Source organism: Glycine soja, chromosome 9, assembly GCF_004193775.1.
Source record: "Glycine soja cultivar W05 chromosome 9, ASM419377v2, whole genome shotgun sequence".
Classification (NCBI taxonomy): Eukaryota; Viridiplantae; Streptophyta; class Magnoliopsida; order Fabales; family Fabaceae; genus Glycine; species Glycine soja.
Window position 1 is genome coordinate 4647560 of NC_041010.1, and position 72089 is coordinate 4719648.

At 31.5% G+C, this 72089-nt stretch overlaps 5 protein-coding genes across 21 annotated transcripts in view; all 5 read right to left on the minus strand.

Moving 5' to 3' along the window:
• Positions 1-1463: 1463 nt before the first annotated feature.
• Positions 1464-10606, minus strand: LOC114368011. 11 transcript variants are annotated; one of them, XM_028325335.1, is made up of 8 exons: positions 10427-10606; positions 10284-10338; positions 6688-6877; positions 5673-5710; positions 4197-4673; positions 3393-3566; positions 2839-3260; positions 1464-2232 (listed from the first exon to the last, which is right to left on the minus strand). In XM_028325335.1, the coding sequence occupies exons 5-8, from the start codon at positions 4663-4665 to the stop codon at positions 1591-1593; spliced, it is 1707 nt and encodes a 568-aa protein (XP_028181136.1). In that variant the 5' UTR covers positions 4666-4673; positions 5673-5710; positions 6688-6877; positions 10284-10338; positions 10427-10606; the 3' UTR covers positions 1464-1590. The 11 variants fall into 11 exon arrangements, with proteins under 11 accessions (XP_028181136.1, XP_028181135.1, XP_028181130.1 ...); XM_028325334.1 differs by lacking the exon at positions 5673-5710 and adding an exon at positions 7606-7649 and having other exon boundaries at positions 10427-10605; XM_028325329.1 differs by lacking the exon at positions 5673-5710 and adding an exon at positions 7606-7649 and having other exon boundaries at positions 6688-6893; positions 10427-10605.
• A 7752-nt stretch (positions 10607-18358) lies between these two features.
• On the minus strand, positions 18359-41283 carry LOC114425412. 2 transcript variants are annotated; one of them, XM_028392333.1, is made up of 8 exons: positions 41012-41283; positions 39709-39771; positions 33129-33498; positions 32349-32446; positions 31109-31591; positions 24757-24864; positions 24204-24619; positions 18359-19151 (listed from the first exon to the last, which is right to left on the minus strand). In XM_028392333.1, exons 1-8 carry the CDS (start codon positions 41034-41036, stop codon positions 18528-18530), a joined length of 2187 nt encoding a protein of 728 aa, XP_028248134.1. In that variant the 5' UTR covers positions 41037-41283; the 3' UTR covers positions 18359-18527. The 2 variants fall into 2 exon arrangements, with proteins under 2 accessions (XP_028248134.1, XP_028248133.1); XM_028392332.1 differs by having other exon boundaries at positions 33129-33513.
• Positions 41284-51277: 9994 nt separating this feature from the next.
• On the minus strand, positions 51278-52067 carry LOC114425649. The gene has a single exon (XM_028392593.1). The coding sequence runs from the start codon at positions 52054-52056 to the stop codon at positions 51451-51453; it is 606 nt and encodes a 201-aa protein (XP_028248394.1). The 5' UTR covers positions 52057-52067; the 3' UTR covers positions 51278-51450.
• Positions 52068-54435: 2368 nt separating this feature from the next.
• Positions 54436-56676, minus strand: LOC114367760. Its single transcript, XM_028324953.1, has 3 exons — positions 56134-56676; positions 55886-56002; positions 54436-55051 (listed from the first exon to the last, which is right to left on the minus strand). Exons 1-3 carry the CDS (start codon positions 56481-56483, stop codon positions 54436-54438), a joined length of 1083 nt encoding a protein of 360 aa, XP_028180754.1. The 5' UTR covers positions 56484-56676.
• An 8784-nt stretch (positions 56677-65460) lies between these two features.
• The window catches only part of LOC114366837, an 8236-nt gene continuing 1607 nt past the window's right edge, over positions 65461-72089 (minus strand). For 3 of the 6 annotated variants that reach the window (XM_028323845.1, XM_028323844.1, XM_028323841.1), the window contains 6 exons: positions 70727-71096; positions 70483-70595; positions 69042-69521; positions 68438-68593; positions 67883-68298; positions 65980-66778 (listed from right to left, as the gene is read on the minus strand). In XM_028323845.1, the coding sequence (XP_028179646.1) occupies positions 66119-66778; positions 67883-68298; positions 68438-68593; positions 69042-69521; positions 70483-70595; positions 70727-71076 (2175 nt within the window). In that variant the 5' untranslated portion in view covers positions 71077-71096 and the 3' untranslated portion in view covers positions 65980-66118. Of the gene's footprint in view, positions 66779-67882; positions 68299-68437; positions 68594-69041; positions 69522-70482; positions 70596-70726; positions 71097-72089 lie in introns of all 6 variants that reach the window. The other 3 variants (XM_028323847.1, XM_028323846.1, XM_028323842.1) reach the window with 2 other exon arrangements.

Here is a 72089-nt window from a genome sequence, read left to right on the forward strand (position 1 = left end):
CATCTCATTCATCATGTTGTTCACTTAGTTTGAATTCTTTGAGGAATCAAGAATGAAACTAGGAGGGTTAGACTCTTTCATATGAGGATATACCGTTAGAGTAAATTTATAGGTGTAAGTGACTTTTAGAATAATAATAAATAAAGAAAAACTATTACAATTTTATCAAGAGAGGTTCTAGTAAGGTGCTCCCCGACATAATCAACCCTATATTTACCTTCGCTCATTAAGCTCGGTGTTTATTTCTATTACTCAATTTTAACATAGAATTATATTATTGTTTACCTTGCAACTCAAATGATTTACTAAACTTCGTATAAATCCAATTACTAATTGCATATAAATTGAATATGCATTATTTGAGTACAAGAAAATCCCTGTGAAAACGATACACAATCTTATTGTCTTAAATTACTACTTAGACGAATTGGTACACTTGTCAATCAGTAAACAACAATAAATTAGGACTATTAAGGGAAATTATAAATTAATACATTTGTATGTTTACATATGTTTCTTGTAATTAAAAAAAATAGCATTTGTTTCTTACATATAAAAAATGCAATAAAATATAATTTTTAATATTTATAAAATAAATGTTAATTATAAAATTATAAAAAAGGATAAAAAATTATTTCATTTTTTTATTATTTTAACTCATTAGCACACCATATAAATATAATATATAATAATTTTAAAATACATTTTTATACTTTAAGGATTAAAAATGGAGAATATTTTCATATAAAAAGAAATTTAATCATTATTCATATTAAAATTGTATACATTAAATTTAAATATAAATATATAATAGTTTTTTAGCATAAATAATGAATAATTATAAAAAATAATCACTACAATAGATTTTCCTCTGTGTGGTTAGGTGTGTGATAAATGAGTATAAATATGAATTAGTGCAATACAAATTATATGTAATAGTTTAAAAAAATTATAATTTCAAATAAAATAAAATATTGATATAAATTGAAATATAAAGATCATTCATATAAAATTTATATGAATTAAATTTAAATATAAATATTTAAGAGAGTTTTTTGGTATAAAAAAAACTCAATGATTATATATAAAAGAAATCATTTAATGAATTTGTCCTAATATAAATACCCCTAAATATATGGATTAACACAACATAAGTAAAATATATCATCTATTGAAAAATATAATTTGTATAACTTTAAATTAAAAAAATGAATAATATTTATATATAACGAAATATTAAAGGGTATTCCTATAAAAGTTGCATAAATTAAATTTAAATATACTTTTTTGTTATTTTTATTTTTCTCTCATGCTATCTTTTAAAGTTTAACATTTAATATCATATAATACAATTAAACGTATAATTATACAATAAAGTTTCTTTTGAGTTTAGTGGGTATTTTGCCGTCACACACATTGGGATAAAAGTTTGTTGTTGTTGTTTAACATGTATTTTGTATCAATAAAATAATCATTGTGCAAATATATTATTCACATTTCAAATTTATTTAAAATACCCTTACAATACAAATTGTTGCCAACTACTATATTACAAACTTCAACGAAACATTATATGATCCTTCATTTATCTTAAACATTGTATCCTTTTCTCTCTACCACGTAGAGCATCTTTTTACCTGGCTTAAAGAGAGCTTTGCAGTAGTAGGTCGAGTAGATAATAACTGACCACAGCGAAAATTGCAGACCTATAAAGAGAAGTATAGGTAGACATGCAAGTACTGAGATGAAACTAGGAACCCACTTCATGCCATAGTAATAAGTTATGAAGAAGGAACAACCAAATGCAACCATCATGCTTGTTATGGAGATGAACAAACTTATCAGTCCAAATATAAGCTTCAATGGCAGTGACTTGTGGAAGTCATACTCAGCATAACGCGAGATGAGAATCGATAAGAATATGAGTATTGCAGTTGCAGATGAGATCAGTGAAGTTGCATCTGATACAGCAAATATCAGAAACGATGTTTTGTCCAAATAGTTTGGTTCTTTTGATTCGTCATTCATGCCACCTGGTGTGCTAATTGCGGCAGAGAACACTCCCGTGGCAATAACGGTTGAAATAAGCATGCATGACTCAGCTGTGCGTTTCATCCATGATTCTGCATTTTTCCGCAAATCTGCATGCTCCTTTGTGAATAATTCTCGAGCAGTTAAGCCTTCGGAATTTTTCATCCATCTGAATGATGGTGGCATTATCTTGTTCACCTCCTGTAATATAAAATGTTTATATATATATATATATTATAACAGCATAATTTGTTGAATGCAGTATGAACCTTATAATTTAAAATTTAGGTAGATACCTATTGGGTTGTCTATATCTAGAAAAAAATAAAGAACCATGAAGTGTCAATGAAGTTACTTAGATGTCCAAAAATCAAAAGTCTTTACATTTATAAATGCTAAATAAGAAATCAATCAGTAGACACAAATAAGAGGATCTGTTGGAGAAATTATTACATGATCATCAGTTCGGATCATGTGGTCCTGACCAATTTCCAACAGACATGTAAACAATTTTTTTTTTTTTAATTTATGAAAAAGAATTAACGTGTTACATTAAAGATTGGTTAAGACTATATGATCTCAGATCATGTAATACTTTCTCAAACTTTTCGGGACCTGAAGTTATCATATTTATGAGCTCATAATATTTTTTTGATTATCATAGAAGCAGGGGAATTCATGATGCCCATTTCCTATATTTTGTATGACAACTAAAGAATTTTTATGAGACGGGAATGTGTTGGTGCTGTGAAGCCATACAAACACAATGTGTGAAAATGCAAAGCTATAAAATTAAAAGGGTAGTACCTCAAACCATGATATCTCAAGGCTCATTTGGAAAGCTGCTCCTGAGACTAACTCAAGTTGACTAGGTGGAGCTAATTTTGCAGCCAAATGCAATAAAGTGTTCTCGTCTTCTTCTCCGGCAAATGTCACTATAATATCTTTTATAGACCCTATTTCGTGTATGAGGTTGTAGATGCTAGCATGTCGATTCAAAACAGCTGTGTGAATTATACTTCTGTTTCTGCTATCCACTTCCCATATCAAGCTGGGATAAGCACTAATAAGCTCAGACAAAAACCCAAAATTACCAACTTCTGCAGCATCAAATAATAGATGAGAAGGTTCACTTATGATGTCAAGTATCTTGCTCTTGGAGTCTATGTTTTCCAAAAGGGTATTCCAGAGAAAATTAACCAATTGAAGAAACACGTGTTGTTTCATGCCTGCAACACAAAATTTACTTGCAATGAAGCACATAAAAGAAGGGGAATCTATCATAATATATAATAACAATAAATAAAAATTCAAGTTCTATGTCTTAGCATTCCAAATAAATTGTGAACAAAAGAATTTACCAGGGTTTATCTTGACGGGAATTTGATGTTGGTGGCAATGACAACAAGAATCCAAAGGCTTTTGATTTTGAGCCAAGAGATGCAAAGCTATGCCGCCCTTTTTCTCCTCACCGTTATTCCCATCTCGTGCAAAAGCTAGTTCTTTCCTATCTCTTACCATTTTTAAGGCCAAGTCTGTAAATTAATATTTTATCCACCTTGTTAAGATAATAAAGATAGAACATAACTTAGATAAAATGTTTTTATGTACTTGAGAATGTCTTAACAACTTTTAAACCCACTTTCTGAACACGTTTATTATCACACAATTTTATAGGTTGTACTTTAACATTTTACTAATTTGAAATAATTTTTTAAAAATTATCAAATTGAAATATATTTTGAATTAATTCTTAGTCAATGATAAATCATAATATAAATGATGCTACGAAAGCCACAACTTCTACCTCTAAAATCGTAGCATCCTTTGGGACTTATCTTTGACCAAAATTAATTCAAAATATGTACTCAATTAGTAATTTTAATTTGAAAGAAGTTACTTCCAATCGATAAAAAAAAGTCATCTTACTTATCATTTAATAAGTGTTAGTGAAAATATGTTACTTGCCGACACTCCTCTTATATTCTTTTATTATTATCTTTCAATCAGAATTAAATTAAGTTTCAGTTCAGTAACTTACTGACTTTTAATGCAAACAATCTGTTACCTATATTACCAAGTAAGACTACAATTCTTGTTAGAAAACAATAACAATAACACTTAAACAACTACATCTATGTTAAAAGTAATTTAGTGATACTCACGATAGTTGCAAGTTTTGATGCAAGTGAAGAACAATAATTCCCAATCCTCATCATCAAACATCTCTTTGGTCATAGGGTATAGCTTGCATGCCATTGGGCATCTTCCTTGCAAAGCAGCAAAGTGAAGAGGGGTCATTCCATCTCCACCCTTGACTGTTGGCAGAAGTATATTTCTTTTCAGCATTAACTCAGCAATGCGCCAATTGCCAGCCGCAGCAACAAAGCAAAAGGCAGTGTTGCCCTTTTTATCCTGCAATTGAATTGCATCATTGTCTAATATGTTGAGCAACTCCTCCACAAAGTGATAATGGTTTGTGCCTGCAGCAACATGCAGCACTGTGGGCCACCCAGGTGCTATGGCAGCAGTCTTCAGTGCAGGGTTTGCATCTAAGATGTGCTTTGCTGCTTGCCAATTGCCATCTAATGCATGCTTGTAAAGTGGCACACATTGGGAGAAGAAAACCTCCATTGCATCCTCTGAAAGAAACCAACTAAATCTTACTTTAAAATGTTAGAATAAGCATGATGATGCTATATAAACATTTTCCTTGTTAGAACTTTGTCAACCTGAGTTGGATTAAAAAGTGAGTAATGATAAACCTCCATCCTATTTCATGAGAAATTATTAGATGATTTGAAATTATTATAGTATTATTGCACCCCCATGTAATTGCATTCATCCAAGCATATATTCATCATGATTAAATAAATAAATAAAACTTAAAATTTTGATATCACATACTAAAAATTTTAGGTCAATTTTCATATGATATATATATATATATATATATATATATTAATTAAAATGATAGAATAATTAAGATTTTATTCACTATTAATTATAAGTGTACAAGAAATATATATAGAGTACAAAGGAATAACAAACTTAAAATTATCTACTAAATTATCTATAACTTATATTATAACAACAACATGCAACTAATTATTGTATAATATCAATAGTCTAACATGTTCTTGCAGGATGGTGATCGCGAAGACAACATCAAGATTGTTCATAAAAAATTTGTGACAAAAAATGTAAGATATTTAATGAGAAGGTTTCCATGTCGATAAAAGTCAACATATGCAAACTTAACCATTAAGTAGAGGTGACAACACAAAGTTTAACCTTTTAAAAGAAGCAAACATATTTAATTAACATAAGACAAAACAAACACACCATCACAAGACAAAAGCAAAAAAGTTTAATCCCCATAAGACAGAAGCAAGAAAAGGATTTAATCACCTAAAAAGGAAAGTGCAAGAAAAAAGATTAATCACCTAAAAAAGACAAGCAAAATGTCTTAATCACTTAAAAAGATAGAAGTAAAATGATTTAACCACCTAAAAAGACAGAAACAAAATGACTTAATCACCTTAAAAGACAAGAGCAAAAGGATTTAAATACCTAAAAAGATAGAAACAAAAAAATGACTTAACCACCTAAAAGGTAGAAGAAAAAAAATGCTTAACCACCTGAATAGCAGAAGCAACACAAAAAATGACTTAATCACCTGAAAAGCAGAAGAAAAATGACTTGACTATCTAAAAAAGACTTAATCAACATGAATAATTTAAGATAAGAAACATGATGGGATCCTCATTATATAATCATCAAGAAGTTCTGAAACAATGATAGGTGACAGTGAGGAAATAAAAAAATAAAGTAGAGAAAAAAAAAAGATCAATTTGGTTGTTAAGCTCCTAACTCTATCATATCATATTGAAAGGATAGAATAATTAAGATTTTATTCACTACTAATTATGTGTCTACAATATATATATATATATATATATATATATATATATATATATATATATATATATATATATATATATAAAACAAAGGAATCACAAATTCAAAATTATCTATAATTTAAATTATAATAACTTACAATTAATTACTCTATCATATCAATAGTCTAGCAATATATGTAATTGAGTTTTATTAACTCCTCTAGTAGATTGAAAAACTTGATCCATTGTCATTGAAAGATTAATTGACTTAAATCATAAAATAATTTCTCTCATTTTAGGGGGTATTGAGATGGAAAAAAAAAAAAGAAATATATAGGTAGTAAAATGAAAAGATAAGGAGAGAAAATAATAAATGACACAAATGATGTGATGAAAACAAAAAAATAAATGAGGTTAAAATGAGATAGAAGAAAAGGTATTGTATGTTTATATTTTTTTTCTTAAAAAACCAGGGTTAATAGGCATGCATTGTAAGTAAAAATTTTCATACGGCTAAGTAAACATGATATTTGTAAATGGACAATCTAAAAAACATTTGCATTAAAAATGCATGTATTAATTATTGTTAAAACTATAATATGTAATAATTTTTTTTGTTGATGCAAGTATCTACTATATTTGATAATAATTGATCTCTACTAATAAACTTTTACAAATAACCATTAATGGGTGTTCTTTTACTAAAAAATATTTAAATAACTGAAACGAGATAAGCAAAAGACTGAATGAGTACTCGTATCCTGTAGAAAATCAAGTGAAGGCCTTTTGTAAGTAGCTGTGTCGACCCTTTTAAGCTGTGGTTTGGCATTTATTGGTACCCCATTTTGTAGTGATGTGAGTTGTAGTTCTGTATTTGTTGTTGTTGAGTCCTCAATGTCAATGACTACTGCGTCCTGTGGTTCTGGAGTTGCTGAGTCTATATTCTGTGCAATCATTTCCCTATTAAACCCAAGAGGTTTGCAACTGCTGTAAAAATTAGTATGCATGCATGGTAAAACCGAGTTCAGTCTTAATTTAATTAATCTATATTTTCACCAAAAATAAATTATTTTGTGATATATCAATTAAGCAATTACGTTTAGCATACTGCAGACACTTGCACATATACATAATGCATATACATTAAGACAGAAAAACAAATTTGAAGTTTTTTCCAATACACATGTTTAATAATTTTATTAAAAAAAAAAATCATAAAACACTATTCATTGGAAAAGACTATTGACCGTTACTAAGGCAGTACATGTTTTTTTTTTTTTTATAATGATCACATCAAAATTTGAATCAATATTACTCTATCCAACTTTCCACCCCTAGGTCAATCCTAATGGTTTTTGGTAGGGCATGTTTATTAACTGTTAAAATGCAAAACCATATTGAGCAATAGAGACTTTTATTAGCGCTTTTACAATACAACCATTAATAAAATATTATGAATTTGAAAAATTATTAAAAACATTGCATTGTTGTAGAATAAAATAATTTATATATTAAATTTAGAAAAATTAACTATTTTAAATAAATTGAATTATAGTCAATTGATATGGTAGGTTATAACATTTTAATATTTTCATGAATTTAAAAAAAATGCAGAAGAGATGAGGAGTATAAATAAAACGGAAAGTGCAAAAAGTAAAGGCATAACACCTACCAAGTTGCCCAATTTGCATAAGCAACCGTAGCCCAACAAGAGTCCTAAACACGCAACAAGTGGGTAAGCTCTTGATCCAGGCCCAATGGCCACACCCTATACGTTCATTGCCCTCTATTATACATACATTTGGTGTTCAAACATAATTATGAAGATCAACATTTGGTGTCCAAAATAAATTTAATATATTAAATTTATCAATAAAATGCACAATCATAAATTAATACTCCCTCCTATCCCATTACAATTGTTGTGTAAAAAGAAAAAAAAATTCTAAACAATTGTCATTATAGGAGAGTATATTCAATTAGGATTTCAAAAGATTTTTTTTAAAAAAAAAAAATCTTGAGACATTTAATCAAAATTTTTAAATAATAGAAATAAGTCTTATAGTATACCATCAAGATTATTAGGATTTTGTAAGAAATTTAATAAAGTTCGTTAATATTCAATTAAAAAATTTTACAACTTAAAAAAAGTTTTATAATATTTAAAAGTATATAAATTTCAATTGATTCTTTTTTATGATGGATTTTAATGGATTTTAGTGAACTTTTTATGATAAAATATACATTAAATACTCTCACCAAAACCCTTGACATTTCATGAGACTTTCTTTCTTTCTTTCTTTTCTTACAAATTGAGATGTTTTTTTTTTCATCACACATAATAATCCCTTGTCTCTTTGTTGAAAGTGATAGACATTCATAATTTTTTTATTCTTTTGACCAATGGTTAACATGCACTCGAACGTGTGATATGAGAAAATTTTCTAATTCTTTGAATTTGGAGGCATCTTGACTATGTGCTTATATATATATAAATGAACGTGAATATATATGAACATGATAAATATATAATTTTTATAAATTTGAAAAGTTAACTCATGTATAAATTGATAAATATATAATGAGGTTTGAAATAATTGCTTGACATGTGTTTGTGTTTGGTGGGATTGTTACTATGAGAATGACTACAAATATTCATGTTATTGGTCAACATTGTGATATATAATTTGTATACAATTAACATGATTGATGATTGAAACAGAATAAACCTATTGTGTTTATAAATATACTAGGAGAAATTGATTTGTTATGTAACAGGTTTAGGGTTCTTTATATAAAAGATTTTATATAAAGTGTTATATGGACAAAATTCATGAATTTTTATCAATAATTTTAAATATTTTTTTAAAAATTCACAGTTCTTTGATATCTTAAAAATTCATAATATCCTTTCAAATCTTATGAATTCATATTTTGTAAATCCATTAAAATATGAACTACAAAATCTTAATCATAAAAGTCTTTTAAAAAAAATCTTAAAAATTACATTCTTACAAAATCTTTTAAAATCCACAATATATTTTTTATGCCAAAGTAGTGTCTTAAAATCCCAACTCAATACATCCTCCTTAGTTGTTTTTTTAATGTAACATCAATTATGTGTTTTCACTTATTCCTTGTGATCCTATTTATAAGATTCAAATTTAAAATAATATTTGTTCCTGTTTATAAGATTGAATCTATAACGTTTCTTATATTAATTATTTTAAGACTAGAAATATCCCTTATCAAAAGAAGAAAAAAAAATATATTGAGGAAACATTGAAAGAGAAAGAAATATTAATGATAATGATAATTTTTAAAAAAATATAAATTTAAGATAAATTTAGTACTACCAGCTAAATTAATAACTTTTATTAATTACAAAACATTTATACATTTTATTGTCCGCCCTTAATCATTATGATACAAATGAAAATAAAACGTGAGTTAAAGAAAGAACAAAACGAAAGAAGAACTAGTCAATAATAAAAAAACAAAATTTAACAAGACCTGAAAAATTGGGGCCAGCAGGTTCAAATTATAAAAGTAGAGTGGGAGCAAAAGAATACTTGAAAGCGTTAATTAAGATCTTGGATAAATTATGGATAATTAAAGACCAGAAAAAGTTTTTGAATTTTTTGGATAAATTTCACGTGTTCGTCTAATCTAACGTTTTCTGTGCTTTACTAACTTGTGGCCGGTGTTTGACTTAAAAAAGCATATTTTAATCTAGAATATTTCTAATGACAAAAATTGTCAAAAAATGATTTTTAAAAATATCTTAAAACTCATCGTCCGTTTCCAAGTAAACGATTGAACAACGCCTCCATCTTGGAGACTGGTGTTGTTTTCATGTATATCAATATAGGAACAATTTCTATAAATAAGTTTATCAACTAATATTAAGCACTGAAAAAGACTAACTAATATTAAGTAATAAAATAATTTCCCAAGTTTAAACAGGAACAATTTCTTAACATGCACGTACGGCGTGCCGGATTGCGGAATCCGGACAATGATTGATGAGATTTAATTTACAATTCAAAATTTCCGAAAGGGTTGTTCTCTGAACAAAGTAAACCAATAGATTAATTTACTGCAGTGAATAATAAACAATTTAAGATTATAATAACCTGAATAAAATGGGAAAGGATACAGTACTTTATTGAATAAAAACCGAAATGCAAGAGAATGAACTTGGTGTGGACTTATGTATGCCCACCCTTTTGAGATTAATTTATGGTTTTTATCATTAATTTTCTTTTGTCCTCATATTTTGGATATTAATTGTGCAGCTATATATATCTACTTTCTATAAATTTCGGCTAAAAAGGTTAAACTGCATACCTGAAAACACAACTAAACGGAGGTTTTTAATTTCCTCTTGCTAGCTTACACTTGCCTGAACAAAGATGATGGATGATCTACATCAATAAGTAGTTTGAGCAAAACAGGAAAAAACATTTTTGGAGTTGTGTGAATGTACGTACCTCGATTTTCTTTGAGCTCGTTGGTTTGATATTGAGTTTTAGAGAAGACAAAAGAGAGTTCATATGATCGAAGAAAGTAGAAACAAAACACAGGTTAAGTTTCAATGCCGCAGACCGCAGTTAAGCAGAGCCATGAGAAACAACGCAATAAGAAGTAGAATATATAATCAGAGATTTCTTTTAAGGCGTCGAGCTATAGCTTATGGCCAACTAAATATATCTATTACTTTTTTTATAGAAAAATATATTTTTAAAAAACCCCTTTACAAAAAAATACTAAATACTGATAAATTTTATTCTTTTTATAAAAAGATATCTTGAAATTTAGTTGCTCTCCCAAAAATATTTAAATTTTACTGTTATTCTAAAAATAATATCTTATACTTTAATTTTATGTTGATCCTTAAAACTTACTCATTTCATAAACTATATTCTATGTTAAATTGCTTCAACAATACATTATTGGCAATTACATTTATTTATTTGTATCACTGTAGTAAATTCTTATTTAAGTGATTAAAATGATATTTTAAGAATTCAATAAGATATTTACTCTACATTAAAATAAATACTAGTCGCATAAAGTATTGATATTAATATTTATTTTACTTAAACATATTAATTTTGTATATTAGTTTTTTCAACCATTTTAGATTTTTTAAATATTAAAAAAATAATAAAACCATATACTTATGTCAGTACCAGACAAAATAAACTTATATAAAGATTGGCCATTTATCCCACTTTCCTCCACATTTAATCAAGTAGTAGTCATACTAAGACATAAACAGTCATAGATAATGACGTTTTCTGTCTCTAGAAGCAATTTTTTTTTATCTCTAAGTGAATCAAAGACGAACAATGATCCGACACAATCATTTTCTCTGAATTACTTATTTAAATTTGCCCATTTTAAAATATGTTTCATAAACTATTTTCTTAAAATAATATATATATATATATATATATATATATATATATATATATAATATTACAGTAATAACTAGTTGTTTTAATAATTTTATTTTAACTATTTATTAAATTAAATTTATATATATATATATATATATAATATTTCATAAATGTTATATTTATTAACGAAAAATGTTATTTAGTATGAAAAAAGAGTTCATGAAAGAGTAACAAAAGAATGGATGACTTCTAGGGTGAAGTCTGAAACTCCATCCCTCAATTTGTACCACAAAATTGACCGACAATAACAGGTTGATAACTGGAAGAAAAAACTTAGATAAATTAAATATAATTCATTTAAAAAATTGTTATTTTTTTTTTCCAGAACCCCTTCACTGCAACCCTTCCTTGCACCGCCATTGATTTCCGATCTCCGTCAATCTGAAGCAACACCATCACCGTGGAGACCAGCTGATTGCTGCCAATTTCTTTCTCCCCTCCTTTTTCTTTTTGATTTTTCTATATGGTTTACAGTACTATATAGTAAGAGCCTTTGTCAAAATATAAAAGGGAGCAACTCATTGTTGGATGAAAACACAAGATGATGAAGCAAATTCTGAATTTGGGATGAAATCGACTATTTCATGTTTGGATTTTTTTCTAGAAGAGTTGTGGTAGGAAGGAAGAGTTGAAGAAATAAATTAAAAACTATTTTATCAGAAAAAAATCAAAAACCTATTAATAGAACATGTGGAAAAGAGAAGCACCACACGTTCTAAACAATGAGAAAGATTCTCAAAATTTGATCTTAAAAATCTCTTGTCTGGGCCAGTTGACTGACCGAGATTTGTTAGAAAAGAAACCAAGTCTTTATCTTATGTATTTGGTAAGAAAATTCTTGGAAGGATCATTTGTGGATGAGCTTGCAATGGAATAATGGATTAAGGAATATGTTGAGCTTAGAATAATGATGAAACTTTTTCTTTGTTTTAGTCATGCAGTGATAGGGGCCTTTCAATTGACATTAATTTGTGTTAGTTTAATGAACCTGATGAGAGGGTTTTTCAATTTAGGTCACTTTTGTTTGGTGGCGGCTTTCTCGTTTCTAGTGTATTATTGTTTTTGTTTTTCCTTCTAAGTGTACGTGTTCCTTGTTTTTCCATGTGCCTAGGATGTAGCTAGTCAATTAGGTCCCTTTTTTTTTATAAAGTTTTCTGCTTATAAAAAAATGGTGCATAAGTGAGGGGGTTTGACTGAAGGTAATTTTATTTGGAATTTATTAAAGGAAGGTATTTTTTAATTTAATTCTCAATGAGAGTAAGTAATTGTAAAGATTTTTTTACGATTTTAATATTTTTTTAAAATAATAAAGTCGTAAAACATCTAACGATTTTAGAATTTTTTAATTATTTATATAAATTCGTAAATTTTTCACGTATTCAAAGTTTTTATTATTTTTTTATTTTTAAATGAATTTTAAATGACTTTAAAGTCATTTTAATTTATAATTTTATATATCATGATTAATTGTTTAACTCTTTTAAAATTAAAAATAATTATAACTAATATTTTTAATAATTTAGGACTTTAAAGTTGTCCAAATAATAATCATAATTAAAAATATTAATTCTTTTATAATCCAACGACTTTTATTTTATAATCTTAACCATTAATTATTATTTTTAATTAATATTTTCTTAACCAATAATAATTAGATAAAATAAATAAGGAATTATTTTTAAATAATTAATTTATACCGATTAGATTCCTTTTTATTTCTAAATTTAGAAAATAATAATAATTTACAAAATAAAATATATAAAATATTAAATAAAATAACAGAAAAATGAACTTATACCACATTTATTGTGCACGATGACATGACAGAAAAATAGAGTAGTAGAAACATCCTAACATAAAATATAAAATTATGAAAGAAAGGAAACAACATTCTATGGTTGTGCAAATAGATTTTTTTATATTGATTGAAAGTATACTAAAAATAAGTATGTTAAAAGAAAAAAGAAATGGAAAAAAAAATGAACTTTTATAAGAGAGTTATTGTGCACAATGACATGACAGAAAAATAAAATAATAGAAATTAAAATATAAAATATATAATTATAATTAAAATGATTTTAAAGTCGTTTAAAATTAATTTAAATCAAAAATGAAAATTAATCATGACTTTGAAAGTTGGGAAAATTTATGACTTTATATAAATAATTAAAAAAACTAAAATCGTTGGATTTTTTACAACTTTATTTTTAAAAGAATTAAAATTGCTGAATATGTTACGATTTCATTCCCAAAAATTGTAAAAATTCCTAAGTCTTAGTTGCATTTGGAGATTAATTCAAACAATACCTGCATTTGATAAATTCCAAATGAAATTACTCCCTCCTTTTGGTCAAACCCTCACATAAGTTAAAGTACATTATATAAGAAGTCTTCAATTCATAAATATTTTATTTGACTACTTAATTGGTAAAATATTCAATAGGTTTAAATATAAAAATAAATCAATTAATTGCACTTATATGTTTAAATAAAACTTAAATTCATGATATCATTAATTAAAATTAATTAATTTAACTATTTCCATTTGTCTTAAAAATCAGTTAATTATTTATTATATAAAAGGCGGGAGGTAATACGCAATAATATATATTTTTTTATGATAGAGTAAAGATCACTTAAATTTTATTTATAACAAGAGTTTAAAGATTGCTATAAAATTTCCCTTTAATTAAGTAATTAACATGGTATAAAGTATTTACTAATTTTATGATGATAACTTTTTTAGGAAGAACTCTCGATAAAAAAAAAATTAATTATATTTTTTCATCTATAGACTCAAACTAAAGACTTTATTTATTTAAGAGATTCAAACTTAATTAATTTCACTCGAACTAATGCTTATTTGGTTGTTATAAATTTTTCTATTAAAACTTGATATAAAATATCCATTTTAAGATAATCAGCATTTATAATTTTTTATTAATTATGTTATGATTTGATAAAAAAAATTAATTATGTGATGATTATTGATAATCTTACGGAAACTTTATCTTGACAATTTTTTACCAATTCATAGATGAATTATTTTCACTTTATAATTATATTTTCATCTTGAATTTCATTATATTCTTGGAAATAATATTGTTATTAAATTGAAAAATGTAATTCAATATATTTTATATTTTAATTATTTTGAATTGAATTTTACCAGTATACTTAAAGAAAGGAAGAAAGGAGAAAGAATATTTACACATATTAAAGACAGATCAAATGCTAACACGGCTTTTGAATATCTGCAATGATGCCTCTTATATTGCAAGCTTAGGAGTAACTGTTTCGTCAATGGAGAATATTGTTCTTAGTCAATTTAAAGTATGGGGTCAACAACCAATAGTTGCAAACGAAATCTTATCTTTTCACGTCCCTATATATATATATGGCGTCCTGCAATTAATATTTAATTATGTACACAATTTTTAATTGTAGAAAGCAAATAAAAAAATGTATAGAAAAGAAAGGAAAAGAACGGATCGGAATACCGAATTTGAAGCCACTAACATATAAAGGTAGAGTCACTATTCTAATTCACCTTCAAGTGGGTAGTTCTTTCAAAATATAATTTACAAATTAGAGTGCGTACCATGTTGACATGCATTTGCATGTAAACCAAACTTTTTGGGTGGAAGATTCTTAAATAAATATGGTCTGTTATAAATATTTAGTAGACACGAAGAAACTATTTAGCACCTAATGAGAAAAAATATATAATAAGTGGTATAACATGATAATATATATATATATATATATATATATTAATAAACTATTTAAAATGAAGAGATATATCTACGCAGCATTACTCAAAGTCTCAAAATAATTTAAGGGCTAACTAAAGCCATGCCTCTTTCCACGAAATTACCCAAAAGGTAGCACAAAGATTGACAAGACTCAAATTAAAAGGAATGGAAGTGACAAGGCAGGTTGTAGACCCAAAAAGGGTAACAAATATATTTTATTTTGGGTAAAAAGTCATTTTTGTCTCTTAATGTGTAATTTGTTAATAAATATATTTCTGAAAGATAAAAATATAAAATTTAATCTCAGAAAGTGTAAAAAATGCGATAATTATATCTGACCGTTAATTTTCGACTGTCATCGTTAATAAAATAGTCTATGTAACTCGGAGGGATAAATTTGTCACCGAAATAATTTCAAACGTAAATTATTAACATAGGGACATATTTGTTATAACATTTTTTTAACTCTTCGTCTTCTCACTCTGTTGACAAATGCATTCTCGAAAGATGAAAAATGTAAAATTTAGTCCCCGAAAGTATATAAAGTGCGACAAATGTATATGAACGTTAATAATATATTGTAACTAATTATTATTATTATTATTATTATTATTATTATTATTATTATTATTATTATGTGTTTGTAATTTCCTGTTCCTATTTATTTAATACTTTCGATTTTCTTGTCAAACCTTAATTTTTGAGGTTAAAATTTTTTTATCTTATATCTTATAATTTTATCAAATTTTTCACTTTTAATCTTTAAAATTATTCTTATCTCAATTCCAACTTAAGTACCCTTATATTTAGATTGAAAATAATATGTTGAGAGTTTTGAGTAGAAAAAATACAATCAGCCACAGGATCAAATTTATTTATTTATTTATTTTAAAAAAATAATTTAATCAACTTTTTTGTTAAAAAAGTATCACAAAATTTAAACTAGATAAAATTAAAGTAGAATTATAACTCTTTTTCCTTAATCAATAATATATATATATATATATATATATATATCTCAAATATGAAACAATCCCTTGAATAAATCTTATGTTATTTCACTCGAGACAATACTTATTATACATAATATGAATGATATGAAAATAATTACTAACAAATAAACAACCCAAATAAATTTAAATAAAAAAATACAATAATGTTTAAACTAATACATAGGTTTACTTCAAAAGAAAACAAAAAAAAAATCTAATACACAAGTTTACTTTTTACCTTTGTGACCTTGCATTCTATTTCGCATACTCTAACAGAGTACTACGTAATAAAAATTAATAATTAATTGAAAAAATAAAAAATTTCAAGAAATAAAAGGTTTTCATTTTTAAAATGGTAACTCTATTTTTTTTAATCATAAAACTAAATAAATTTATTTTATTTTGAAAAATAAGTAATTATATTGATTAATTAAAAAATTAGTTAACAATTTGATAAATAGATAGATAATCAAAGTATAAAAGTTCAAATCTTAACCCGTATTTTATTGTTTTTAAATTCTTTTTATCCTAACTTCTCTCGTATACAATTGATTATCAATGTGGGATATATTTTTCGTACTTTTTTATACTTTTGATGACTAAATTTTGCATTTTCATCTTTTAGAGACGCATTTGTCAACGAATTAAGAAAACAAAATATCAAAAAAATATTATGACAAATATTTTTTTATGCTGTCAATTCGTGTTGGCAATCATTTCAATGAAAAATTTATCCCTATGTGCCAGGTGAGTTATTTTATTAACGGTGACAAACGAAAGTTAACAGCATGATATATTTGTCGCACTCTTTACCCTTATTAAATTTTATATTTTTATATTTTAGAGACTCAATAAATTATACATTAAGAAAAAAAAAGTGACTATTATCCTTTTTTTTTTGCATTCAATATTCAGGATCTAATTATAATCGGGAACTCTTCATGGACCCGTACATTTTTGTTTGGAAAAGGAAAAATATATATAAGAAAAAAAGACATAAAATATGTCTAGAAAATTTAAAATTTTGGTTCTTTAATTTATTTGATGTTGTATTTCACTTTTATTTTTTTAAAATAAAAAACTTATTCTTTAAGTTTTCTTTTCATGTCAAATTTATTCTTCCTCTATAATTAAATTCTGTTATTTCAACTTTCAAGCTTAAGGCTTATCTACTTGTCATATATGAATTTGATGAAGAACAAAATGAGATTCACATGGGAACAATATTTCATTCAGAATATGTAGCTTTAATATGTTATAATAGACAGCTGAACCGATGTTATTTGTAATGTCTAGAGTTGATATCGAGACTTGTAGGTGTTTTCAGAAGAAAAAAAAAAGTATTTGTCTAATCCTAAATGAACCCAGACTAGTAGGTTGTTTTTTTAAAAAAAGAAAAAGAAGTTAAAGTTGATGTGGAAAAGGGACAAAGAATGCGGAGAAGAGACACTAAAGTAACGTAAAATAGCAGTTTTTTTTAGAGTAAAATAGAGTAATTCACGGGTGCATTAGTTCTTTCCTACTTCACCGTACGTAGGGCGCCGGACCCTGGAAAATGTATTTTCCTATAAGATTTTATATATATATATATAAGAAAAAATAAAATTATGGTGACGAGGATCCTCAAACGCTCACCATATAACTATAAGCAATCCCCTTCATGTAGTAGTGTGTGCAAGAAAGATTTGTTTCTTTTTGTTTGCTTGTAGTAACTTGTGCAGATATTGGTTAAAATCTTCTAACCATGCATATATACCTTTTTTATTTGTTTTCAATATTTTATGTCATATTTTTTAGAAGCAAAAGAATATTTTATTTCATATGGCATCACAAAGGCATTGTATATAATACTAATGTTTAATAATCATTGTACATTGTTTGAACATTTTCTTGACATGCATTACAAATACATTAAAATAAAATAATTTCATTTAAACACCTAGTCGAGTACTTTACAAATCAAGTTTGTAAAATCCAATTCTCCACTCTCTAGAATTGTTAACCATTAATTTGATTAACAGATTAAACCAATTAATTAGAGTAAATCAATTACGATTTAATTAGTAGGTTCAATTAGAAGAAAACCAATATAAAAAAAAGGATAGTTGATTTGGTTCTGATATCTTTTCAATTCATATGAAGGTTGAATATTCAAACCACATTACAGATATAATGCTTTTTAATGTCCATAACAGTGTTTCTATTTTACAGTCTTATCCCAAACAACACATTGTCTCTCATTTCTACATTAAGGTTTAATACCACATTGTTTCCTGGAGAGTTGTACATGATCATATTAGACATTCAATATTAGTGTTTAAGTCGAAATAATATATTACAACTTCAACAAATCAAAATATGATCTTGTTACAATGCCTTTTGCTAGTCTAGTAAGTGAATCATACGTTTACTTGACTTAAACATAGTCCTACAATAGAAGGCCGCGTAGATGATATCTGACCATAATGGAAATTGCAAAGCTATAAATAGAAGCATTGGTACACACGCAAGTACTGCAATTAAATTAGGAACCACCTTGGAACCATAATTGTACGTGATGAAGAAGGCACTGTCAAATGCTACCATCATGCATGCTATGGAGATGAATAGAGTTACAAGTCCACATATTAACTTCAAGGGCAGTGACTTGTAAAAGTCATACTCCGCATAAGGTGAGACAATAATTGACAAGAATATTAATATCGCGATTGCAGATGAGACAAATGCAGCAGCATCAGAAATTGCAAATACCAGGAATGATGTTTTGTCCAAGTAATTTGGTTTCTTTGTTTGCTCATCAATACCGCCTGGTATGTTAACTGCTGCAGAGAACACTGCTGTGGCAATAACAGTTGAAATAAGCATACAAAACTCAGCAGTGCGTTTCATCCATTCCTCTCCTTCTTTCCGCAATCCCTCATGCTCCATTGTGAATAATTCTTGAGCAGTTAGGCCATCAGAATTTTTAAACATTATAAAGGATGGTGGCATTATCTTCTTCACCTCCTGTCACATATATGTCAAGAGTTAGTATAGATGAATGTGGTGAATAAGCCTCAAATCTCAGTAATTACAACTTAGAAGTCTATATGCATAATAAGAAATGAATTTATGATTGACTGCAATTAAACTTGTAGAGATATCTCATAATTGTACTTGAAAGCTGAAGGTCCTGATTATGATAACTATTAAAAAAATTGAAAAAAATGTGAAAATGTAAAGCATGCAAAGTCAATGAAATAATGGGGTTGTTAGTTGTAATTCAGAATATTAGTTGTAAAGTTTGATAGTTTGTTTAGTTAGTTGAGTGTGATAAGACAGTGATTGAGGCTGAACTTGAGCTGTATAAATAGCCTCTGTGTAATTCAATTCATAATGCAATTCATCTCATTTTAGTATATGTTTTTTCCTGACTTTCTCTCTTTCTCCCCAACAGATTTGGTATCAAGAGCACTAAGTCTTGGGACTAGGTGGGATAAGAGAGGTGTGAACTGAGAAAAAGTGGTGAGAGATTTAAACAGTGTGGATCCTTCGAGTGTGAAGCAGCTAAGAGTTGTGAGATTGTGAGTGAAGCAATCTGTGAGGCATTGAGAATCAAGATTTGGTAGATTCTGGATCTTGCTGGATCTTGCAAAAGAATCTTGGTGATTGCTGGAAAAGCTTGAGTGTGGATAGATCAAGATAGCATCATGAATGGCCATGTACTTGAAAATTTACCAGTTCTTGATGGGAAAAACTGGTCCAAATGGAGTGTGTAGATGAGAGCCCTCTTTGGTTTTCAGGATGTCTATGAGGTGGTTCAGAATGGGATTGAAGAGCCTACAGCCAGCACACCAGATGCTCAAAGACAAGTTTGGAAGGATTTGAAGAAGAAAGACTGTAAGGCATTCTTTTTCTTGCATCAATGTGTGGACTCTGCACATTTTGAAAAAATTGCAACTGCCACAACATCGAAGGAGGCATGGGATATCCTAGCAAAAGCATGTTCTGGTGATGACAGGTTGAAGAAAGTGAAGCTAAATGCTTTGAAGAGACAATATGAGCTGCTCCAGATGGAAGACAATGAGAGGATCTGTGATTACTTCACAAGATTGCTCAGAATTGTGAATCAAATGCAAGAATGTGGTGAGAGATTCAAGGATCAAGATTTGGTAGAAAAGGTGATGAGAACTCTAACCCCTCGATTTGATGGGAGAGTTGTTGTTATCGAAGAGGCACGAGACCTGTTTGAGATGAAAATCGAGCAGCTGCAACCCTCTCTAGAAGCACATGAGTTGAAGATGAATGAGAGGAGTCCAGCAAGATTGCAAGATCAGGCCTTGTATGCTTCAAAACAGAAGCAAGGTTGGAAGAACAAGAAGTGGAGAGGGAATGCTAAGAGATATAGCAACAAGCATGAAGGAAAGAATCCTTCATTTCAAGGCAAGAATGATCAAAATGACTTTGCTCTGGATCACTTAATGCCATATGGAAGAAAAGGAGAATCTGGTTCAAGTAATAAGGCTGGAAAAGGAAGGTTTGACAGGAGCAAGATCAGATGCTACAATTGTCAAGGCTGGGGTCACTTTGCAAATGAATGTGGAAGTGCAGATGTAAGAGAAAAGAAGAAGAAATACAGCAAAAATGAGGCTCATATGGCACAAGCAAAGCAACAAAATGAAAGTGAAAGTGGTTCAAATATGGAAGCAGTTGTGTTGATGACAACCATATGCAATTTCAGCAACAATGTGGATGCAGAAACATGGTATTTGGACACTGGATGTTCAAATCACATGTCCTGCAATCTGAATTGACTTGTGAATCTTGATAACAGCAGGAGGTGCACCATAAAATTTGCAGATAACAGTACTGTGAAGAGCATGGGAGTTGGAAATGTTACTTTCAGAAGGAGTGATAGAAGTCTAGCAATAATAGAAGAAGTGATGTATGTGCCAGATATGAGGTGTAATCTGATGAGTTTGGGTCAGCTTCTTGAAAAGGGTTTCTCAGCACCCTTGAAGAACAAGTTTCTGGATTTACTAGACCCAGGTGATGTAAGAGTGTTCAAAGTTCCATTGTCTAGAAACAGAACCTTTCAAGTGAATATGAATAATGCTGATGTGCAATGTCTAGCATCAACTGCCAATGAAGATGAGAGTTGGCTTTGGCATTCTAGACTTGGGCATTTGAATTTCAAGGGCCTGCATCAACTCCAATCACAGAAGCTAGTTGATGGCCTACCCAGAATCAGAATTCCTCACAGAATCTGTGAAAGATGCTTGACAAGTAAGCAACCTAGGAACTCCTTCAAATCTGAATCACCTACTAGAGCAATTGAAGTGCTAGGAGTTGTATACTCTGATGTATGTGGCCCACTGGAAGTGTGTTCAATGGGAGGTAACAAATATTTTGTGACCTTCATTGATGAGTTTAGTAGGATGATGTGGCTGTACCTGATAAAAGCCAAGAGTGAAGTGCTTTCTATATTCAAGGAGTTTAAAGTGTTGAGTGCAAAACAAAGTGGAAAAGCAATCAAGGTTATTAGAACAGATGGTGGAGGGGAGTATACATCAAAGGATTTCGAATTTGTCTGTATCCAACATGGCATAATTCATGAAGTTATTGCTCCATATACTCCTCAGCATAATGGGTTGGCTGAAAGGAGGAATAAGACTGTAATGAACATGGCTAGATGTATGCTGAAGGAGAAACACCTGCCATCAGAATTTTGGGGAGAAGCTGTGTCCACTGCAGTCTATATACTGAATAAGAGTCCAATTGAGAAGCTAAAGAATAAAGTGCCTGAAGAAGTGTGGACACAAAGGAAGCCAACAGTGAAGCATGTGAGGGTGTTTGGGTCTTTATGCTTCAAACATGTACCTGATGAGAAGAGAAAGAAGCTTCAAGACAAGAGTGTACCTATGATACTAGTTGGATATCACCCAACTGGTGCCTACAGGCTGCTTGAACCATTGTCTAAGAAAATCTTCATAAGTAGAGATGTGGTAATTGATGAAGATGGCTCATGGGATTGGAAGAAGAAATCCACAATTAGTACCCTAGTTGAAGAGGAGAATACTGAGGCAGAAATCATTGAAGAAACTGGAATTGAAGTTGAAAATGATAGGTCTGCAGCTGTGCATCTCAGACCACAAAGGGATGGGCACTTGCCTTTGAAGTTTAAAGACTATCATGTGGAGTTGCCTAACATTCTTGGCCAAGCAGCAGTAATTGAAGATGAAGAAAAAGTATAAGCAAAGAGGAATGCAAGTGAGTTTGTACATTTTGCTTTCCTGGCAGATGTTGAACCAATTGATTTCAGAGATGCACTGCAACAAGATCAATGGAAGGCTGCAATGGAAGAGGAATTGAGGGCAATTGAAAGAAATCAAATATGGGATCTTGTTGACCTACCTTCAAATCAGTCTCCCATTGATGTGAAGTGGGTATTCAAGCTGAAACTAAAGCCAGATGGATCTGTAGCCAAGCATAAAGCAAGGTTAGTTGCAAGAGGTTTCCTCCAAAAGAGCTAGTTTGGATTATTCTGAAGTATTTGCTCCAGTAGCTAGGCTGGAAACCATAAGGTTGGTAATATCACTAGCCCACAATAGAGATTGGTCCTTATACCAGCTTGATGTAAAGTCAGCTTTCCTGAATGGTACCTTGGAAGAGGAGGTGTTTGTTAAAAAACCTCTTGGTTTTGAGATCAAAGGCAAGGAAGATAAAGTGTTCAGATTGCATAAGGCATTGTATGGCCTAAAGCAAGCTCCAAGGGCCTGGAACAAGAGAATAAACTTTTTTCTTATAAAAGAAAGCTTCCATAAGTGTGAAAAGGAACATGGAATATATGTAAGGAAGAATGACAAAGAAGACATGATAATTTTGTGCCTGTATGTTGATGATTTGCTGATCACAGGAAGCAATCCACTAGCTATAGAGAAATTGAAGGAGAGATTGAAGCTTGAATTCGAAATGACAGATCTGGGATTGCTGTCATATTTTCTAGGAATGGAATTCAAGAAAGCAAAGGAGTTGATGATCATGCACCAGCAAAAGTATACAACTGATCTGCTCAAAAGATTCCAGATGATAAGCTGCAATCCAACATCCACTCCAGTTGAACCAGGCTTGAAGTTAGTGAAGGATGAGTCATAAAAATCAGTGGATAACACCTTATTCAAGCAAGTTGTAGGGTCATTGAGATATCTCTGTAATACAAGACCAGATATCTCATTTGCAGTGGGTCTAATTAGCAGATTTTCAGATGATCCTAAGGCCTCTCATTGGGCTGCTGCCAAGAGGATTCTGAGATACCTTAGAGGCACACTCAGCTATGGTATTTTGTTTACTAAGGAAGCTTATCAAGATGGTTTCACAAACCAAGTGAAAATTTCAGAATTAATTGGCTTCTCAGATTCAGATTGGTGCGGAGACAAGGTGGAAAGGAAAAGCACTACAGGCTATCTTTTCAAGTTTCTAGGTACATCAATAAGCTGGTGTTCCAAGAAACAGCAAGTGGTGACTTTATCCTCATGTGAGGCAGAGTACATAGCAGCTTGCTATGCTGCATGTCAAGCCTTGTGGTTGGACTCCTTGCTTGAAGAATTGAAGGTGGAAATTCAGAGGCCAGTTAGATTGTATGTAGACAACAAATCTACTATCAGTTTGGTCATGAATCCAGTAGCACATGGAAGATCAAAACATATTGAGACTAGATTTCATTTTCTAAGGGAAAAGGTGAGCAAGAAGCAGCTGGATTTGAGGTATTGCAACACCAAAATGCAGCTGGCAGATATTTTTACAAAAGGATTAAAGGTGAATAGCTTTGTAGTGTTGAGAGACAAGCTTGGTGTTTCACCTATGGAGATTCTGAATTAAGGGGGTGTGTTAGTTGTAATTCAGAATATTAGTTGTAAAGTTTGGTAGTTTGTTTAGTTAGTTGAATGTAATAAGGCAGTGATTGAGGCTGAACTTGAGCTGTATAAATAGCCTCTGTGTAATTCAATTCATAATGCGATTCATCTCATTTTAGTATATGCTTTTTCCTGGCTTTCTCTCTTTCTCCCCAACAGGGGTTACCTCAAACCATATTAACTCGAGGCACATTTGGAATGGTGCTCCAGAAACTAATCCAAGTCGACCTGGTGGGGCTAATTTTGCTGCCAAATGCAATATAGTGTTGTTTTCTTGCACAATATATGATAATATAACATCCTTTGCCGACCCTATTTCATGTATCAGATTGAAGATGGAGGAGTGGCGATGCGAAACCGCTGTGTGAATTATACTTTGCCTTTTGTCATCCACTTCCCATATCAAGCTAGGGTGAGAACTAATAAGCTCTGACAAGAATCCAAAATTACCAACTTTTGCAGCATTGAATAATAGTTTAGAAGGTTCACTTATGATTCTAATTGCCCCCGAGAAGTTTTGCTGGCCAAGGATACGGTTCCAAAGAAATTTAACCAATTGGAAAAACATACTTTGTTTCTTCCCTGCAATATAAAAATTGGTTATTTGCAATGAAAGACGCGTAAAAGAACAAGGAATTTATAAGCTCCATAAATAAATAAATAAAAATTCAAGCTACATGTCTGAATTTTTTTTATAATTAGTGAACGTAAGAATTTACCGTGGTTCATCTTGTCATTTAAAGCCAAGACATGTAAAGCTGTTTCATTATTCTCATCACGTGCAAAAGCTATCTCTTCCCAATCTTCTGCCATCCTTGCGGCCATGTCTGAAAAATATTTGGATCAATGCCTAGTCTACTTCATCTTAAAATATATAAAAAGAAGCGTTACTATTGGTAACACAATTTTTAATACATTTTTAAAAAAATATTGAAAATTATAAAATTGTTATTAATATCATTAAATAAGAAATAAAATCTATATAATTTAGTGATTTTTAATATATTTAAACTAATACTTAAAAGTATATTGAACAGTGTATTATTAGTATTTATCAAATAAATATATAACTCATATAAACATGCTAAAATAATTTTTAGAAGATGAGTATTAGCAACATAGAGTTTCTAACATACTCTCAATATTGAGGACCAACTCCATTAGGTGGCTCACTTCATCCGATGCTAAGTAGAGCCTAATTCTTATTAATGTTATATATCGTACTTTTCTCTTGTAAGAAAAAAAAATAACATACCCCTTTCTATGTTTCATTTAAAAAAAAAATCCAAAATAAGTATCATATTAGATTTTCAATACATAGGACAAACTTCTTTTTTCTTCACTAACTTTCCAAACTCCCTTCGTGTGAAGGATAAGTGGAATGTTTTTTTTTCTCCAAAATTTGCCAGTTTACATCCTGTTGATAGTTGATTAGATAATAGTTGATAGTTTTAGAGAATTGTTTTAGAAAGAAGGTTATGTCATTGATTTCTTGGATTATCAATTACAACATACCAATTGCCTATTTATAGGCTCAAGTCATCAACCTCTCAATGGTGGTGAATGTTTCTACATTACTTTAGGTCTTTTTAGAGTTTTCATGATAGATTAGTATCATGATAGTTCTAGATTCTTCTATCTTATACATACACTTATGATTCTAAATTGTTCTACCATATTCATACACATTATAGTTCTAGATTGTTCTACCATATTCATACACACTATAGTTCTAGGATATTCTACTATTTTCATACATATTATATTTAAGAATATTCTAGAAATTTGTAGCAATTTCAACACTCCTCCTTGATGCAAATTTCTGTGACTCCGAGCATATCTCGTAATTCTTTAAATCTTGGTCTCGGCAATGCCTTCGTGAATATGTCTGCAATTTGATCTTCTGTTCTGTAGTAGTCGAGTTTGATCTCTTTAGTTGCTTCAACTTCTCTAATAAAGTGATACTTGATTGCTATGTGTTTTGTTCTGTTGTGATGAACTGGATTCTTCGCCATTGCAATTGCTGATTTGTTGTCGTAGTTGGTTTTACTATACTCATCTTGTTTTTCTCCCATGTCTTCAAGTATCCTACGAAGCCATATAGCTTGACTCGTTGCTTCAGCAGCTGCCACGTACTCTGCTTCTGCTGTTGATTGTGCTACTGTAGCTTGCTTCTTCGACGCCCAAAAGAGCATTCCCGATCCTAGTGAGAAAGCATAGCCAGAGGTACTCTTCATGTCATTTGCCGAACCTGCCCAATCACTGTCGGTGTAGCCAAGTAATTCTGGGTTGGTTTCGGTAGTATACCATATACCGAACTCTTTTGTTCCTTGTAGATACCTCAAAATTCTTTTTCCTGCTCCAAAGTGTATTTGACTTGGGCTTTGCATGAATCTTGATAGAAGACTTGTAGCATACATTATGTCAGGCCGTGTAGCTGTCAAATATAGGAGGCTTCCAATTAGACTTTGGTATTTGGATGCATCAGCTTCTGGTGCTCCATCATTCTTCTGTAGTTTCTCATTTGTTATGAGTGGAGTAGCAACAGGTTTACATCCATACATCTTGAATTTCTTAAGTAAGCCTTCTGTGTATTTCTTTTGCGAGATGAATATCCCTTCATTTCTCTGACTTACCTCTATGCCGAGGAAGTAACTCATCAAACCAAGGTCGGTCATCTCAAAGGTCTTCATCATGTCTTCTTTAAACTCCATCATCATCTTAGTATTGTTTCCCGTGTAGATAAGATCATCTACATATAGAGAGAGTAAGAGAGTGTACTGCCCTTGAGACTTGATATAAAGTGTAGGCTCACTCTTGCTCCTCCTGAATCCTCGATCCATGAAATAATGATCGATTCTGCTATAAAATGCTCGAGGTGCTTGCTTCAAACCGTAGAGTGCTTTTCTTAGTCTTAACACTTTGTTTTCTTTGCCTTCAGACACGAATCCTTGTGGCTGCTCCACATAGATCTCTTCTTCAAGTACGCCGTTAAGGAAGGCGGATTTGACATCTAGTTGATGGATACTCCATCCTTTTTGTGACGCAAGAGCTATTAGAGCTCTTATGGTATCAAGACGAGCTATTGGTGCAAATGTCTCATTGTAGTCAATTTTGGGTTGCTGTGAGTAACCCTTAGCTACTAGCCTCGCCTTGTGTTTCTATATGGTGCCATCAGGGTTGAGCTTTGTCTTATAGACCCACTTAACCCCAATGATATCTTTTCCATGGGGATGATTTACTAACTCCCATGTGTTGTTTTTCTCGATCATATGTATCTCTTCTTCCATTGCCTTGACCCATACTTCCTGCTTTGACGTTTCTTCAAAGCTTCCAAGTTCAAGTATAGCCAAGTTACAGCTTTCATATATGTCCACCAAAGATCTTACTCGTCTTGGAGTAGACTCTGGTGATGATAGTTCTTGATCTTGTTGTTGTGGTGGAGGTGAAGGTGGTTCACCTGGATCTTCTTCCTCAGCTTCTTCTTGAGGTAGTTGAGCGGGTATAAGAACGTTCTTCTCCACTTTTTCTTCATCCCAATTCCAAGAAGCGTACTCATCAACTTCAACATCTCGACTGATGACGAGTTTCTTAGTTTGCAAGTTGTAGACACGGTAGCCCTTAGAGATATTGCTATACCCAAGGAAGATACCTCGTATAGTCTTGTCTTCAAGCTTGTGCCTCTTCACGTCTGGAATATGAATGTAGCATATAGATCCAAAGACCCTTAGGTGCTTTGTTGATGACTTCTTCCCATTCCAAGTTTCAATTGGAGTCTTGTCTTTTACAAACTTAGTTGGACATCTGTTGAGTATGTAAACAACAGTGTAGACTGTTTCAGCCCAGAATGTGTTAGGTAGTCCCTTTTCCTTGAGCATCGATCTAGCCATCTCCATAACTGTGCGATTCTTTCTCTCGGACACTCCATTTTGTTGAGGAGAATATGCAACTGTAAGTTGTCGCTCAATGCCTTCATCCTCACAAAATCTTTCAAACTCGCGAGAGGTGTACTCTTTGTCGCGATCACTTCTTAGTACTTTTATCCGTTTTCCACTTTGATTTTCAGCAAGGGCCTTGAACTTTTTGAATACTCCAAAGACTTCTGATTTTTCTTTTAGAAAATATACCCATGTCATTCTAGAGAAGTCATCAATGAAGAGTATGAAGTACTTGTTGTTCTCATGTGATGGCGTCCTCATTGGTCAACAAACGTCGGTATGTATCAGCTCCAATAGATCTTTCGCTCTTCATGCTCTGCTTGTTGAGAAAGGAAATCAGTGTTGCTTACCAAGGAGACATCCTTCACACACTTCATTGTTCTCCTTTATGCTTGGAAGATCTCTCATCATGTTCTTCTCATGTAACAACTTCAAGGCATGTGTGTTGAAGTGGCCAAATCTTCGATGCCATAGCCATGAATCATTAACTTGTACCTTCATGGCAATGTTTGTTGCATATTTTAAATTTAGAGGGAAGCTTCTATTGCTCTTATTCATCTTTACTTGGGCTATCTCAAACCTTTTATTTTTGTTGTCTAAGATTTTGCATACACCTCCTTCAAAGTAAAGTGTGTAGCCTCTCTCCATCATTTGGCCAATGCTTAGAAGATTTTCTTTTAGGCTGGGAACTAGTAAGACATCATGGATGAGTCGCGTACCTTTATTTGTCTCCACCATGACAGTGCCTTTTCCTTTTGATTCAACCACACTTCCATTTCCAAGTCAAACTTTGACTTTGAGAGACTCATCAATACTTTTGAAAATAGTCTCATCCTTGGCCATGTGATTGCTACATCCACTATCCAAGTACCAGCTTCCTCTCTTTTCTTTTATTGAGTCTTGAGTGGCGTAGAACGTACATTGTTCTTGATCATGCTCCTCTGCGATATTAGCTTGATGCTTATTTTTGTTGCGACAATTTTTCTCTACATGTCCGAACTTCTTGTAATGGTTGCATTGTGGCATATCACGGAACCAACAATTTTTCTCTATGTGGCCTTGCCTTTTGCATATATTGCATGGAGGATTTTTATCTATTTTGTTCTTAAGGAAATTCCTAGAACCTTCTCTTCTTCTGGAAGTTTCTCCATAATTTTTCTTTCCTCCATTTTCTTTGTTTTGGGGCTGAAATTTAAACTTTGACTGGAAGACATTTTCAATTGTATCTTCTTTATGCCTATAAAGTCTTTGCTCATATGCTTCAAGAGAGCCCACAAGTTCAATCTCTGATAGAGTGGACAGATCTTTGATTTCCTCAATCGTTGTCACGATTGGGTCAAACTTTTGGGGCATAGTAATTAGAATTTTCTCAACAATTTTCTTGTCAAGAATATCTTCCCCAAAAGCTCTCATTTGATTAACTATTCCTTTAACTTTAAAATAGTAATCTTTAACTGTCTCAAACTCCTTCATCTTCAATAGTTCAAAATCTCTTCTTAGAGATTGAAGTTTAACGGCACGTACCTTATCACTTCCTTGAAACTCCTCCTGTAATGTGTTCCACGCTTCTTTGGCAGTCTTAGCTCCCATAATTCTTGGGAAAATTGGATTAGTCACCGCTTGTTGCAAGGTGAACAATGCCTTTGAATTTTTCTGTTTATTTTTCTACAACTCTTTTTCTTGAGATGCATTAAGAGCTGAAGTATCCGCGAGAATGGTGAAGCCTTCTTCTACTATGTCCCATAAATCTTGAGATGAAAAATATGTTTCCATTTTAACACGCCAGAAATCATAATTTTCACCATTGAAGATAGGGACATAAATAGTTGACGATTGAGTAGTGTTATCCATAGCTTAGAAAAAAAATATTATTAGAATGGGTTAATAGTACAAAGGAAATTTTTGAAGTAGTTGGGAGGATTTTGGAATGATAGATAGGTAAGATAACTACGCCCAATGTATGACCGAACATAGCTCTGATGCTACTGTTGGTAGTTGATTAGATGATAGTTGATAGTTTTAGAGAATTGTTTTAGAAAGAAGGTTATGTCATTGATTTCTTGGATTATCAATTACAACATACCAATTGTCTATTTATAGGCTCAAGTCATCAACCTCTCAATGGTGGTGAATGTTTCTACATTACTTTAGGTCTTTTTAGAGTTTTCATGATAGATTAGTATCATGATAGTTCTAAATTCTTCTATCTTATACATACACTTATGATTCTAAATTGTTCTACCATATTTATACACATTATAGTTCTAGATTGTTCTACCATATTCATACACACTATAGTTCTAGGATATTCTACTATTTTCATACATATTATATTTAAGAATATTCTAGAAATTTGTAGCAATTTCAACACATCCCACTTCTCTTTTGAAAAAAAATAATAATAACAAATTTTTTTATTTCAAAATAAATGTCGCATTAAAAAAAAGTATTTGTCTTCTATATGTAGAAAAAAGGATTATGCATTACTTCAAATTCTAGTTCCTATGGAGAATCTTCTGATGAGGATTATGGAGAGCCACGACGTGTGGATGGGGTTGTGCCTACGTCGGAGGTGTTTCAAAATGCGATTTTGGAAATGGTTAAAAAAATGAATTTGAATTCTGAATGAGATGAGAGGGAAGATTGGGGGCGAACAATGATGGATTAATTTGTTTCAATTTCAATTCCTAAAGATCATGAAAAGGATAAGGATGTGTTTATTGAAGAAATTAATGAGTAGTAATGACGTTGGGGTGGACCCTAATAAAACATACCTTTGCTTCTAAAAATTAAATATTAATTATTTTTTCATTAATATTCCCAATAAGTTAATTTTTTAGAATTATATATTACTCCCTCATTATATATTAAATTTTTTTTAACTTGTGTAAAACAAAATAAAATTAAATCACACTTACGATGAATGAAATACTTTTTAACACATATTATATCACTTGTTAAATTTTGTTGAAAATTGAAAAATTATGAGTGAGGCTTGTTACATAAGAAAGAAGTGAGTCAACAGAATTATGTAATTTTTAGTTAATTTTAATTTTCAATCAATAATAATAAGCAGGAAAATGTTCAAAATAATATATTAAAATTGTGTAAGAAGAAAAAAGTAAATGCTTACGGTAGTTGCCAGCCTTGATAGCAGTGAAGAACAACGACTTCTTGTCCTGATCATCGAATTCTACTATATCCATCATGTTGTAGTATAGAAACTGTGCCACATTGGATTTTCCTTGCATCAAAGCAAACTGAATAGGGGTATTTTCATTTCTATCCCTGATCATTAGCAAGCGTGGATTTATATGGTTCAACAAACGAACAATAGGCATGTTCCCAGATGCAACAGCCAAGCAGAAGGCAGTCTGGCCCTTGCTATCTTGCAATACAATGTGTTCATCATTGAGTTCTTGCAGCAGTTTCTCCACAAAGACAAATTGGTTTGCACCTGCAGCAATATGCAGCAATGTACTCCACTCTCTTGTTATTGCCGCGTGCTTTAGTCTATGATCTTCATCTAATATGCATTTGGCTTCTCGCCAATTGCCTCTTAGAGCACACTTGTGAAGGGGCACGCAAAACTTCAGAAATTTGTCCATCGATTCCCCTGAAACAAAGCTAATAGTTATTACACTTGCAAAAATCTTTTATTATTTTGTTCAGTATAATACTACCGCGCGCTACTTATGTATAACTCTCTCTTTATTTAACTAACTCACAATAATTTAAAAATTGGTTAATTTAATTTTTGGATGAATTTAGGATATTTTTTAAGTAAAAATATTAAGATTCATTTAAGTTATTTTCTTTCAATAGATGTTTTTTGTTTTGAGAAATCAATAGATGTTTTTTTTAATCACATATAAGATTAAACTTTTGATTATATTTTTATGAAATAAAATTATTTATTAATCATCTCTCATAGTTGTTGGTGACTTGTTGGTCATGGGTTCGAATCCGGAAACAGCCTCTTTGCATATACAAGGGTAAGGTTGCTTACAACATCCCTCCCCCATACCTTCGCATAGTGAAGAGCCTCCGGCAATGGGGTACGAAGTTTTTTTTATCTCTCACAGTGACTTTTAGAGTTTTAGTAATTGATTGATTTCATTATTTCTGTCTAATTAATTATTTTTTATTCAATCAATTGGTATATGCAAAGAGAATATCACGTTGTTATGCAATTTTATTTTATTATTTGTAATTAACTATCTTTCTCGGTTATCATAAAAGAATTTTTTTATTAATTATCATAATTTAAAATATTTATTATTTATTGAAAAATGTAAAACAATTAATAATATTTTAATAAAAACTAATGGATATAAGAGATGATTTAAAAGAACAAATAGTTTTTACCGTACTTGTTTCATCTAAAAAGTAGAGATCTGGATAATTCAATGGAACGCTTGGACGGTGGCTGATGAGTTGTGGTGAGGGAGAGTTGGCCCCTGTCATTTCCCTATCAAAGCAAAGATTGCAAATGGTGTAAAAATGTAGTTGCTGATTACGGATAGTCCTTTTTATTTTATATGCGGAAATCAAACACTAGGATTTATAATAATTTACTTATTTTTATTATTCAATCAATTGAAAAAATTCTTTGACTGATATCCCTTTTTATTATGATATACAATAATTCATATAAATAAGAGACAAAGGAGAAGGAGGAAGAATAAAATAAAGGAAATGGTAAAAGAATATTATATAAATTAGATTAAATTTTTTTAATGATTAATAATTTTTATTTAATTTATAATTAATTTAATATCTCCTATAATCATAACTATTAGTTAATAATATATCAAGAAAACAAAAAAACATAAATTCATAATTTTATCAGGAAAATCAAATATTATAATTAAAAATTAAAAAAATCAAAATCATGAATTTAGAAAACAAGAGGAATAAAATTGCAATTGAAGCCTATAAATTATTTAACTCTTTTAAATCCATATTTAATTTCTGCATGAATAAACGTCATGAACTATTTTATGACACCTCAATTACGTAATTATGTAAGTTTAGAAATCTACAAATGAACAATGCGTGCACTAAAATTAAGGAGAAAAACTTCAACGTTAATTAGCATTCAACAATTATCAAATTTCAAAATTTTGAATCTACAAAACTATATACTTAACCTGTCAAGCTCGTCCCAAATTTGTTTGGCTGTTTTGTGGCCCTCTGAAAATATTTTAGGGGCATCTGCATTCAAGGTACAATATAAAATATGTCTTGCTTTGGCCTCTAGTTCCGAATTCTTCATGTCTTCTTCATCATATTCATCTTCACTTTTCTCCACTTCTTCATTGTCTACTAGCTTTGTTGGAACTTTTGGTCCATTTTTTATCACAAGCCAAAGCTTGAAATCAACAGATTGTATGAATGTTCTCATACGCTCCTTCCACTCAGTGAAATTTTTGCCATCAAAACGTGGTGGCGACGAAATAGAATGATGTTCCATGATGATATTACTCGTCAGATTTGAAGGTGTTGAAGTTGAACCTGAAGCTGTTGAAGTTGAACCTACAAGGTTATTTTTCAATCCATTCAAAGAAATAATGATTATCTATAAACACTATGAATATTTAATAATTCAAAATAAAATATTAAAATTAGTGTGTAGCTTTTGGGCAACTTCATTTAGTGTCAATTGATTTTAAGTTGAAATCTAATATGGTATCAAAGTTAACTCTAATTACCTCTCTTCTTTAAAAATTGAATATTAGCTTCTGAATATAAAAATGGAGGATAGGTCAAATGAATCAGATTTTGCTCCACATATGCAGGATTTGTCTCCAATCCTTACACCTGAACATCTTAATGATACAAATTATACTAAATGGGCCCTAAATGCAGAGAACAAGATCAGAGGTCATAGGCGTTGGGGTTACACTCAATCATTTGGTGTTGATTACCAAGAAACCTTTACACCAATTGTAAAGCTCAATACAGTGAGGGTGTTATTATCACTAGCAACAACTCAAGATTAGTCACTTCTTCAATTCAATGTAAAAAATTCTTTTTTACATGGAGATTTAATGGAAGAAATTTATATGGATCCTCCTCCCAGTATACCATTTTTACAGTTGGTGTTTACTCTCTTGCTACCTTGCTTGATTTTCTCCCAATTGGGACAAGCTGCTATCTTGGAGAAGATGCTTGCTTGGTGGTTTATTCCTATGAATGTTGTTTTGAGTTCCATAGCCGGCTCACTGATGTGCGCGAGAGGACGAAGACGATGCCTTGGTTTTAAGGACAAGGCTCCTCCTGAACTAAACTATAAGTTTACACAAAATATTCTTCTTATTCATTTATGCACGAAAGGCTCTTATTTATACACAACTTTTATCTGTTTGTCAACTAACTTTGCAACAACCCTATACAGTTGTAACTATTTTGTAACAACTAACTAATTCTAACGTAATGCATGTATTCTCTCTCTTCGAGCTGCCATAGTTACACGAAGTCCCTTAAATGCCCAAGGCACGTAGTGGATCTCTTGGGTCATAAAGCTTGCAACGAGGTGCCTGTATCTTCTGGTATATTCCCGTTACTGGTGCTAACATTATCCTCCCCTGGAAAAATTACCTTGTCCTCAAGGTGATAGTCCTAACGAATATCACCCCATCTCTCCCAAGTAGAGTCCTCTGGAGCGAGACCTAACCACTGATCTAGTCGTGAGTCGAGGATAGTCAATGGTTCAAGTATGGGATTATTATGAACTGTTTCTGGGGGAAGTGAAGCAGTCTACAAATCCAGAGGTCCGTGGTGTGGTCGTAAAAGTGAAAAATGGAAGACGGGGTGGATTCTCGACCCTTCAGGGAGTTGAAGCTGATACGCAATGCTACCAATTCGTTCCAGTATACGAAATTAGCCAAAGTAGCGTTTGGTGAGTTTGGTCTGGGACTTCTCACGAAGGGATAGCTGGCGGTAGGGATGAAGTCTCACGTACACCAGCTGGCCTACCTCATATTGAACGTCCTGACGCATCTTATCAGCAATGTTTTTCATGGAGTTTTGGGCTTTGAGGAGTTTTTGTACGAGTTCAGCGTGAACTTCTTCGCACGTGAGTAATAATGTATCGACGACGTCATTTCGGGAAGAGCCCAGGAAGTATTGAGGAATGGAAGTCGGGGGCTTACCGTAAATGACCTCGTAGGGTATGACCCCAGTGCCAGAATGTTGAGAGGTGTTGTACGATCATTCTGTCAAAGCGAGATATCTGTGCCATTCCGTCGGCCGATGGTGGACGAAGGACCAAAGAAACTGCTCGATGGTGCGGTTCATGACTTCAGCCTGACCGTCCGTTTGGGGGTGGTAGGCGGTGCTCATGCGGAGCGTGGTACCACTCATCTTGAATAATTCTCACCAAAAAGAACTAACGAAAATCGGATCTCTATCAGAGATGATGCTGCGGGGAAAGCCATGAAGCTTACACACGGTGTCGAGGAATAGAATGGCCACTTTGAATGCTGTGAACTGAGTTGGCAAAGTGCCGAGGTGGACTCCCTTAGAAAATCTATCCACAAAGACGAAGATGATTGTAAACCCATTAGAGCGTGGAAAGTGAGTAATGAAGTCCATGGAAAGATCCTCCCAAATGCCGGAGGGAATGGGAATGGGTTGTAACAACCCAGCGTGTTTCTTCGTGACAGGTTTGACTTGTTGGCACACACTACATCGACGAACAAAATGCTTAACGTCGTTGGCCATGGTGGACCAATGGAAGTTCAAGTGGAGGCGATGCAGTGTCTTCTTTACACCGAGATGGCCACCGATAGGGGTAGCATGGTACTCGTGTAATAAGGCCGGTATGAAAGGGTTTTGTGGATCAATCCAAATTGCACCATTGAATAAGATGAGATCATCGGAGAGCTTAAAACTTGGATACTCTGTAGGTCGAGCTTGCATAGCGTCACGTTGCTTCTGAAAGATGGGACTGGTCAACAGTGTACCCTTCAACTGAGCCATGAATTCATTTTGAGGGATCGAAAGGATGAAACATTGGCCTAATAATGGTTGTTCAATACGCGATAATGAATCAGCAACAATGTTCGACGTCCTAGCTTTATATTGAATTTCATAATCAAACCCTAAGAGTTTAGCCAAATAAAATTGTTGTTATGGAGTTTGAATCGTTTGCGACATTAGCTCATGGAGACTACGATGGTCTGTGAATATAGTGAATTTGTGGCCAAGCAAATATGACCGCCATTTTCGTACTGCGGCGGTGATAGCATGTAACTCCCGAACGTAGGCGGAGGCAAGCTTGAGGCGAAGGCAAAACAGCTTGCTAAAAAACACTATGGGCTGGCCCTGTTGATGAAGAACATCTCCCATCACAATGCCTGAAGCATTAGATTCCAAGGCAAATGGTAAGGTAAAGTCTGGAAGGGCAAGTATCGAAGCAACAGTCATGGCTCGTTTCAGATTATCGAAAGCTTCCTGGGATTCCAGCAACCACTCAAAAGCATCTCGGCTAAGAAGTTTAGTAAGAGGGGTCGCGATAACAACATATCCTTTCAAGAATTTGCGATAAAACTCGGTGAGGCCGAGAAAGGCTCGGAGTTCCTTTGGGTTTTGAGGAATGGGCCAGTCACTAATGGCCTGAACCTTGGAAGGGTCACGTTGTACACCATTACTGGAAACCACATGGCCCAAGTAATCTAACTTGCGTTGACCAAACACACATTTTGAGCGCTTGAGGTAAAACTGAGCTCGTGACAACAAGTTGAAGATGCACTCCAAATGGGAAAGATGATCAGGGAGGTTCGCACAGTAGATTAAAATATCATAAAAAAAACGGCCACAAGTTTCCACAGAAACGGGTTAAGCAAGGTGTTCATGGCTGCCTGAAATGTTGACGGCGCATTACATAGGCCGAAAGGCATGACACGGTACTCATAGTGATCGTGATGCGTTCGGAACGCTGTCTTATGAACATCATCATCTGCCATCAAAATTTGATGGAAACCTTGACGTAGATCGAGTTTAGAGAAACATGAAGCATGGCCAAGCTCATCTAAAATTTCATCAATGGTCGGAAGGGGAAAGCGATCTCTTACCGTGATAGAATTGAGCGCCCGATAATCAATGCACATCTGCCAAGTGCCATCTTTCTTCTTCACCAATAGCACCAAAGAAGAAAATGGACTCCGACTTGGTTGTATCAGACCTGAGTTGAGCAATTCTAACACTTGCTTTTTTATCTCCATTTTCTGAAAATGGGGGTACCTATATGGTCGGACATTGACAGGATTGGCGGAGGGAAGGAGGTTGATGTGGTGTACGTGTTGGCGAGAGGGGGGGGGGTAAGGTTGAAGGTGTTTGGAAGATGGAATGAAACTGGAGCAGAAGGTCGTTAATGCCGGGTATGGGGTGGGGCGGTTCTGTTGGCGGGTCGGGTTGAGGAGTGGTCAAGAATGATAAGTGGAAAAGGCCTGAAGTTAAGTCAGTGGCAATCATACGCTTATCTTGCTGGGCCGAAGCTAGAGTAGTGTCAATGTGAACATCAGTGCAAAGACTAATGGGCTGGCCCAGGTGGGTGAACTGCATGGTAAAAGTGGTGTAATCAGTGATAATTGGGCCCAATGTACGCAGCCATTCAACCCCTAAAACGACGTCGGCTCCACTTAGGGGTAAAACACACAGTGTCACCGTGAAGGAGTGGTTCTGGATCAACACAGTGGCATCGGGAAAAATCTGCTGACAGTCCAAAATGGACCCATTTCCTACCATGACGTGGAGGGGTAGAGTGTCTTGCACTGGCAGGTTGAGAAACTTGGCGACACGTGGTTGAACAAAATTATGCGTACTACCACTGTCAACCAAAATGGTCATGCGAGCATGGTTGATAAGACCATAGAGGCGGAAAGTGTCAGTGGAAGGGACGCCAGCCATAGCGTGAAGGCTAACATGAGGGAGAAGTGGGGTGAGGTCAAAGGATTAAGGGGCCAAGGGTTCTGTGGTGTCAGAGGTGACATCTACTGGGGAAGGGGGCTCGTCAGAATCAGCGATAAACAATAAGACCTTACCTTTACAACAATGGGAAGAATTCCACTTCTCATCACAGTTGTAACATAACCCTTTTCGCGCCTGTAAGCCATGTCCTCCGGAGTGCGTTGAATGGACGGAGTTTTGGCCCGAGGGTTGGAATTAGTGACTGATGAAGGTTGTGGTGGCTGCAGAGGGGGAGGAGGCCTGGAGTGCTTCCGGCGATCGTTTAGCTTGTCTTCCTGAAGACTAGTTGGAATGCCTAGACTTCCTGGCGTATCTCTGGATTAAGGCCAAAGATGAAACAACTAAGGAGAACTGGGGGTGACAATCCTACAACACGATTTGCTAACATCTCGAACTCAATCAAGTATTCCGTAACTGAGCCTCGTTGGACCAATTTGAAGAGTGCTTCGCGGGGATTGTCGTAAAATGAGGGAGCAAAGCGAGTCTTAATCGCTTGAAGAAGGGTTGGCCACAACGTGATGAAGCCATTCTAATACATCCATTGGAACCAGCTGAGCACGGCTCTGTCGAGATAGAAGGACACGACCGTGATGCGATCTTCCTCCAGTGTGTCCTGGTAATCGAAGAACTGAGACACTTTGAAGATCCATCTGAGTGGATCATGACCGTCAAACCGAGGAACGTCGAGTTTGACCGGCGGTTGTGAATGTGTGATGAGTGGCGGCGGTGGAGGAGACGCAGAGTGGTGATGTGAAAAACATTCAACATGGCTTCGACTTTGCAGGCGAGGTCGGTGTGCTTCTCGGAGAGGGCGGCAATGGCCTCTTCCAGGCGATCGGTGGTGGTCCGGCGAGTACCGTGGTCAACCATAGTAGCAGGTCGGATTAGTTGATGTGCGTGAGAGGACGAAGACGATGCCTTGGTTTTGAGGACAAAGCTCCTCCTGAACTAAACTACAAGTTTATGCAAAATATTCTTCTTATTCATTCATGTACGAAAGGCTCTTATTTATACACAGCTTTGATCTGGTTGTCAACTAACTTCGCAACAACCCTATACAGTTGTAACTATTTCGTAACAACAAACTAATTCTAACATAATGCATGTATTCTCTCTCTTCGAGCTGCCATAGTTACACGAAGTCCCTTAAATGCCCAGGGCACGTAGTGGATCTCTAGGGCCATACAGCTTGCAACAAGGTGTCTGTATCTTCTGGTATATTCCCGTTACTGGTGCTAACACTCATTCATTGGTTTTGTTGTTGCCACGATTGTTCGTCCTCCATGCCCTTTCTTTAAGTTTACAATTGTACAAATTGGAATCGAGAATATTGGGAATGTTCCACTTGTCCTGATTTATGCTTTGTGTTGAGACCAATCCAATCCCTTTGGAGATGTGGGAAAATGCAGTACAGATGGAACTGCCTGTACTGCCTATATATCATTTGGCCAGTGGGTCAATGCTATCATCCTATATACATATGTATTTCAAATGTTGGCACCTCCTCCAGAAGGCTCATTTGAGTTTGATAATGAAAGTGTTCCCGTAAAGAACACTCCAATTTAGGAAATGGGATTGGATGTCATGTCACACATTTAGTAATTCTCTTGACAAGTTGGGAATGTGTGACATCCATGCACCAACTTGAGAGGAGGTGTTAAAATCCATTAATTATAAAGATTATATATGATTTGGATTTAAATTGTAATTATAGAGAGAATCATGTATTTATTCATTGTTTCATATAATGAAAATTACCAGATTCTATTTTCTTAACCATTGAAGCTGAAGCTGTTGAAGTTGAAGCTGTTGAAATTGAACCTACAAGGTTATTTTTCAATCCATTCAAAGAAATAATGAGTATCTATAAACACTATGAATATTTAATAATTCAAAATATAATATTAAAATAAAACATAACATAAATGAATAAAATTTAACAATGTATTAACTTAACAAATAATTTAAAAAGTTTAATATTTATATATTTATAATATAAAATTATTTTACATTATTTAATTATAAATTATCATTTAAATTATTTTAAAAATTAATAAATTTATCACTTGATTGATTATGATTGAATGATTTTGTAAAATAAAATTATATTATTAGTTTATAATTTTTTTCTAATTTAAAAATGAGATATATATATATAAATGACGTTCTAATTCAATTTTATTTCATATTTAGACCATGAAAAGAATTGAGTTCTAAATTCATACGCGAAGGAAGAGTTCACTACGAAATTCACACAAAATGAATACATAAATGACGTTTCTAAATGGACAACTTTATAATTTCCAAATTTTACCTAGAAAAAAAAAGTGAAATTTATAAGAACCGTGAAATTCACCTCAAAAGAATAGACTTAATGCTATTTTAGTCCATTAAATTTTACTTAAGGTATATTTTAGTATATTAAGTTTAAATTTTTTTATTATGATATTTTATATTTTTTAAAAATTCATTTAAATTTATTTTCTGTATTTTAATTAATAACGTTAATAATTCTTGTTAACATAAAAATTGGAAATTACTAATTTAAATTAGTAAGACTAAAAGTCGCCATTATATTTTATTTCAGTATTTATAAATCACCAACAAAAAATCCTTATTTTCCGTGGCTTTCCATGGCTTGCTTCTTTCTCAGCAACATCCATCCAAGTTTTTTTTTTATCATTATTATTAATAATTTGTGCACCTTTCTCTCTCCACCTTACGAAATATGGAAGAGGAAGCTCTGGACAGGGAAGGAGGGAGGGAGACAATGCTTCTGAGGTTTTCTTTTAAGAAACACGTAAAGATTATTTTTATTATAATTACCTATTTAAAAATTTAAAGTTAACCAAATATAAGAATATCAAAACTAAACTTTCGAAATTATAAAGGATAAAAGTTAAACTTTTTAAGTTTAATATATAAAAAACGAAATTTTAATAAAACTTAATGGACGAAAAATAAAATTAATCCAAGAGAATATAAAAAGAAGTACGTGCAACACATGTTGGGGGCATAGGGCAAACCCACTCGTAAGAATAGTCCAACGTTACCCACTTACCTTTGAGATCGATTTCTTTTCCCATTTGCCCAATTATCGTACGACAACTCTTGCTTCCTAACCTGTACCTGAAATTTGAATCTAGCTATGAAGAAAATGTTAAGGTAAGTACCCGAAAAAAGAACTTCTAAAATTAAAAGGGAAATATTTAAAAATCGTAAGGGAGAGTAATTATTAGTTCATAGATCTGGATGGGTTGATTGAGTTGTAGTAGAAAAGACAGAGACCCCGAGAGGTATATACAAAGGGAGTATATAGCTAAAGGGGAAAAAGAGCAGAAAATAAAACCTGGAGAACAAGAAGTCGTTGGTGGTTGGTGGTTGGTGTGGTGGGGTTACATCAAGGAGTGGATAGTTTCCAGCGAATGACAAACGCAATGATATACACTGTCTACCAATAGACGCCATGTTAACATTGTATAGTAAACTAATTTTTTAATGGGTAAATAGTTTTTTTTTTCTTTTAAACTTCTAATTTGTCGATAAATGTATTGCTCAAAGATAAAAATGAAAAATTTAATCATTAAAAGTATAAAAAGTATGAAAAAATATATCAAGCTGTTAGCTTTTATTGATCACACTTAGTAAAACCGTCTATTTGATATAGAGAGACAAATTTATCACTCAAATGATTCTCAACGTGTGATAACTCTAATTGTTCAGCATGCGAGACATATTTGTTATGTAATATATTTTTTTAACTCTTTATCTTCCCACAACATTGAAAAAGATGTTCTTGAAAAATGAAAATATAAAATTTAGTCTTTAAAAGTGTAAAAAAATATGACAAATATATCTGGACATTAATAATAAATTATAAATTATTATTATAATTTAAAAAAATTTATAATAATTGCGACAATTTTTTTTAACAAACTCATAAATTAAATTAAGTCTAAAATAAAAAAGAATACTCATTTTATAAATTATAAATAATTTTTTTATACTCTCATGTTTGATGAAAGATTTAAGTAAAAAAAAATTAATATGGTAAAGCATTATGATAAAATTATATCCATGAATAATTTTTAAAAAAAATTACAATTACAATGACATTTTTAATTTGTAAAAGACACTTGCTTCCTTTGAAATGATTTTTTTAGGTTATGATTTTTTAAATAATCGGTCAATAAAAAATAATTGTGTATGATTTAAAAAAAATAATTTATAAATCAATAAACTTTTATTATTATAATTTGTAATTCGATATCATTGTATATACTAATAGACATTCATATTTTATTATGAAATTTAAAAACAGTTAAATAAATAATGTTTAATTAAATAGAAAATGTTTTTTTATAGTTTTACAGTAATTTTTTTTTCATTGATAACATTTATTCAAGAATTAACAATCAAATAATTTATTTTTTTTTTGTAGTTGAAAAAAAATAAAAAAAATTCGCTTGATAATATTTTATGCATGTTTCAAGAGTTGACAAAACTTGAAAATTATATAACCAAAACAGACACTTACCAATGTGATATAACTCTCTCAAAATTTTGTTGCAAACATTATAAATTTTTTAAAATTATAATAATTAGTCATAATTTATTATTAACATTCAAATATATTTATCGTATTTTTTACACTTTCAAGATTAAAATTTATACATTTATCTTTCAAAAACGTAGTTGTGAGTGGATTGGAGAGACGAAAAGTAAAAAAAAATTATATGACAAATATGTTTATATACTAATAATTAAATATGAATGACAATCATTTTAGTAATAAATTACACGTAGACTATTTTATTATCAATGAATGACGGGAATTAACGATCGAATATATTAATCGCATTTTTTATACTTTTAAAAATTAAATTTTATATTTTTATCTTTAAGACCCAAATCTTATCAAAAATGATTATTTATCCCTAATTCTTTTTTTAATCCTGCTTTTTCTCACTTCTTTTACATTTTGTATTTATTTTTCTAAGATGTAATTTCACTACCCAAATGCCCAATGCTTTGCACGGGTTTCAGTGTTCTAGTTTTTTTAATAAAGACGCTTTCGTATTGTAGCAAAGTCTTCGTCAACGGAAATGAAAATAAATACAAATTATTAATTTATTGGCTCAACCACCAATGAGTACATACATTCAGTATCATAATATTGCAATTAATGAAATGCGGGTACTTCTTTGTCGCAATATGCGTGGTGATTTTTTTAATATAATTTTGTTGTGTACATTCCAACAAGCTAGTTTCACAAGATCATATCATGGGATTTGATCATTTTGGGTGATTTAAAAAAATATTTTTTAAATTTATTTATTTATTAGGAGTGATTCTTGTCACATCAAAATTGAATAACATTAATAAAAAATGATAATAATATATCTTTTATCATGTAGTGGATGATATCAGTTTATTTCATGCTTATGCTTCACGTGAGGTCATCAGAATTAGTGAACACCGTCTTGCTTGATACTACTCGTTTGTATTTTGTTAACTAGCTTTTTGATGTCCGGACTCATACTCTTATTTAATTATTACTAACACATGTGCTCATATTCAGAATTAAGGTTTCTTAAATGTTAAATATTATTAATCTTTAAAAACATTTGTAAGAAATTAATTTGTATATTTAAACTGATAATAAATAACCCAATATATAATAATATGATTCCGATTACAAAGAGGGACGCCACCTTATTCTAAGTTAATCTCTTTAGGTGAATGAGAAATGTTAGTGTCCATCTTGTTATATGTTACACAAGAGGCGTTATTCTAAAAATTATTTTTCATTTTATATTTAATAGTTATAATTAAATAATTTTAATAATTAATTTAATTTAAGTGATTTTAGATTTTAATAATTTTAATTTAAGTGACTTTAATTAATTTTGAATATTATTTTTACTTTGAAAAATTATTGATCTTTAGTTTTTATGTCGGCCTTTCCAATAGTACCATTTGTGCAACTAGAATAACATCAAAATGGGTATAAAATTAGGTTAAAATAAATAAATAAATCTATTAACTATTACCTAAGGAAAAAAAAGTTTCAAGTGGGTATTTTTTAGTTTAAATGTGTCATTTTTTTTATATAATAATGGTGATTCAGTTAGTTTTTACTTCGGTCTTTCCATTGGTTTCATCCATACAACTAGAAAACAATATCAAAATCAATATGAAATGATCCAAAAAATCGAAAGAAGAAAATATTATTTTAAGCAATTATTATAAATACATCATATATGAGTTAAACCCCAAAGATCATTAACCCTAAACCCTACCAATATCTCCCAACCCTAAAGATCAACAATTTATAAAAGTAAAAACAACATTCAAAATTAAATAAAGTCACTTAAACAAAATTAAATTATCATAACCTAAAATTACTTAAATTATTTAATTATTAAAAAAATTAAATTATAATTATTAAATACAAAATAAAAATGACGTCTCTTGTGTAATACCTAACAAGGTGACACCACATGTTTTCACAAGCCCACTTAAAGTAGTGGCATGAAATATAATTACACTACCCACTACATGAAAAAATATGAGTTGATTGGGCCATTTTGATGGACATCACCCAAATTTGATGTGACAAAAATTATTTATGACAGCTAAATAATTTGAGGACTAACTTTTTTCAATAAATTATTTTTAAAAATCAGCCTAAATGGTCAACTTCCCATCATATCATGAGGGTTATACCACATTGGGGCATGTGTTTAAAGTTGGATACCAATTTTGACAACAGTTAATTTTGTTAGTTTCTTTATTTGAAAGAATCAAATACAATATAAAAAGATTTATTATAATTACACATTTGGTTCAATTAATTAAGTTGGATTCCCTTGGTATTAGTTCTATTAACAAAATCCTTATACTTTTTTTTATCATTTGGAAATATATATTTGTAAATTATCAATTGAGATATTTTTTTTAACTTTTATCTAAAGATAAGTCGTAAAAGTAATTACGATTTTGTAAACAAAAGTCATAAATTTTTATGACTTAAAAACAATAGTTGTAAAGTGATGTCTAATAAAAGTTTACAAAGTCTATTTACAAAGTCATTTGATAATTTGGAAATTTTTTTTACCCCAGATGGTGTAAAAAAAAACCCTCCTTGTACAGATGCCATTTTACAAAACTTGATAATCTTTGTTAGCTTGGTTTATACATTAGTGACGTGTATATTTGATTCTTAGATGGATAAGAGGAGATGTGTTGGTAACGTTTAGCGGTGTTTGATTTAGAGGAGAAAGAGTAGATAGAAATAGAGAAAAAATAATTTGAAAAAGTAGAAATAAGTGGATATAAAATAATATATTATGTTTTTTGATTTAGAGAAATACGTGAGAAATAATATTTTTTGTCAAAAAAATCATTTTTTTCTCTAGAAAATTGATTTTTTTTACCTAAAAAGCAGTTTTTTTTTGCCTAAAAATCAAGAAATTTGTAACTTTACTTTCTCCAAATTAAATTATAGTACTAATCCATCCGATTTCTGTCTTTAGTAACTTATTTCTCTCTTTGAAACCAAACATAGCTTGTGGGATCATTTGGACAAAACCACAAAATTGGTTTATAAGGGTAGGATATCCCTTGTATCCTAACTCCTCTTTCTTACCAAATTTCTTTAACAGGTAGAGATTTAATTGAATAACATCTATACATTTAGTAAAATAAAAAAGATACATAAATAATACTACATCATAATCGTAGACCGAAAGAGTCTAACCACTCATAATTATGATAAAGCTAGAAATCTTAAAAGAAAACATGTAAATTACAAAGAGAAAGGAACTTTACAAGAAAAATAAAAACTAAGAATAAAATTGCTAAATTTTCACAAAACCAATTATCTAAGAACTACACAACTAGTCTCCTACAATGATGTCAAAAACTTGATGAGTAAAAATAAAACTAGCACAAAGATAAGTGAGTCTTATGCATAAGTGTGACAATGGACCATAAGTTTAGATATTAAATCCTGATAACTAGTTAGGTTGTCAAATAATTAATTTAGTAAATAATTAGACAAATTAACTTTTATCAATTAAACAAAGGTTTGTGATCAATTACCCTTTGAAAAAAAAGAATAACTAAAGCAGAAAAATTTGTGAGAAAACAATTATAATGAGAAAGCCTAGGATTATGAAAAGGACGGGACGACGTAAATGATAAAAAAAACGAGAAGATATATTTAGTTGAAGAGTAGGACTATGTCATAATCGTACTAAAGGGTCTAGCAACTCGTATTAATGATAAAGTTATAAATCATAAGAGAAGACATTTAAATTGCAAAGAGGAAGGGACTTTACTGTTAGAGTTTGTAGTCTTAGTTCCTTTGTCCCACATCACTTGGTCTGTAAAACTTGTGTGGTCTTAGTCCCACATCGTTTGGTTTGTAAAAACTTGTGTCTCATTACTGTTATATATAGAGACACTTTGTAAGCTTTTATGTGCAAGTAATAAAAAGTTCTCCTAGTGTAGCCGTGGACGTAGGCACATACATTGTGTGCTGAACCACGTTAAACTTTTTGTCTTTTTTTTTTTTTATTTCTTTCTCTTCTTTTATTGCTCTATACTAACAACTGGTATTAGAGCTTTTGGTTACTCCACGGGATTTCCTTAGTTTAAAGGAATTAGTGGGAGTCTTCTTAGTTTAGAGGAGGCAGTGGGAGCAATGGCATTAGAAGAGGGAAATGTGAAGATCGAGAAGTTCGATGGCAGAGATTTCAACTTTTGGAAGATGCAGATAGAGGATTATCTATATCAGAAGAAGCTATATCAGCCCTTATCAGGGGTTAAGGTAGAAGACATGAAGCAAGAAGAATGAAACTTGCTAGATCGACAGGCTCTTGGCCTGATCAGATTGACATTAGCCAAGAACGTCGCGTTCAACATCGTGAACGAGAAGACTACTGCAGGCTTAATGAAGGCGTTATCAGATATGTACGAGAAGCCGTCGGCAGCCAACAAAGTATACTTGATGCGCCGATTGTTCAACCTCAAGATGGGAGAAGGTATCTCTGTAACTAATCATATTAATGAATTTAATACTATTCTTGCCCAATTGGAATCAGTGCAGATTAAATTTGAGGATGAGGTGAAGGCATTGATTCTATTGTCATCACTACCGGATAGTTGGGCTGCAACTGTTACTTCAGTTAGTAGTTCTACAAGGGAGAACACATTAAAGCTTAGTGACATCCGTGACTTGATCTTAAGCAAAGATGTTCGCAAGAGAGATTCAGGAGAATCTTCTAGTCATGTTTCCAATTCAGCATTGAATACTGAAGGCAGGGGAAGGACTACCCAGAAGGGTCAGAATGGTTGAGGCAAATCAAAGTCAAGAGGGAAAGGTCAGAGAAAATTTCAAAGTGACGTTACTTGCTGGAATTGTGACAAGAGAGGTCACTTTAGCAATCAGTGCAAGGCACCAAAGAAGAACAAGTCGCACAAAAACAAGAAGCGCGATGATGATGAATCCGCAAATGCAGCAACTAATGAACTTGATGATGCATTAATTTGCAGTTTGGATAGTCCTGTTGATTCATGGATCATGGACTCAGGTGCGTCGTTCCACACTACTCCCTCTAACGATTTATTGTCTAACTATATTTCTGGAAGATTTGGAAAAGTTTACCTTGTAGATGGAAAATCTCTTGACATTGTTGGAAGAGGTAATATCAACATCAAGACCTCCAGTGGATCCCTATGGACATTGCACAATGTCAGACATATTCCTGCCTTAAAGAGAAATTTAATATCTATAAGGCAGTTGGATGATGAGGGACATCACACCACTTTTGGAGATGGAGCTTGGAAGGTAACAAAAGGCAATCTCATTGTGGCTCGTGGAAAGAAGCGAGGATCTCTTTACATGATTGCAGATCAGGATATGGTAGCAGTTACTGAGGCTGTCAATAATTCAACCATGTGGCATCAAAGACTTGGACACATGAGTGAAAAAGGAATGAAGCTTATGGCAGCAAAGGGTAAGCTATCAAGCCTCAAGCATGTTGATGTTGGTGCTTGTGAACATTGTATCCTTGGAAAGTCGAAAAAGGTCAGCTTCTCAAGGGCAGGGAAGACTCTTAAAGTTGAAAAGCTAGAATTGGTGCACACAGATGTTTGGGGGCCTGCCCCAGTGAAATATGTTGGAAACTCACGCTATTATGTCACCTTTATCGACGACTCTACCATAAAGGTATGAGTTTATTTTCTTAAAAATAAATTTGATGTGTTTTCTGTGTTTAAAAGGTGGAAAACAGAAGTTGAAAATCAGACAGGTCTAAAGGTTAAAAGTCTGAAATTTGACAATGGCGGGGAGTATGATAGTCAGGAGCTTAAAGACTTCTGTTCAAAACATGGGATCAGAATGATCAAGACAATACCAGGAACACCTAAGCAAAGCGGTGTTGCAGAAAGGATGAATAGAACCTTGAACGAGAGAGCAAGGTGTATGCAGATCCAATCTGGCTTACCTAAAGCATTCTGGGCAGAAGCAATAAACACAACATCATATCTCATCAATAGAGGACCATCAGTTCCTTTGAATTATCAATTGCCCGAAGAAGTATGGTCTGGAAAGGAGGTAAAACTTTTACATTTGAGAATTTTTGGTTGTGTTTCATATATACTGACAGACTCTAATAGTAGAGATAAATTGGATCCAAAGGCGAGGAAGTGTTATTTTATTGGTTATGGATCTGACATGTATGGCTACAGGTTTTGGGATGACCAAACCAAGAAATTTATCAGAAGAAGAAATGTTACTTTTAATGAGAACTTATTTTATAAGGACAAATTTTCTACAGAATCTACATGTGCAGGTAAACTGTCAGAAATTTCTGAGAAAGCAACACTTGAAGAAATTTCAGAAAGTGATGTAGCCAATAGAAACCAGAGTACAGGCGTAGAGGTTGAGTCAGAACCAGAACCATCAACTCCTCCAAGAAAATCTAGCAGAATTGCAGTACCAACAGATAGGTATTCCCCTTCATTGCATTATTTGTTGTTAACTGATGCTGGTGAGCCAGAATGTTTCAGTGAGGCTACGCAGGGGAATGACACTATTGAGTGGGAGCTAGCGATGAAAGATGAGATGACATCCCTTCAGAAGAATAAGACGTGGTCTTTAACTAAATTTCCAGAAGGAAAGAAAGCGTTACGGAATAGGTGGGTCTATAGGCTAAAGGAAGAATCTGACGGTAGAAGAAGATACAAGGCGAGACTTGTGGTGAAAGGGTTTCAGCAGAAACAAGGAATTGATTTCACAGAGATCTTCTCTCCAGTTGTAAAGATGACTACCATCAGAGTTATTCTGAGCATAGTAGCTACAGAGAATCTTCACTTGGAGCAGTTAGATGTTAAAACTGCATTCTTGCATGGGGATTTAGAGGAAGCCATCTATATGACCCAACCAGAAGGTTTTGAAGTGCAAGGCAAGGAGAATCTTGTATGCAAGCTTCACAAAAGTTTATATGACTTGAAACAAGCACCGAGGCAGTGGTACAAGAAGTTTAATGAGTTTATGAGCAGCTCAAGATTCAAAAGATGTGACATGGACCACTGTTGCTATGTTAAGAAATATACTAATAGTTATGTTATCCTTGTCATGTATGTTGATGACATGTTGATTGCAGGATCTAGTATGACAGAAATTAACAAGTTGAAGTAGCAGTTAGCAGAAAACTTTGAAATGAAGGATCTTGGTCCAGCTAAACAAATCCTTGGTATGAGAATTCTTAGAAACAGATCAGAAGGAATTTTGAAGTTGTCGCAGGAGAAATATATACACAAGTTGCTTGACAGGTTTTACCTTGAAGATTCTAAGACCAGGAATACCCCTTTGGGATCTCATTTGAAGTTTTCAAAGAAGCAATCTTTGCAGATAGATGAAGAAAAATGCTACATGTCAAGAGTACCATATGCATCAGCAGTTGGGAGTTTGATGTATGTTATGGTGTGTACCAGACCTAACATAGTACATGTAGTGGGAGTTGTCAGTAGGTTCCTATCAAATCCAGCAAAGGAGCATTGGGAAGGCGTAAAGTGGATACTCAGATATCTGAAGGGTACTTCAGAGATGTGTTTGTGCTTTAGAAAAGGCAATCTCACTTTACAAGGATTTTCAGATGCAGACTTGGGAGGAGATTTTGATACCAAGAAAAGCACCACAAGCTACATTTTTACTTTAGGAGGTACTGTTGTGAGTTGGAAGTCTAAACTTCAAGATAGAGTTACTCTCTCAACCACGGAAGCCGAGTACATAGCTATCTCATAAGCAGCTAAGGAGATAATTTGGCTAAAGAATTTTCTCAATGAATTAGGGAAAGAACAAGATAATGCTCCAATGTTTAGTGATAGCCAAAGTGCTATAAGTCTTGCTAAGAATCCAGTCTTCCATTCTAGATGCAAGCATATTCAATTAAGATACCATTTTATCAGGGAGTTGATAAATGATGGAAACTTATCTTTATTGAAGATCTTAGGATTAGAGAATCCAGCATATATGTTGACTAAAGTTGTCATAACTAACAAACTGATGCTTTGTATTGCCTCAGTTGGCCTTTAAGGATAATTGAAGATGAAGGCGCTACACTAGGTAAAGAGTCGATGAACTCATTGCTTACAAGGAGCTGCTAGAGTTTGGAACTTAGACCCCAAGTGGAAGAATTGTTAGAGTTTGTGGTCTTAGTTCATTTGTCCCACATCGCTTGGTCTGTAAAACTTGTGTGGTCTTAGTCCCACATCGCTTGATTTGTAAAAACTTGTGTCTCATTAGTATTATATATAAAGACACCTTGTAAGCTTTTATGTGCAAGTAATAAAAAGTTCTTATAGTGTAGTCGTGGACGTAGGCACCTACATTGTGTGTTGAACCACGTTAAACTTTGTGTCTTTTTCTTTCTTCCCTTTATTTCTTTCTCTTTTTTTATTGTTTTATACTAACATTTACAACAAAGGATCTTAATTGTGATATTCAAGCTCCTCTATATGCTCTCAAAGTGTTATTCTACCTTGAAAAACTCCCAAAATCATGCTCAGAGAAAAATATAGTGTGTTAGAAATAATCCAAGTCTCACATTGGCTAACAATAAAGTCATATTAAACTTTATAAGTGAGGGGCAATCCTCATTCCTGAGCTAACTTTTGAGGTTGAGTTAGGCCCAAAACTCACTTACTAACAATAAAACCATTTTAGACTTTATAAGTGAGGAGCAACTCTCACCCCTTGAGTCTTGGCCGTGGAGAATGGACCGATCTGTAACACATTAGCGCTTAGACATGGTCATAAATTTTTTCACTTACACATCATTCTAAGACTAATTTTAATTAAGGATAATTTTGTGAAAAACTAATTTGCCTCAAAAAAATATTTTAGATTAAACCTTATAAAATTAAACTGTCAAGTTACACTTTTAACTTGCATTGGACCTTGTAACGAGGATAGGAGGCAGTAGTTTTTTAAGTCGAGATAATCATACGTTTACTTGGCTTAAATAGATTCCTACAATAGAATGTTAAGTAGATGATATCCGACCATAATGAAAATTGCAAAACTATATATAGAAGCAAGGGTAGACACGAAAGTACTGCAATTGAATCAGGAAGCACCTTCAAACCATAGTAGTAGGTTATGAAGAAGGAACTTCCAAATGCAACCATCATGCATGCTATGGAGATGAACAGAGTTATCAGTCCAAATATTAACTTCAAGGGCAGTGACTTGTGAAAGTCGTACACCGCATATCGCGAGATGAGAATAGACAAGAATATCAAAATTGCAGTCGCTGAGAAGACGAATGCAGCTGCATCTGCTATTGCAAATACTTGGAATGATGCTTTGTTCAAATAATTTGGTTTTTTTGTGTCATCATCAATACCACCTGGTATGTTAATTGCCGCAGCAAAAACCGCTGTGGCAATAACGGTTGATATAAGCATACAAAACTCAGCAGTACGTTTCATCCATTCCTCTCCTTTTCCCCGCAATCCTTCATGCTCCTTTATGAATAATTGTTGAGCAGTTAGATCATCAGAGTTTTTCAAATTTATGAACGATGGTGGCATTATCTTCTTCACCTCCTGTCACATATATGTATGAGTTAGTATAGATGACTTTTGTGAATAAACCTCAATAATTACAATTTAGAACTTTAGGCATAATAAGAAATAATATATATGGGAACAAATGCATATATGGATGATCAACAAACAGATAGATTGACTAAATTTTGAATATGATCTGTCCAAAATGTAAATATTTTGATCAACCCATAACTGATTTAATAAAAAACCTATCCTTTTTTTGTTTTGTTATGGATAGATATCTGAATCATCTATTTTTTAGTTACCATCACATTCATGCAGAATATCAACCTATGAAGTAAAACTTCTAAGGCAAATACATGATACCACAGATATTTTGATTTGATTAATGTCTAAAATCTATGACAAATACATGATATCACATATACATTTTGACTTAGTTAATGTCTAAAATCTATGACATTGAAACACCACATACACACACAAACAAAAATACTCTAATGAAATGAAATATGAGTAGTATATAACAAAATATCAAGTGATGATATATTTATTTTTTAAAACTAACCTTTTATATTTTTTTAAATTATGAGTTGCGTAAAGGTAACAACTCCGGTGTTCAAATAAAAATAAATAATTTATAAATTAGACACCTAATAAAAAGTGTCAAACAAGTATCAAGTAAGTGTTAAGATATGTTGATATCAAAAATGTGTATGACACAATGACAATTTGAACAAGAGAGGTGTTCGTGCTTCAACAAGTATCAACCATGCAGATTTATTGAATACTAATTATTGTTGAAAAATTTAACTACCTAGCTTTAATAAAAAAATTCTTTTCAATCACATTTTTTTTATCAACAAGACTTGAATCTAAGATCTTGCTTAAAGCATATATCAAACAAATAAGCATCATTTAACAGAAGAATTGTATACCACAAATTAAACCTCGTTGCTTCTTTAGTTTGTTAAGTACGTAATTTTAGATTTTAACTATGGTTATATAATTGTTCACTTTAGGCTAAACTTTATAGAATTTATTGATATAAAATATACAGGGATAAGTTGAAAAATTGTAAAACTAAAGAAAAGGGTAAAAAATACTTTATCCTAAACGCAACGATAAAAGAATTTTCAAACACAAGACAATGCAGATGTGCCGTGTGAAAATGCAATCATTCAAAGTCAATGAAATAAAGGGGTTACCTCAAACCATATGATCTCGAGGCACATTTGGAATGCAGCTCCAGAAACTATTTCAAGTCGTGGGGCTAACTTTGCAGCCAAATGCAATAAAGTGTTGTTCTTTGTTTTTTTTTTTGGAAAACACAAAGGGTTGTTTTCTTTGACAATATATGATATTAGAATATCCTTAATGAACCCTATTTCATGTACGAGATTGAAGATGCTAGCATGGCGATATGAAACTATGAAACTGCTGTGTGAATTATACTTTGCCCTTTGTCGTCCACTTCCCATATGATCTGGGCAGGGTAAGCACTAATAAGCTCTGACAAGAATCCAAAATTACCAACTTCTGCAGCATCGTATACTGAGAAGGCTCACTTATGATTCTCATTGCCTCCGAATGGTCTTTGTGCTGGAGAATTTTTTTTCCATAGAAAATTAACCAATTGAAACATCACATGTTTCGTGTCTGCAATAAAAAACAATTGGTTTCTTGTAATGAAAGAAGTGTAAAAGAGCAAGGTAATCTGGAAAACTCTACAAATAAATAGATAACTCAAGCCACTTGTCTGAATTTTCCTTATAATTAGTGAACGTAAGAATTTACCAGGGGTGATCCGGAAGGACCTTCCATCTCTGCACAATGACAACACGAATCCAAAGGGTTTTGATTTCGAGCCAAGAGATGCAAAGCTGTCTCCTTATTATCATCACGTGCATAAGCTAGCTCTTCCGACTCTATTGCAATTTTTAAGGCCATGTCTGAAAGATATTTGGATCAATTGAAATTATTTCAAAATTTCAAAGGATTGGAAGTAACATCGTTGGAAACTACATCATTTTAATTAAGATGCATGTTATATCAATATTCTAACAATCAGTGTTGATAAATCTGTCATGTTTTTCTGTCAACATATTTAATGTTGTTGTTGGAAATAATAAAAATAAAATCTATTAAAAACATTAAAGATTAGAACTAAACTTTTAAAATGACCGAAACACTAAAACATAAAGATATAAGGTGGATTAAAAAATTCTTACAAAATAAAAAGAAATTCTTACAAAATTTGTGTTAATAAATTCTAGCAAATGTTTAAAGCATGGATTAATAATTATATTAAGATAAGATATAAGGTGGATTAAATGATGGAAAAATTTGTTAATAAAATTAATATTTGTATTGATAAAAAAATTGTGTCAATTAAAATAATTAATGCTTACGATAGTTGCCGGTCTTGATACAAGTAAAGAACAACATTATCTTGTCCGTATCCTGGAACGCTTCTTTGCTGATGTCGTACAGATAGCGTGTCATGTCGCATTTTCCTTGCATCGCAGCAAACTGAATAGGGATATAATCACTTCCACCCCTTTTTGTTGGCAAGTGTGGATCTCTTACCTTCAATAATTGAACAATTTCCATGTTTCCAGATGCAACAGCGAAGCAGAAGGCAGTGTTGCCCCGGTAATCTTGCAATGAAATGTATTGACCGTTGTCGAGTTCTTGCAGCAGCTCCTTCACGAAGGGAGCATGGTTTGCACCTACAGCAACATGCAGAAGTGTAGCCCAACCATCTGCTATTGCTGCTTGCTTCAGTCTACCATCTTTTCCTAAGATGACTTTGGCTGCTTGCCAATTGCCTTCTAGAGCAAGCTTGTGAAGGGGCACACAAAGCTCCAGAAATTTGTTGATGGATTCCCCTGAAACAAACCTAATGTTTACTCCACCTACTAAGTCTTTCAGTACGTTTATATTTGGTTTTTTAGTATAACAGTACTCCCTCAACTTGTATAATACCCAACGATGAATTGGTGTTTGTTGTTTTCTTATAGTACACGGCCAGTTTATGATATTTATTGTATTAATTAAAAGAAGTGAGAAAGTATATTCACAAGTAATTAGAGTAGAGAGGAATATTAATGACAAACGATCATTTTAAAAAAAGTTATAAATTTATTATTATCAAATAAATTAATTATTTTTCTTAATTTTTTAAAATTTTGACAATTAAGTGTCTTATATATAGGAAAGAAGAAAATATATCTTTTTTTTTAATAAAAAAAATGGGGTTGTTCTAGCTAACTTAACGTTTTAAGTTTGAGTATTAAATATATAACCATCCAAAGTTATTTATAAGACTTGAATATGATTGCTACGGTGAAAAGGATATCCATGGTCTATACAAAAATATATATATTTTTAAACTAATTTACAAAAATTAAAAAAATTGGTTAATTTTTATTTTGAGTGAATTAAAATTCATTTAAGTGGTTGTTTTTTCTTAATTGATGTTTTTTCACACACACAACATGATTATTGAACCCTTAAGCACATACATAAAATAAGCTATCTATTAATCATATCATGTTGATAATTAATTATTAATTAGTATTATTTAAGATTGTTGGGACTCATCATCAATTCACTATTTTTACCCAATTATTTTCTACTTAACTAATAATGTATGCAAAGAGAATAATAATAATTATATCTTTTTAATTTTTAATTTGGAGCTAGTTATCTTAATTACAACAAAAGAAAATGATAATTTATTTTATTAATTAACATTATTTGTTTTTTATTGAAAAAAGGAAAATAAGTTTAGAAGTTTTTAACAAAAAATAGATAAATTAAAAGAATAAATAATTTTTTACCGTACGTACTTGTTTCCTGTAAAAAGTAAAGATCAGGAGAGTTATATTGACTTGTATCTGGTGCCGTTGGATCGCTGGAGAGTTGTCCTTGTGGAGTTGTTGAGTTGTCACCAGTCCTTTCCCTGTCAAAGCGAAGGTTGCAAATTACGTAATTAATTAATTATTATATACGTTTAGAAATCTATAAACAATATTAGCATTCAGCAATTATCAAAATTCAAAATTTTGAATCTACAAATTAAAGATGCTTAACCTGTGGAAAACCCTGTCAAGCTCGTCCCACATTTGCTTGGATGTTTTTGGACCCTCTGAAAATATTTCAAAATCATCTGGATTCAAGGCACAATGTAAAATATTTTTTGCTTTGGCCTCTAATTCCAAATTCTTCATGTCTTCTTCATCATATTCATCTTCACTTTTCTCCACTTCTTCATTGTCTACTAGCTTTGTTGGAACTTTTGGTCCATTTTTTATCAGAAGCCATAGCTTGAAGTCAACGGATTGTATGAATATTTTCATACGCTCCTTCCACTCGGTGTAATTTCTTCCATTGAAATATGGTGGCCTCGAAATAGAATGCCCTTCAGTGATGATATTATCCATCAAATTCACAACTGTGGAACCTACAATGATATATTTTCTTATACTATATTATGTCCAGGAATATGTCAACAATAAAATTTATTTAGCGTCGTCATATAACTAATTAAAAAAATCATGTGTATTTTTCTTCTAAATCTTCACCACTCAAATACGATTTAATTAATAGTTTATCTTTTGTAGTTACACATAAATAAAGTATATGAAATATGATCTTTTGTCCTAACCCTGCTAAAATAATAAATGCATGATTGTCTCCCAAACCTATATACTAACAAAGAGAGAAATATGAACAAAGAAATAAATGAGAAAAAATAGGAAGGATGTAAATGGAAAAATATTGTGAAATATTATTTATTAATTTATTTATTTGGATGAGTAAGAAAGAAAAAAGAAGTAAATAAATATTACAAAAAATATATTAATTAAAATATTATATTTGATGAAATGTACGTGAATTTTGATTATATTTTTTTTTCTTAATACACACACAATCATCATCCTAACAATAAAATGCCCCCTTCGTAAGTGTTTTTCTCTTATTCCTTCTCCACTAAATACATTTAAACAAATACACATTAAGAAATTCCTGTGCGTGAATCCCCAGATGAGTGGAAATTTAATTTGATTCATATTTAGACTCTGAAAATAATTTAGTTCTTATGCTGCATATTAGACTCATAGATGTGGCTGAGAAATCATTACTTCAACATTAAAAAACCGTGAAAGAAACATTCGAGTACGGAGTTCGTACAAAGTGAATACGTGTTAATTTTGACGTTTCAGACACTTGTATCGTGAATAGGGAAAATGTCTCTAGGAAGATGAGGATTTTCCAAAGAAAATTGAATACCTAATTGAAGTGAGACAGGAGTAATCAAGCTAATATAATTTTGTATAACAAAATATATAAATATTGAAAAAATCTCGTAACTAATTAATAATTTGTTTTTTTATAGGATTTTTCAGAATATAAAAACTCTGTTAACTGAAGAAAGAACAAGAAAAGATAAAGGTCAAACAAGAATAATTGATGATATATTGGTATGGACGGTTTCTTTTATTTTTTACTATTTGGACCACTTGCACATCTAAGAAATCAAAAGACATTTAAGTATGATTAACCCTTGACTAGTACTTTTAATCTTACCGAAGTTGGATCACGATCATTGATCTCTTACTTAACATATAAAAATAGCCCTTAACGCACACAAGTAGCTACCTAGCTAGACAAAGCCACAAGGGTTAAATTATTCCTTAAACTTTAAAATTATGGACTAGGAGCCGGGAGGAAGTAAACCTAACGGGACAACTCCACCAGTGAGAATAATCAACAACACCAATAAGTGTATTGTGGGAAAATAAAATTAATAAATGGGAAATATTTCAATAAGGGAAGTTAAGAAATGAATGCATATATAGATCTGGTTGAGTTCTTGATGGAGTAGTACGTAGATGAAAAAAACCCAGGTGCAGGTTAAAGTTATCGTTAGATTTTATCTTAAAACCAATTGACATTAAGTGAAGTTGTCAAACAGATATATAAGTTACACTCTAAAGGGTGAGGCAACCAATGTAGGACTTGGGTATTTCCCAATACACTCGCTCACGCACAGTACTTCTTGGGCTTAGTGCGTGAACAACTAATGGTGGATGGTCGCAGCGGAACCCACCATTTGTTGTTCATGCACCAAGCCCAAGAAGTGTTGTGCGTGAGAGGTTGTGTTGGGAAATACCAAAGTCTCACATCGACTGTCTCACTCCTTAGAGTGTAGCTTATATATCTGTTAGACAAGTTCACTTAATGTCAATTGATTTTAAGATGAAATTTAACAGTTATACACGTTAAAAGAAAAAAGGAATGGAGAAAAGGAGACCTGAAGATGAAATTTGGAGCTTTTGATTAAACAATCTTGGGGGAACCCCTAAAGAAAATCAAACAAGCACGAAGAAGAAGATGACGGTGGTTGCTGTTGTAGTGTTAAATGAGAAGGAGTGGAGTTGATATTTATATGATAGAATGTTAGATAAATGGCATCAGTTATCTTAAGAAGGGGGGTTGAATTAAGATAACAAGAACTATTCCCCAATTTAAAATTTCGTGCTTGTTTTGGCATCATCAAAATCATGTATACATACATTCACATAGAATAGAAAGAAAATGGCTCTAGGGCAATAGAAGAAATGATGAAGAAGTGGTTTTTTTTTTTTTTTCAAAGTACACCTTTTCTCTTATCTTTTCTCAAGATATTCTACTTTTTCAAAAAATTCTCAAATTGCACCACTTTGATGCAAATCTAAGGAACCCTACATTGATTTTTTTTTAATTATTAAAATAATTTAAATATTATATTATATTATATAAATATATTTTTAATTGATTTTAAAAATAAATTTTTATTAAAATATTATTAGTACATAATTTTTTTCTAATTTAAAAATGTGATATATATATATATATATATATATATATATATATATATATATAACAATTAAAGGACTGAGACAAAAAAGGTCACATCAAATTTGAAATTTGATTTTGGTTTTTTTTTTAAATTTTATATCATTATGAAATATGAAGTATTAAATAATTTGCAACGTCACTTTTAATTTGAAGTATTAAATAATTTGCAATGAAGCTTTTAATTTATAAAAGACATTCACCTCCTTTCAAATGGTTTTTTTTTAGGTTATGATTTTTTAAATAATGAGTCAATAAAAAATAATTATGTATGATTTTAAAAAATAATTTATAAATCAACTAAGGCTTATTATTATAATTTGTAATTCAATATCATTGCATATACTAATAAACATTCATATTTTATTATGAAATTTAAAAAAAATTAAATAAATAGTGTTTAATTAAATAGAAACAATACTTTTTTTTATAGTTTTATATTATGTTTTTTTGAATTGATAACATTTATTCAAGAATTAATAATCAAAGGATTGATTTTTTTTTTGTAGTTAAAGAAAAATAAGAAGAATTCATTAAAATAAAAAAAATTATTTTTATTGATAATATTTTATGTATATTTCAACCGTTGATAAAACTTGAATACTATATAACGAAAATAGACACTTACTCATGTAACATAGCTGTCCCAAAATTTTGTTACAAACATTATAAATTTTTTAAAATTATAATAATTAGTTATAATTTAGTATTAACATCCGAATATATTTATCGTATTTTCACACTTTCGAAGACTAAAATTTTTACATTTATCTTTTAGAGATGTATTTGTGAGCGGAGTGGGCAAGCAAAATTTATATATATTTATCTTTCAGTAACAAATTTATCACTTTATATCACATAGACTATGTTATTAATGGTGACGAACAGGAGTTAATGATTAGATATATTAATCGTATTTTTTATACTTTTTAGAATTAAATTTTATATTTTCATTTTTTATAGACATATCTATCAACAAATTACATATTGAAATACAAAATGACTATTTACCTCCCCTTTTTTTAATCCTTATTTTTCTCACTTCTTTTAACATTTTGTATTTATTTTTTTAAGATGAAATTTCACTGCCCAAATGCCCAATGCTTTGCACGGGTTCAGTGTTCTAGTTTTTTAATAAAGATGCTGTCGTAATGTAGCGAAGTCTTCGTCAACAGAAATGAAAATAAATACAAACAAGCTTATTAATATATTGGCTCAACCACCAATGAGTACATACATTCAGTATCATAATATTGCGATCAATGAAATACGGGTACTTCTTTGTCGCCATATGCGTGGTGATTGTTTTAATATAATTTTGTTGTGTACATTCCAAAAAGCTAGTTTCACATGATCATATCATGGTATTTGATCATTTTGGGTGATTTAGAAAAATATTTTACTAAAATGGATTGTTCTTTAATTTATTTATTAATTATGGATGATTCTTGTCACATTGAAATTGGATAACGTTAATAAAAAAACAAAAATAATATATTGTTTGTCATGTAGTGGATGATATCACCTTATTTTATGCCTATCCTTCACATGAGGTTGTGAGAACTAGTGACACTACTTCATGCTACTCTTCGTATTTTGTTAATGAGTGATACCACCTTATTCCAAATCATCCTCTTTAGGTGGGTGAGAAAAGTTAGTGTCATAGTGTTATCTTTTACACAAGAGACGTTACTCTAAAAATTATCTCTTTCATTTTGTATTTAATAGTTATAATTAAATAATTTTAATAATTAATTTAATTTAAATAATTTTAATGATTAAATAATTTTAGTAATTTTAGGTTTTAATAATTTTAATATAAGTGACTTTAATTAATTTTGAATATTATTTTACTTTTAAAAATTATTGGTCTTTAGTTTTTATGCCGGCCTTTCCAATAATACCATTTGTGCAAGTAGAATAACATCAAAATGAGTATAAAATTAGGCTAAAATTAATAAATAAATCTATTAACTGTTACTTCAGGAAAAAAAGTTTAAAGTGGGTATTTTTTTTTTTTGAATCAAGAAATTGTATTAATTCAAAAACCAAGATAGGTACAAGGTGATCAAAAGATCCAATCACAAAAAGACTAAACAAAACAACCTAGCACATCAAATTAGCAATGTGTTTTTTAAATTTCTTTGATGACCAACCCCTATACATAATTGTTTCTATAATATCATCCTTTAGATCTATACTAACATATCTTTGATCTCCAAAATTTTTTGCATTTCTAAGTCTCCAAATGCTATAAACTGTCTCAGTAAAAGCTAATTGAAGCAATCTAGCTCTCCAACCTTTCTTCACAATATTCTTCAAAATCCAAACAATTTCTTCATTTCAAGGTTGAGGACTATGTTGACAATCAATCCAATTTAACACCTCACTCCAAACTTTTTTGGATTCACTACAAGCAAAGAACAAATGATCATGCGATTCATCCACTTCGTTACAAAGGTTGCAAATTTTCTCTTGGATCAAACCAAATCGACACAATCTATCTTTAGTGGCCAACCTACCATGACAAGCTAACCAAGTCGTATGAGAAGCGCAAGGTCTAGCGCAGTTCCTATAGAATAAATATCTCCAAGCAATTCTAGAATGATCATCAATCATAACCGTATAACATTTCCTCGAGACAAATCTGTTATCCATCATCAAGCTGTCCCAAGTATATTGAAATTCACCAATAAACTCTCTTTGATTCATAATATTCTGAAAAATCCAAGAACTATTCAAATTGGGTTTGACCTCCATAGTACCTTTTCCTTTCATGTAATAAATATGCACCCATTTCACCCAAAGATTATCAGTCTTTTTACAGATGTTCCATAAACACTTCAACAGAGTAATTTGGTTCCAAACATGCAAGTTAAGAACATCAAGACCACCAAGCTTTCTAGGCCTGCAAACAGTGGTCCAGGCCACCGGGTTTTTCTTGCCCTCAGTACCACCAGACCACACAAATCTTCTACAAATACTATCAATTTTCTTGATAACAGATTTTGGTAACGGGAGACATTGCATCCAAAACTAAACCACAACAGAGATGGTACATCGAACCAGTTGAAGCCTGCCTGCTGCAGTGAGAAGACGAGATGTCCAGTGATTAACTCTAGCCAACACTTTATCTATAAGAGGGAGGTAATACTTTATATTCAGCTTCTTGTCTGTAAGAGGCACACCAAGATATCGAAAAGGTAATTGACCTTCACAAAACGGTGCCACAGACTGAAAACTAGCTTTATCAACGCTGTTAATTCCACTAAAATAAATTCTGCATTTGGTAGGGTTAATCACTAAACCCGTCGTGTTAGAGAACTCTGTGACTGTTCTAATCATCATTTCCATAGAAACAGTATCTCCCTTGTAGAATAACAGAACATCATCAGCAAATGTAAGATGAGTGATACCCAATTTCTCACATTTTGCATGATGGTTGAAATTAGGGTTTAGCTGCAACTGCTCCATAAGTCTGTTGAAATATTCCATGATAAACACAAACAATAGAGGGGAGATAGGATCTCCTTGTCTGATCCCTCTCCTAGCAACCATATCATTTGAGATTTCACCATTTATGTTAAACACATAACTGACAGTAGTTACAATGTTCATAATCCAAGTGATGAATTTACCCGGCAAACCTAATTCTTTCATGATAGTTTCCAAAGCAGTCCAATCAACCATGTCGTATGCTTTTTGAAGGTCCAATTGCATCATTATTCTAGGGGTTCCTCCTCGCATAGAGTAGCCTTTGATTAGTTCGTATGCCAACAGTATGTGATTATGGATGTTCTGACCTGGAACAAAAGCAGCTTGGGCCTTGCTGATCACACTAGGCATCATACTCCCCAACCTTGCAGTCAAGATTTTGGATATGATTTTGTAGAAGGTGGAGCAGCCAGCAATTGGTCTATAATCTTTCACTGATTTTGCATCTTCACTTTTAGGGATCAAAGTGACAAGAGTTCTATTGAAAGGAAGAAATAATCTATCATTCTCAAAGAATTCCTTGACAGCATCAATGACATCATTTTTCACGATACCCCAGCAAGATTTAAAAAAATTTGCATTGTATCCATCCAAATCGGGGGATTTCAAATCTCCAATACCTTGAAGAGCCAATTCAATCTCCCTAACACTGATAGGTTTAATGAGATCCTTTCTCTGCTCCAAACTGAATTGCTTCCCCTCTCTTAGAGCTTTGATATCTATATGATTGAGATGAGGACTATTATGACCCATTAAGCTACTATAATACTCAATAACTTCCTGAGCAATATCAGCATGATTGGTGATAACTGATCCATCCAATTTCTGAAGCATCTTCATAATGGTAGATTTTTGCTTTGTCTTCAAGTAGGCATGAAAGAATTTTGTATTACCATCACCAAGCCTAATCCAATCTATTTTTTGCCCTTTGCATAAGATTTTTGCTTTGTCTTCAAGTGGGTATTTTTTAGTTCAAATGTGTCATTTTTTCATATAATAATGATGATTCAGATAGTGTTTACTTTAGGCTTTCCAATGGTTCCATCCGTACAGCCAGAGAATGAAATCAAAATCAATATAAAATGACCCAAAAAATTGAAAGAAGAAAATATTATTTTAAGAATTTATTATACATACATCATATATGAGTTAAACCCCAAAGATCATTAATCCTAAACCTTACCAATATCTCCAAACCCTAAAGATCAACAATATATAAAAGTAAAAACAACATTCAAAATTAAATAAAGTCACTTAAACAAAATTAAAATTATCATAACCTAAAATCACTTAATTATTTAATTATTAAAACTATTTAATTATAATTATTAAATACGAAACAAAAATAACGTCTCGTGTAATACCTGACAAGGTGATACCACATGTTTTGACAAGCCCACTTAAAGTAATGGCATGAAATAGGATTACACTACCCACTACATGAAAAAATGAGTTGATTATGTCATTTTGATTGGTGTCACCCAAATTTGATGTGACAAAATCATCCATGACAGATAAATGATTTGAGAACTAACCCTTTTTAATAAATTATTTTTGAAAATCATCCTAAATGATCAACTTCCCATCATATCATGAGGGTTATACGACATAGGGGCACGTGTTTAAAGTTGGGTACCAACTTTGACAAAAATTAATTGTTAGTTTTTTTTATTCGTAAGAATCGAATATAATATCAAAAGATTTATAATAGTTACACATTTTGTTCAATTAATTAAGTTGGATGTCCTTAGTATTAACTCTATTAGTCGGATATATATAATTCTTGTACGTTTCTTTTTATCATTTTGAAATATATATTTGTAAATTATCAATTGAGATATTTTTTTTTAACTTTCATTTAAAGATAAGATGTAAAAGTAGTTATGATTTTGTAAACAAATTTTTTTATGACTTATACATAATAGTTGTAAAAGTAGTTACAACTTTGTAAAGTGAAGTTGTATAAAAGTTTACAAAGTCTATTTAGAAAGTCATTTGATAATTTGGAAAAATTTTCACCCCAGATGGTAAAAAAAAAAAAAACCCTCCTTGTACAGATGCCATTTTACAAAACTTGATAATCTTTGTTAGCTTGGTTTATACATTAGTGACGTGTATATTTGTTTCTTAGATGGGTAACAGATGTGTTGGCAACATTTTAGCGGTGTTTGATTTAGAGGAGAAAGAGTAGATAGAAATAGAGAAAAAATAATTTGAAAAAGTAGAAATAAGTGGATATAAAATAATATATTATGTTTTTTGGTTAGAGGAATAGGTGAGAAATAATATTGTGTCAAAAAAATTCATTTTTTTTTCTAGAAAATTGATTTTTTTATACCTAAAAAGCAGTTTTTTTGTTTAAAAATCAAGAAATTTGTAACTTTACTTTCTCCAAATTAAATTTTACTAATCCACCAAATTTCCGTCTTTAGTAACTTATTTCTCTCTTTGGAACCAAACATAGCTTGTGGGATTATTTGGGCAACCACGAAATTGGTTTATAAGGGAAGGATTTCCCTTGTATCCTAACTCCTCTAGAGGTTTAATTGAATAACATCAATACATTTATTTCTCTCTTTCTTACCGAATTTCTTTGGCAGGTAGAGATTTAATTGAATAACATCAATACATTTATTAAAATAAAAAAAATACATGAATAAGAGTACATCATAATCGTAGACCGAAAGAGTCTAATCACTCATAATTATGATAAAGCTAAAAATCTTAAGAGAAAACATGTAAATTACAAAGAGAAAGGAACTTTACAAGAAAAATAAAAACTAAGAATAAAATTGCTAAGTTTTCACAAAGACAAGTGAGTCTTATGCAGAAGTGTGTGACAGTGGACCATAAGTTTAGATATTAAATCCTGAGAACTAGTTAGGTTGTCAAATAATTAATTTAGTAAATAATTAGACAAATTAACTTTTATCAACTAAAGAAAGGTTTGTGATCAATTACTATTTGAACAAAAAGAATAATTAAAGCAGAAAAATTTGTGAGAAAACAATTATAATGAGAAGCCTAGGATTATGAAAAGGACGGGACGAAGTAAATGATAAAAAACGAGAAGATATATTTAATTGAAGAGTAGGACTATGTCATAATCGTACTAAAGGGTCTAGCAACTCGTGTTAATGATAAAGTTATAAATCATAAGAGAAGACGTTTAAATTGCAAAGAGGAAGGGACTTTACAACAAAGGATCCTAATTGTGATCTTCAAGCTCCTCTGTAGTCAAGGATGCTCTCAGAGTGTTATTCTCCCTTGAAAAACTCCCAAAATCGCGCTCAGAGGAAAATATAGTGATTTCTGTTTTAAAAATCACTATTTATAAGGGAAATTTTAAGTGACTGACAACACTCATGAACCATGACTGTGGTGAACAACTTCGTAGAATAGTCTCGCATGGCCGTGGAGAATGGACCCTGGCCATCTCAAAATTTTTGTAACACAACAGCGCTTAGACATGGTCATACATTTTTTCACTTACACATCATTCTAAGACTAATTTTAATTAAGGATAATTCTGTGAAAAACTAATTTGCCTTGAAAAATATTTTAGATTAAACCTTATAAAATTAAACGGTCAAGTTACACTTTTAACTTGCATTGGACCTTGTAACGAGGATAGGAAGCAGTAGTTTTTTAAGTCGAGATAATATATTACAACTTTAACAAATCAAAATATGGTCTGATTATATGCCTCCTCTAGTTCTGTAGTGGATAGGTAAATCATACGTTTACTTGGCTTGAATAGATTCCTACAATAGAATGTTGAGTAGATGATATCTGACCATAATGAAAATTGCAAACCTACATATAGAAGCAATGGTAGACACGAAAGTACTGCAATTGAATCAGGAAGCACCTTCAAACCATAGTAGTAGGTTATGAAGAAGGAACTTCCAAATGCAACCATCATGCATGCTATGGAGATGAACAGAGTTATCAGTCCAAATATTAACTTCAAGGGCAGTGACTTGTGAAAGTCGTACACCGCATATCGCGAGATGAGAATAGACAAGAATATCAAAATTGCAGTTGCTGAGAAGATGAATGCAGCTGCATCTGCTATTGCAAATACTTGGAATGATGCTTTGTTCAAATAATTTGGTTTTTTTGTGTCATCATCAATACCACCTGGTATGTTAATTGCCGCAGCAAAAATCGCTGTGGCAATAACGGTTGATATAAGCATACAAAACTCAGCAGTGCGTTTCATCCATTCCTCTCCTTTTCCCCGCAATCCTTCATGCTCCTTTATGAATAATTGTTGAGCAGTTAGACCATCAGAGTTTTTCAAATTTATGAACGATGGTGGCATTATCTTCTTCACCTCCTGTCAAATATATGTAAGAGTTAGTATAGATGACTTTTGTGAATAAACCTCAATAATTACAATTTAGAATTTTAGGCATAATAATTAGAAATAATATATATGGGAACAAATGCATATATGGACGATCAACAAACAGATAGATTGACTAAATTTTGGATAGAATTATAATGGATGAGTAAAAAATAAATGATTAATCCATTTATGATCTGTCCAAAATGTAAATATTTTGATCAACCCATAACTGATTTAATAAAAAACCTATCCTTTTTTGTTTTTTTATGGATAGATATCTAAATAATCTATTTTTTAATTACCATAACATTCATACATAATATCAACCTATGAAGTAAAACTTCTAAGGCAAATACATAATACAAGATAGACATTTTGACTTGGTTAATGTCTAGTATATAACAAAATATCAAGTGATGATATATTTATTTTTTAAAACCAACCTTTTATATTTTTTTCAAATTATGAGTGTGTAAAGATAACAATTTCAATGTTCAAATAAAAAAAATAAATTTTAAATTAGACAATAAAAAGTATTAAATAAGTATCAAGTAAATGTTACAATATGTCAATATTAAAAGCTTGTGTATGACACAATGACAATTTGAATAAGAGATGTGTTTGTACTTTAACGGGTATCAATCATGCAGATTTATCGAAATACTAATCTTTGTTGAAAAATTTAATTATTTTTAGTAAAAAAAATTCTTTTCAATCACATTTTTTTATCAACAAGATTTGAATCTAAGATCTTACTTAAAGCATATATCAAACAAATAAGCACCATTTAACAGAAGAATTGTATACCACAAATTAAACCTCCTTGCTTCTTTAGTTTGTTAAGTACGTAATTTTAGCTTTTAACTATGGTTATATAATTGTTCACTTTAGGCTAAACTTTATAGAATTTATTGATATAAAAGATACAGGGATAAGTTGAAAAAATGTAAAACTAAAGAAAAGAGTAAAAAATACTTTATCCTAAACGCAACGAGAAAAGAATTTTCAAACACATGACAATGCAGATGTGCTGTGAAAGCAGAGTGCGTGTGAAAATGCAAGCATTCAAAGTCAATGAAATAAAGGGGTTACCTCAAACCATATGATCTCGAGGCACATTTGGAATGCAGCTCCAGAAACTATTGCAAGTCGATCTGGTGGGGCTAACTTTGCAGCCAAATGCAATAAAGTGTTGTTTTCTTTGACAATATATGATATTAGAATATCCTTAATGAACCCTATTTCATGTACGAGATTGAAGATGCTAGCATGGCGATATGAAACTGCTGTGTGAATTATACTTTGCCCATTGTTGTCCACTTCCCATATGATCTTGCCAGGGTAAGCACTAATAAGCTCTGACAAGAATCCAAAATTACCAACTTCTGCAGCATCGTATAATAGTTGAGAAGGCTCACTTATGATTCTCATTGCCTCCGAATGGTCTTTGTGCTGGAGAATTTTTTTCCAGAGAAAATTAACCAATTGAAACATCACATGTTTCGTGTCTGCAATAAAAAACAAATTGATTTCTTGTAACTAAAGAAGTGTAAAAGAGCAAGGTAATCTGGAAAACTCTACAAATAAATAAATAACTCAAGCCACTTGTCTGAATTTTCCTTATAACTAGTGAACGTAAGAATTTACCAGGGTTGATCCGGAAGGAACCTTCCATCTCTGGACAATGACAACACGAATCCAAAGGGTTTTGATTTACAGCCAAGAGATGCAAAGCTGTCTCGTTATTATCATCTCGTGCATAAGCTAGCTCTACCCACTCATCTGCCATTTTTAAGGCCATGTCTGGAAGATATTGGATCAATTGAAATTATTTTAAAATTTCAAAGGACCTAAGTTACATCGTTGGAAACTACATCTTTTTACCTAAGATGCATGTTATATCAATATTTTAATAATCAGTTTTAATAGATATGTCATGTTTTTCTGTCAAACATATTTAATATTGTTGTTGAAAATAATAAAAATAAAATCTTTTAAAAAAATAAAAGATTAAAACTAAACTTTTAAAATGACCAAAACACTAAAACATAAAAATCAAAAGTAACATCCAACCTAAATAAAAAGAAATTCTTACAAAATTTGTGTTAACAAATTCTAGCAAATGGATTAAACGTGTATTAATAATTATATTAAGATAAGATATAAGGTGGATTAAATGATGAAAAACCTTCTAACAATTAATATTTTTATTGATAAAAAAATTGTGTCAATTAAAATAATTAATGCTTACGATAGTTGCCGGTCTTGATAAAAGTAAAGAACAACATTATCTTGTCCGTATCCTCGAACGCTTCTTTGCTGATGTCGTATAGATAGCGTGTCATGTCGCAATTTCCTTGCATCGCAGCAAACTGAATAGGGATATAATCACTTCCACCCCTTCTTGTTGGCAAGTGTGGATCTCTTCCCTTCAATAATTCAACAATTTCCATGTTTCCAGATGCAACAGCGAAGCAGAAGGCAGTGTTGCCCCGGTAATCTTGCAACGAGATGTATTGATCGTTGTCGAATTCTTGCAGCAGCTCCTTCACAAAGGAAGCATGGTTAGCACCTACAGCAACATGCAGAAGTGTAGCCCAACCATCTGCTATTGCTGCGTGCTTCAGTCTACTATCTTTTCCTAAGATGACTTTGGCTGCTTGCCAATTGCCTTCTAGAGCAAGCTTGTGAAGGGGCACACAAAGCTCCAGAAATTTGTTCATGGATTCCCCTGAAACAAACCTAATGTTTAGGACACCTACAAAGTCTTTCAGTACGTTTATATTTGGTTTTTTGAGTATAACAGTACTCCCTCAACTTGTATAATACCCAAAGATGAATTGATGTTTGTTGTTTTCATAGTACCCAATTTATGATATTTATTGTATTAATTAAAAGAAGTGAGAAAGTATATTCACAAGTAATTGGAGTAGAGAGGAATATTAATGACAAATTTTTTTTAAAAAAAGTTATAAATTTATTATTATCAAATAAATTAATTATTTTTCTTAATTTTGAAGAATTTGACAATTAAGTGTCTTATATATAAGAAAGAAGAAAATATATCTTTTTTTTTATAAAAAAATGGGGTTGTTCTAGCTAACTTAACGTTTTAAGTTTGAGTATTAAATATATAACCATCCAAAGTTATTTATAAGACTTGAATATGATTGCTACGGTGAAAAGGATATCCATGGTCTATACAAATATATATATATATACATTTTTTAAACTAATTTACAAAAATTAAAAAAATTGGTTAATTTTTATTTTGAGTGAATTAAAATTCATTTAAGTGGTTGTTTTTTCTTAATTGATGTTTTTTTCACACACACAACATGATTATTGAACCCTTAAGCACATACATAAAATAAGCTATCTATTAATCATATCATGTTGACAATTAATTATTAATTAGTAGTATTTAAGATTGTTGGAACGCATCATCAATTCACTATTTTCACCCAATTACTTTCTACTTAACTAATAATATATGCAAAGAGAATAATAACAATTATATTTTTTTAATTTTTAATTTGGAGCTAGTTATCTTAATTATAAAAAAAGAAAATGATAGTTTATTTTATTAATTAACATTATTTGTTTTTTATTGAAAAAAGGAAAATAAGTTTAGAAGTTTTTAACAAAAAATAGATAAATTAAAAGAATAAATAATTTTTTACCGTACGTACTTGTTTCCTGTAAAAAGTAAAGATCAGGAGAGCTAAATTGACTTGTATCTGGTGCCGTTGGATCGCTGGAGAGTTGTCCTTGTGGAGTTGATGAGTTGTCACCAGTCCTTTCCCTGTCAAATCGAAGGTTGCAAATTACGTAATTAATTAATTATTATATACGTTTAGAAATCTATAAACAATATTAGCATTCAGCAATTATCAAAATTCAAAATTTTGAATCTACAAATTAAAGATTCTTAACCTGTCGAAAACCCTGTCAAGCTCGTCCCACATTTGCTTGGATGTATTTGGACCCTCTGAAAATATTTCAAAAACATCTGGGTTCAAGGCACAATGTAAAATATTTTTTGCTTTGGCCTCTAATTCCAAATTCTTCATGTCTTCTTCATCATATTCATCTTCAGTTTTTTCCACTTCTTCATTGTCTACTAGCTTTGTTGGAACTTTTGGTCCATTTTTTATCAGAAGCCATAGCTTGAAGTCAACGGATTGTATGAATATTTTCATACGCTCCTTCCACTCGGTGTAATTTCTTCCATTGAAATATGGTGGCCTCGAAATAGAATGCCCTTCAGTGATGATATTATCCATCAAATTCACAACTGTGGAACCTACAATGATATATTTTCTTATACTATATTATGTCCAGGAATGTCAACAATAAATAAAATTTATTTAGCGTCGTCATATAACTAATTAAAAAAATCATGTGTATTTTTCTTCTAAATCTTCACCACTCAAATAAGATTTCATTAATATTTTATCTTTTGTAGTTACACATAAATAAAGTATATGAAATATGATCTTTTGTCCTAACCCTGCTAAAATAATAAATGCATGATTGTCTCCCAAACCTATACTAACGAAGAGTGAAATATGAACAAAGAAATAAATGAGAAAAAATAGGAAGGATGTAAAGGGAAAAATATTGTGAAAAATATGTTATTTAGATGGATATATAGGATATGAAAAAAAATATTATTATTTATTAATTTATTTATTTGGATAATATTATTATTTATTAATTTATTTATTTGGATGAATAAGAAAGAAAAAAGAAGTAAATAAATATTACAAAAAAATATACTAATTAAAATCTTATATTCAATGAAATGTGAATTTTGATTATATTTTTTTTCTTAATACACACACAATCATCAACCTAAGAATAAAATGACCCCTTCGTAAGTGTTTTTCTCTTATTCCTTCTCCACTAAATACATTTAAACAAATACACATTAAGAAATTCTTGTGCGTGAATCCCCAGATGAGTGAAAATTTAATTTCATTCATATTTAGACTCTGAAAAGCATTTAGTTCTTATGCTGCATATTAGACTCATCATACATGTGGTTGAGAAATCATTACTTCAACATTAAAAAACCGTGAAAGGAACAGTCGAGTACGGAGTTCGCACAAAGTGAATACGTGTTAATTTTTGACGTTTAGATACTTGTGTCATGAATAGGGAAAATGTCTCAAGGAAGATAAGGATTTTCCAAAGAAAATTGAATACCTAATTGAAGTGAGACAGGAGTAATTAAGCTAGTATAATTTTGTATAACAGAATATATAAATAATGAAAAAATCTCGTAACTAATTAA

What these genes read in the sequence shown, in the direction of transcription:
- LOC114368011 (XM_028325324.1), bottom strand. Translation starts at nt 6,889, where the DNA reads ATGATTGCACAGAATATAGACTCAGCAACTCCAGAACCACAGGACGCA. An exon ending in TCCCGTCAAGATAAACCCTG is followed by an intron (nt 3,261 to 3,392) that starts GTAAATTCTTTT and finishes TTTGTGTTGCAG; the next exon opens with GCATGAAACAACACGTGTTT. An exon ending in TTGAGATATCATGGTTTGAG is followed by an intron (nt 2,233 to 2,838) that starts GTACTACCCTTT and finishes TTTATATTACAG; the next exon opens with GAGGTGAACAAGATAATGCC.
- LOC114425649 (XM_028392593.1), bottom strand. Translation starts at nt 52,056, where the DNA reads ATGCCACCATCGTTCATAAATTTGAAAAACTCTGATGATCTAACTGCT.
- LOC114367760 (XM_028324953.1), bottom strand. Translation starts at nt 56,483, where the DNA reads ATGGATAATATCATCACTGAAGGGCATTCTATTTCGAGGCCACCATAT. An exon ending in CTTGACAGGGTTTTCCACAG is followed by an intron (nt 56,003 to 56,133) that starts GTTAAGCATCTT and finishes TCGCTTTGACAG; the next exon opens with GGAAAGGACTGGTGACAACT. An exon ending in TTTTTACAGGAAACAAGTAC is followed by an intron (nt 55,052 to 55,885) that starts GTACGGTAAAAA and finishes GTGTACTATAAG; the next exon opens with AAAACAACAAACACCAATTC.
- LOC114425412 (XM_028392332.1), bottom strand. Translation starts at nt 41,036, where the DNA reads ATGGGAAAAGAAATCGATCTCAAAG. An exon ending in AAAAGAAATCGATCTCAAAG is followed by an intron (nt 39,772 to 41,011) that starts GTAAGTGGGTAA and finishes ATAACCTTGTAG; the next exon opens with GTTCAATTTCAACAGCTTCA. An exon ending in AAATGACAAGATGAACCACG is followed by an intron (nt 24,620 to 24,756) that starts GTAAATTCTTAC and finishes TTTATATTGCAG; the next exon opens with GGAAGAAACAAAGTATGTTT.